This window comes from Lactuca serriola, chromosome 7 (genome assembly GCF_051521515.1).
Source record: "Lactuca serriola cultivar US96UC23 chromosome 7, Lser_US96UC23_V15, whole genome shotgun sequence".
In the NCBI taxonomy this organism is placed as follows: domain Eukaryota; kingdom Viridiplantae; phylum Streptophyta; class Magnoliopsida; order Asterales; family Asteraceae; genus Lactuca; species Lactuca serriola.
In genome coordinates, this window is record NC_136414.1 from 17,854,380 (window position 1) to 17,926,468 (window position 72,089).

The 72,089-nt window shown below is 31.9% G+C and overlaps 4 protein-coding genes and 1 pseudogene across 5 annotated transcripts; 4 read left to right on the forward strand and 1 right to left on the reverse strand.

Moving 5' to 3' along the window:
• Positions 1-5,041: 5,041 nt before the first annotated feature.
• Positions 5,042-6,354, reverse strand: LOC145062008 (uncharacterized). The gene is made up of 2 exons (XM_079009619.1): positions 6,221-6,354; positions 5,042-5,704 (listed from the first exon to the last, which is right to left on the reverse strand). The coding sequence occupies exons 1-2, from the start codon at positions 6,233-6,235 to the stop codon at positions 5,267-5,269; spliced, it is 453 nt and encodes a 150-aa protein (XP_078865745.1). The 5' UTR covers positions 6,236-6,354; the 3' UTR covers positions 5,042-5,266.
• Positions 6,355-25,596: 19,242 nt separating this feature from the next.
• On the forward strand, positions 25,597-30,184 carry LOC145061950 (Transducin/WD40 repeat-like superfamily protein). The gene is made up of 14 exons (XM_079009549.1): positions 25,597-25,937; positions 26,609-26,779; positions 26,862-26,946; positions 27,032-27,134; positions 27,229-27,313; positions 27,388-27,863; positions 27,932-28,013; positions 28,088-28,264; positions 28,358-28,411; positions 28,495-28,587; positions 28,702-28,767; positions 28,863-28,909; positions 29,051-29,686; positions 29,769-30,184. Exons 2-14 carry the CDS (start codon positions 26,663-26,665, stop codon positions 30,115-30,117), a joined length of 2,370 nt encoding a protein of 789 aa, XP_078865675.1. The 5' UTR covers positions 25,597-25,937; positions 26,609-26,662; the 3' UTR covers positions 30,118-30,184.
• Positions 30,185-31,409: 1,225 nt separating this feature from the next.
• LOC145062023 (uncharacterized) lies at positions 31,410-35,308 on the forward strand. Of its 2 annotated transcripts, none has more exons than XM_079009630.1 (10): positions 31,410-31,564; positions 31,833-32,179; positions 32,932-33,176; positions 33,268-33,352; positions 33,441-33,626; positions 33,867-34,034; positions 34,117-34,275; positions 34,346-34,517; positions 34,658-34,835; positions 34,925-35,308. In XM_079009630.1, the coding sequence occupies exons 2-10, from the start codon at positions 31,850-31,852 to the stop codon at positions 35,037-35,039; spliced, it is 1,638 nt and encodes a 545-aa protein (XP_078865756.1). In that variant the 5' UTR covers positions 31,410-31,564; positions 31,833-31,849; the 3' UTR covers positions 35,040-35,308. The 2 variants fall into 2 exon arrangements, with proteins under 2 accessions (XP_078865756.1, XP_078865757.1); XM_079009631.1 differs by having other exon boundaries at positions 31,414-31,564; positions 31,820-32,179.
• Positions 35,309-36,690: 1,382 nt separating this feature from the next.
• On the forward strand, positions 36,691-38,045 carry LOC145063623 (acyl-CoA--sterol O-acyltransferase 1-like). The gene is made up of 2 exons (XM_079011221.1): positions 36,691-36,912; positions 37,127-38,045. The coding sequence occupies exons 1-2, from the start codon at positions 36,819-36,821 to the stop codon at positions 37,885-37,887; spliced, it is 855 nt and encodes a 284-aa protein (XP_078867347.1). The 5' UTR covers positions 36,691-36,818; the 3' UTR covers positions 37,888-38,045.
• A 2,364-nt stretch (positions 38,046-40,409) lies between these two features.
• On the forward strand, positions 40,410-41,662 carry LOC145063622 (putative long-chain-alcohol O-fatty-acyltransferase 5 pseudogene; annotated as a pseudogene).
• Positions 41,663-72,089: the final 30,427 nt, after the last annotated feature.

Consider the following 72,089-nt stretch of genomic DNA (forward strand, 5'->3'; position numbering starts at 1 on the left):
GTTAGATTTACACTACACGACTGAGACTGTGGCACAGATCACTGCCAAGTCTCGGGAAAGAGCTTATATGGTACCCTAGTATGCAGCTGATGAGGAAATGAATGAGGTAAGTTATCAGAACATACCACAGAATGATAGCAAGTAGATCGGGAGTACCTCGGGGTGTGAGACCTTGGGTGATATGACTTCCAGAGCTTGAGAGCGGGATATTGACTTAGAGCACACTGGGAAGAGGGAACCAGATCGGTTGCTTATGGTGAGGGGTCTCGGGAGGAGACCGTAGATTTCATGTTAGCTTTCGAGATACCAGCAGGACCAGATTCGGTGCAACACTTGCGGGAAACTCCACAACGGAACCTTTCGTTCCAGAGGTTTAAGTAAGTGTAACCCTGAGTTATCCTCAGTTTGTGTCTCAATTATATTTTCAAGAGATGTCATATGCCAAATGCATATCGAGAAGCATTAGCGAATAGTGATAGAGCAATTCCTCAAGTTTCGGGAGTGGGAGAGTACAGCGTCATCTTGGTTTATTCCAAGACTGAGGAGCAGCACGAGAAGCACCTGACGGAGGTGCTAGAGACTTTGAGGAAGGAGAGAATTTTCGCAAGGCTCTCTAATTGTGAGTTCTGGTTGCGCGTGGTGCAGTTTCTTGGGCACCTTGTCAATCAGAAGGATATTCTAGTTAATCCGGCCAAGATAGAGGCCGTGATGGAGTGGGAGATTCCGAGGTCTCCAATTGAGATTCGGAGCTTCCTGGGTTTAGCAAATTATTGCCGGAGATTTATTCAGATTTTTAGTAGTTGTGTGATCTTTTGGATTAGCTGGTGTTGAAACACTAGCAATGGTAAGCGTGGTTTCTAGCAGATTGGTCATGGTTGGTAAGAAGGATTGAGAATCTTTCTAGTATTGTGTGTTGTGGATGTTAGTTGAAGCTAAGTGGGGGAGAATCGTCAAGGGATTCAAAAGTAGGAACAGTTTTGAAACTGGAATATGCTTCGCATCCTTGTCAGGAAGGAAGCCATCCCAAGTGGCTGTATAGTTGAGGGTAGTGTGAAATGGAAGTTCGGAAAAACTTGTTCATTATGAGATCGCGTTCTCGGAATGAATGCCGGCAATCCTTATGGAATCGGGTGGGGGATTCCAGTCAGGACATGGGTTTAGTTTTGGATGCTAGGTCACGTGTATGCTCGACGTTGGATGTGTTCGGATCAGTAACCAGCGAATGAGATAGTGTCAGAGTGTTGTAAGTCTACGGGTGTAGCTGTAGCATTCACTAGCAGCCAGATAGTGTCAGAGTGTTGTAAGTCTGCAGATGTAGCCGTAGCGTTCACTAGCAGCCAGATAGTGATAGAGTGTTGTAAGTCTGCGGGTGTAGTCGTAGCATTCACTAGTAGTCAGATAGTGTTATAGTGTTGTAAGTCTGCGGGTGTAGCCGTAGCATTCACGAGCAGCCAGACAATGATAGAGTGTTGTAAGTCTGCGGGTGTAGCCGTAGCATTCACTAGGTTGGTAGATAGCGTGAGTGCATTGTTAGGACGCGGAAAGAACAATAGTACCCACCAGTTCGGGTGTAACAGTGACTAAATGTGGACAACGACTACTTGGTCATTTACATATACTTTTTTTTTTCGTATACTTGTGATATTATAATAATTATATTATTTGTGTCTATCAAGTTAAGATTGGATGTTATACTAAACAAATAATATTCTCTATATTGATTAATTTAATTAATAATATAGTTTAATAATGTACCATGCAGTTGCTATTTTTTTGTTCTGTATGTCAATGACAACCTCATACAATTTTATAGTCCATTTATTTTGTCATGAATCATGCTGCGTAATATATTTTTCCTTTTTGCATAAATTTGGAAAAAAGTATATATTTAATGTAGATTATGTTTGTGCTGTATACGAAATTGGCGGCTGGGAACCCATTTATGTTGTGATGTATAATTTTATTAAAAATACTAGGTGTGAAACCCATATATTATATGAGTTTAATTAAAAATAAATAAATATAAAATTTTAACAATTTGAAAAGTTTGAATTTATAAGAAAATGAAAAAAAAATTGAATTATTAAAATTAATGAGACTTTAATGTATTGAATACATTACATATATAAATCATTTCTAATAAATACTTTACATATATATTACCTTATAAATTAAATATGGAAATTTAATTTAATAAAATGAAAAAATAGACAAGTGGAAAATGGAAATTTTAAAAATTCTAGAAAAATGTCATGTGTCCAAATGAAAGAGAAGAGGACATGTGATAAAAAAAACCTTCATTTATTATAGTAGATTTGACTAATACTCATAGACAACATACAACAAGAAAACCGTACAAAAAATTGTAGATTAATTTGAGAGTTTCATAATGGTTTATTTGATACAAATTTAAAAAGTGTAGGGACTAAATGTGGACAGATGGAATAGTTATTATTATTTTTTTTCATTAGTGGTTGGTTGGAATAACATAACAGACTGTGGGGGGAACGGAAGGTTCTTCAGTTCTTTTGGACATCAGTAAAGTATCTGCTAGTGGAAGGGTTTGGTGGGTTGGCTTCAAGGCTTTATATTTATAAGTCAAACAAATCCTTTGACCGTCTTCCTTCTTTTTTTTTTGAAACGCGGAAATATATTAGCACCAGCCTTTAAAGAAACAAGGCTATGCAGAAAAGCAAATTACAAAATGTTAAAAGGATTACAACTCCAAACATACCGATTACAAGTTTACAATCACCAAACTTGCCTCTATATTTACCCAATTGAACACCAAGGTGATTATACTATCCGCCAAATTTAACGAAGACGTCCTAACCTTATCGAAGACTTTAACATTCCTAGCTTTCCAGCCGCACCAAAGAAATCTGTAAATGATAGCAATGAAAATCTTTCGTTTCTTAGGACACCTCCCCTATTGTGCAGCAAAACCCACAAACTCAGCCACCGAATTGAATTGTTGATCAGAGATTTGACACCAATTCAGGATCCAACCCAACGCACCTCTGGCGATCGGACAATTGACAAGTATGTGGTTAGATTCATCCATCCCATTGTTACAAGAATGACAAGACGAGATCGCAATATTTACTTTTCTCATAGTAAAAGTCGTCGAAGTAGGGATTCGATCTAAACAAGCTCTCTAAACAAAGCAAACTACGTTTGTCATAACCAAGGAGACCCACACAGTTGGATTTTGAACCAGACGGGTGAGCTTTAAATTGATCAGGTGCCTTAGGTCGCGAACATAGAATGAACCATCACTCGACAGCTTGGATCTCCAAGTATCTGCACCACTCGAAGTAGGAGCCCCCATCATAATGCCTTCCAACTTGATAAACTCTGCCGCCTCCATTTGATCCATGGCCGCCCTTTTCCATTTCCAATTTGGTTGATTGCCACAGAACCGCTCAGAAACAAAAGCTGATTTCTTTTTATCAAGATTTATAAGGTGAGGACAAATCAAAGCCAAAGAGCCTAGACCAGTCCAATCATCATACCGAAATAAGGTATCAGAACCATCACAAATGCGTATGTCGAATAAAGATGAAAACGTAATTCCAAGCCCTTCCAATTCCATCCCGACATTCACCACATTCATCCAAGCCCCTGGCAGCGATTTTTTACCCCATTTTTCAAATGGCTTCCTGCCTAAATTGTGAATACCGTGTACCACCCATCTCCATAAGTCATTGCCTAAAACATTACTTCTTTTTTCGCCTTCCTTCTTCTCATGTTTGCTTTTGCTGGATTTGTTTTCCTGCTTACTCATCAATGGCCATGATGCAACAGCGCCTCAATGTCATCACTCAGGAGCATGTTGGTTGTAGCTTTGGAACATGGTGACAATGCATTCTTCGGGTCCCAATTGTACCGAAGATATTATATATATATATATATATATATATATATATATAATATGATGAAATTATCTAATTAGACTTGCATGATATGATTTTTTTTTGTTGCCTTCGGTTGATGCTAGGGTTTAGTCTTTGTGATCAACTGTTTATATATATATATATATATATATATATATATATATATATATATATATATATGTGTGTGTGTGTGTGTGTGTGTGTGTGTTATGTTGTAAATAAAGAAGGCGGTTTTCTTCATCTTTTGTTGGTTATTTTAGCGGCATTTCAACATTTTAGGTAATTGAAATTTTTATAAATTCAGAAGGTGACAAGTTGAGCTGTGTAAACTGCGTACTTGTATATCTAGTTTGATCATCAACATCACGAATGACCAATTATGTGAGACTGTGAGTTGTGGTTGAAGACATGAGGTGAGCTAAAAGTGTTGTATAATATGACATGTTTCTTTTCTAGATTATATTCATCTGTTTTAATCAATAAACTGTCTAAATATTTATTTTTCCTATTAGAATCTAGAAAAATGCTTCATAATGTTTATTAATTTTAATGATATTCGTCAATTTTAATATAATGTTTATTAATTTTAAAGATATTCATCAATTTTAATAATGTAAAAAGTTGAGATAAAAAAAGTATGCCAACTCTGAAAATTTGGTAGTAAACTTCTTATATCATTGGGCCATAGGTCCTTTTTGTACGCACTTAATGGTCTGAACGATGAATGAGTTGTGCATTTTTAGAAAGACATTCTTATTCATCTCATTTGGTAAAATCGAAACAATCCGTAACAAACACAAATTTATTAATTGGTTTCTTTTTCTATGTATGTACTCGATTTTGTTTTTAGGTGTAGATTTCGAATTTGGTTTTAGGTGGTGTAAGACATATGTGAAGCCCAAAATTATCACTTTATAAAAAAACCTTTTAGAGAGATTGGAGACTACTATACATATAGAGACATATAGGACTGTGGCATACCGATATGATCGCCAATTGATGTTGATGTTGGACCGATTAAGCCTTAGCCTTGTTAACTCGATGCCATTTCTCCTAGCCAGTTTTTAGCCAATATCGAGCATCACAGACATAAAATCCTTGAAATAAAACTCGATATGCATGCCATTCTAAAAAGAAAATGTAAATATAAAAAAGAACAAATATTATTTAGAAAACCTTACAGAATAACATTTCACCACACTCATAATCATATAATTAAACATAAATAAAATCCTTGGAATAAAACTCGATATTCCAAGTGATCATATCCCACCATTCATCTACTGCCACATGGCTTTTGAATATTCAAGCCCACAAAAACACCTCCAACATATAAATCAAACTTCCACCTTTTTCTCAATCGAATTCGATCACTCTGTCTTCTCAACTGCCGCTTCAGTGGTGTCACTGGCAACAACTTCAGCCGGCTTTTCTTCTTCCGTCGCCTCCTCCTCCTTTGCCGGAGTTTCTTCAGCGACTACATCTGCTGCCGGAGTTTCCTCAACAGCTGGCTCCTCCTCCTTCACCGGAGTCTCGGTCTCTTCCTTTGGTTCTTCTTCAACCACACTCTTTGGCTCCTCAGTCACTTCCTTTGTCTCTATTTCCGCCGGAGCTTCCACAGGAGTCTCCTCCGCCTCTGGTGGAGGAGCATCCACGGTGGTTTCCTCCTTTGGTTCCTCAGCCACCACCTCTGGAGTAGCCGGTGGTGGTGTATCAACTACTGGCTCCGCCTCTTTTGGTGTCTCTATGGTGGTTTCTACCTCCCTTGTAACAGGAGTCTCCGGCAAAGTTGTTGCAGCTGATTCAACCTGAATCATCATCATTCATCCATCCATTTTTAATACAACTTCGATTTTCAAAGTTTTAATATCTTCATTTAAACGTTTAAAAAGATCCATGTATAAATCTGAAGAAAAAAGCTATAAACAAACAATTTCTTTATTCTTAATTTGTTATGTCATTTTTTTTTCTTGTTTTATTAACAAAATCAACAAAATAAAAATGTTGATCGACCAAGATAGATCATGTTTGATAGAGAGTAAAAAGAATTTCAAGTGATCATAAGGTTTTAGTTAATCGAAGGGTAGTAAAAGAGAAAGATATCATATTTAAGATCGTTTGGATCATGATCTTATATTAATATGACCTAATACACCAAGTAAATTTGTTATATAATTGAAGTTTATGTTTTATAACTAATTAACAGACTAATAGAATATAAAAACAATTTTATAAAATTAAATCCAAAAAAACACTTTAAAGTAAAAGATTAGTGGAATGAATATTTGATAAAATATTAAAGCAAAAAAAGAGACTGGGATTACCTCAACACTGGCCATTGGGATTGGTTAAGAATGAAAGAATATATAAATATAGAAAGGAAGAATGTTGGTTTTGAGTATTTGAGAGTGAAGTGAGGGAAATGGGAGGAATGTGAGACCTATTTATAGGCCTCTCTATTTTTTTAGAAATATAAAAAATATTTAAATTAAATGTTGGGTTTTGTAAAGGAGTTAATTATATAAATATAAATGATGTGTTTTGGATCTATGTTAAAGAAAACCAAGAGTTTATGTATAACGGTATATAATTAAAAGATAAAACTATTTTACACTTAGATAAAAATGGACTTATTTGTAACTGTATCTTTATTTGATTATAAACGTCTATAATATGATTTAAAATTTATGTTCTCTAAAATACATTTTCATTTATAAATATTATGTTTTAAATAGTTAACTAAATATATAGCTTAATTAACGATCAACAACCAATTTAAATATTTTGAAAGATGTTAACTAAAATAAAATAAAATAACTTACGAATTTCAATCAAATTTGCTTATTATATAACCATCTATATTAAATATTTTTTTTCATCACATTCATATGAAACCTTCAAATCTTTTAATTTTCCATCTTATATATTAAATTTATTAATTTAGTTATAGTATTAAATGTAAAATATTATCATATTAATTATAAATTTTTTAAATTATAAATTTAATATGTTAATTTAAATACTATGTTAAGCTCAAAACCTAAGTATTTTTTAAAATTTGTCCGTAAGAACATTTAAGTAACAAAAATTCATCATTTATATTTAATCTTGTTAATATAAATATGCAAGTTGCGGATAGAAGTTATTGAATACTGTGATAATCAATTTTATATAATAATTATTATTTCATTAACGTAAAATAATCATTTTCAACATAATATATTTATCATGATTTTTATTTCATAATTTAATTTGTGCAATGAGCAAATATTTACCTACTTTGTTATAATGTTTTAAAAAAAAACAAAGTATACGCAAAGGGTTAAATCAAGATATATTTACTCTTTTCATAGAATATAAATTTTATATTATTTATCAGCTTTTAGCCAACAAACGACAATATTTTATTCTACATTTTTTTTTATTATACATCAACTTTTAACCAACAAATGACAATATTTTATTCTACATTTATTTGATTCATATCTCAGATGCTGGGTACTAAGTACTAACCCAATTCTTTGCTCGTTAAACCGTTGATCTAATTATGTTTATGAGATTAATAAAACTGAAGCATGTTTATTCAAACAGACTATATATATATATATATATATATATATATATATATATATATATATATATATATATATATATATATATGCTCTTTATAATGTCTTTTATTTATAGACATGATAATATATATATATATATATATATATATATATATATATATATATATATATATATATATATATATATATATATATATATATATATATATATATGCTCTTTATAATGTCTTTTATTTATAGACATGATAAAAATGAATATATGCTGGAAAGTAACCAAGCCATTATTCATCATTATAAAAAATAAAAATCAAAACCGTTTAATTTTGTATCTAAAAATATGTACACCTCATTTCCCTAACACATGAAAGCGAAACCACAAGCTCGTGTAGTTGTAAATGTATTTACTTTATCTTAAAAAACCATATAGTATAATTTAAGGACTACTTTTTTCCTTGTTTACTAAATAGTTTGAATAAAGGGGGTGTATAATGGCCAAATCCACATGGTGGAGGCCTAATTTGTAATGAGGTGGATCATATCTCTATTTTTAGATGTGTGATTTGTGCTACTTCATGTTAGGTGGATACCATGTTCTTCTATTTTGCCTTTTTTTCTTGTTTTCTTCAAAATCCAACCTTAGTTTAACAAACCAAACTTCAATTATCATACCTTTTAATCCTAAAACCATCATTTCAACTATTTGATTAGAATATTAAATAATCAATCATTTAATACATACAAATATGCAATTGTTATATAAAATGGATTGTAGGTAGTAGTGATCACCCACTTTGACGTCCCCGATTTTCAAGCATCTGTAGGATGAGAGTCACATTTGGCAAAGATCAGGGCAGATCTACACGGTTGCCCGGGTAACCTATAATACCCTTCATATATTTTGGCACCAGGGTCAGTCCAGACGTTAGGCAACTCGGGCGACCGTTCAGCACCTACGTCTCCAGGGGGGCAAAATTTCTAGGCTATGTAGTGTGTGTGTATCGATCTCTATATATATATATATATATATATATATATATATATATATATATATATATATATATATATATATATATATACTATCTTATAAAACAAATCTCACTATTTCTAAAAATAGATTGAATAAAATAATAATATTTTTTTAAGACGTCCAAATCATTAAGCTAATTGTACAACTAATCACTAATAAAATAATATTAAAATTTAAACAAACTCCTATAAATCTTCTCTTCCAAGGTTTTGACCAGATCTTTTTTCATCCAAATAAATACTCAACACCCTATAATTTGGTCATTTCATGAATTTTCTTTATTTTTAATATGACATGTTTCCTAAAACAAACTAATGATTGAATTGAAAATAATCATTATCCATCGAAAAGAAATTAATTGTCGAAACAAACTATTTGTCGTCCGCCGCTTTGCGCGGGTAAACGGCTAGTATATATATATATATATATATATATATATATATATATATATATATATATATATATATTACTTAAATTATTTTTAGAGAGTAAAATTGGTTCAAACTAGCTCAAAAGATAAACAATTTGGCTTGTTTGTTATTATTAATTGAACACGTTTATAGTGAAAAATAAATAATATTTTTTTGAATCTTTATTATATTTGTCTTTAAAGGGATTTTTTTTTCTTTTCACCTCGGGCCCCGCATACGTTTGGATCGGCCTTGTTTGGCAGTAGGAATTTTTTGAGAAAATTTTCAAATAGGTTGTGATACCCCTAAAATTATATATGTTATTTTTGATATTATTTCATGCGTTCACCACTGATAAAAATGCTAATTTGTACAATGTATGGTAGTTGTCTGAGCTCCTGGCCACCTCCGAATTGAAACAATGAATAAATTTGAATCCACGACCTCTCGGATGTTTATTCTTATATATATATATATATATATATATATATATATATATATATATATATATATATATATATCAACAAGAAATCATTTTAAACAAGAAATCATTTTAAACCTTAGAACCAAGGAACCATATTTTCTCAACTTTAGAGCAATTTTTTTCATTATTAAAAAAATAGAAATTCATAACTTTTATCTTCCATCCATTGATATCAAATTTGATAAAAAAAATTGATATGTTCAGATTCACACTATGAATTTGTTTAAATTCACATTGTGAATCTGTGCAGATTCACCCTGTGAAATCTGTGTAGATTCACACTATCAATATGTGCAGATTCACAGTGTGAATTTGTGTAGATTCATACAGTGAATTTATACAAAATTAATGATTTATAGTGTAATCTGACCATATAAAAAAAGTAATATATATATATATATATATATATATATATATTATATATATATATATATATATATATCAAATGGAAAGAAAATAAAAAGTTATGAATTTCTGTATTTTTAGAATTCTTTTCAATAAATAATAAGATCTAAAACCTAAAAAAAATGATTCCTTGGTTCTATGGTTAAAATAGTTTCTTGTTTGAGTTTATATATATATATAACATCAATATTCAAGATTTGTGTGTATAATGAAAAAAAAGTAAATAGTAAAATATAAAGTTATCAAGATGGGAATTATGATGAGATGAAGAGGAGGCCAAAGAGTGTCCGATAGGCCGGTGGATGTATGGCCCATATTTTGCTAACACTTTTAATTAATCACCGTTAATCTTTTTGAATCAACGGACAAGAGGATAAGTGACTTGACGTGTCAAAACTTTTTTCGTATAGTGGGACCCATAAGAGTATTATGATTGTGGGTTTCAGTATTAAGAGGCGCCCATTTTGTTAAAAGTTGCTGAGTCATTGGGCCCACTTGTCCGGGAATCCTTTTCAGACAGTACACCTCGTGAAATCAGGACCAACGTGCCCAACCTGATTGCCACCTCGGATTACACTCATAGTTATTTGTATATGTTTTAAGCACTGTATTTTTTTTTTTATGAAAAATCTATTTTTAACCATTTTAATTATAAAACAATTCAAAAGATAATAAACAAAAGTGAAGCAATTTTTATTTGATTAATATATAAATAGATTATATTACTATAGACTAATTACTGTTGTTCCGTATGATTTACTTGCTTCAAGCCTTTAATATTTTCACGTCCTATATGATAAACTAACTTCAGTATCGTTAGAGCATTCACTAAAAGCTTATGAATAATTTTTTTTGAGTTAAACAAGATTGTGGAATTCAAATAAGTTAAATGAATAAGCTTTTTTTTATAAAGTTTTTATTTTTTGTATAAGAGTCAATTTATTTTTGTACATAACAATTTATGCTTTAAAATATTATATGACATAATCATCTAAAACATAAATTGATATGTATAGAGGAAAATTGTTCTATATAAATCTCTTCTCATTTTTTTATAGTTATAATTATACATTTGTGTATACAATTGGATCAACTAGAAGCCATGTAAATATTGAAACTTTGCATGTAGGGGAATATGTTACTAGGTCGAATAGGTTGGTTTTTATTAAAATCAGTTGGGTTGAATAACCAGTAAAGTTAAGTAGCGTCATAAAATAAAGTTTGAATAAGCCTATAAGCATATGGTTTTTGGTGTGCAGTTAGCCTTTCAGAACGAAAAAAACGAAACAATCTTATTACTTAACATTTATTTTTAATAAATTATTTAAATAGATATGTAGATGTTGATGGAACTACATGTTATGACGAGGGGGAGGCCCCCCCGCCCCCAATGGATTGCAAACAACTTGTCATTTTTTGAAAAATACTAAATGTCACATCCAAAATTTAAAAAGCAAAACAAAGATAGATTATACTAATCTTAATTATCAGGTTTTTAAAAATTTAAACAAAAAATAAAAGATTCTTAAATTAGCTCAATTTTATAGATGACATTTAAAATATTGATGATATCATCGGAGAAATACGATACCATCTACAAATTAAGATGACATCTACGAACTCATATCATCCATTTGCGAACATGTTATATTTGGTCATTTCATGGATGTTGCCTGTGAACTCGCACATGTCATCTGCGGAATGTTAAATAAAGATGATTTTTTGAAAATTACTTACTTTCCACATACTACTTTATTTTTGAATTCACCTAACAATATTATTTTCCACATACAACCTTATTTGATTATTATACAAAGTGTTTTAATCTTAAGGGTCTCTTATAAAGTGTTAAACAAGCTCATTTGAAGTTGATGTTTGACATTGTAAAGAAAAATATTGTTGTGTTTGTTGTGGTCTTAACTCATTTCTTGGTGGTCCGAATGAACAATTACCATCTAAGATGTCAGATTATATATTCGAAGAGATGTTGCAAGCCGCAGAAGACAATCGAAGATGTTCAGGAAAAAAGTCAGATAATAAATGTACGTGTCGATGTTCTCTTAGCAGAGGTAAAAGAAAAGTCACATTGTGTAATTGATACTAAGAAAAACTTAATGAAACAAAAAAAAAAATAGATTTGTGGTATCTATGTGAAGATTGAAAGAACGGAATCTCCTTTAGTAAATATAAATATAGATAAACATATTACATCAAAACAAGGAACCTGTCTTCTTTAGTAAACTAGGAGAAACACATCAAAAATTATTAAAACATAGACGTAAAGCAATAGAGCTCTCATTATCTGCTTTTTGGGTATTTGACATGTATGTGACATAAAAACAATTTAAGGATTTTGGTGAATGATAAATCTATATATTTTGCTATTGCTTTAAGAACATAAAGATTATCGACAACCTTGTAAACCATAAAAGTTTACACGAAAGCCTGCAATGGAAGATTATGATGGTAGTTGTTCTTGAAAACCCTATATAGTAAATATGCTTGCTTTGATTGTTTGCACCTATTAAGGTGACACATTCTCTTTTACACTTCTCAATTCAAAAACCCTTTTTGGTTTCTTCAATCATGTTGTTCACTTTAGACCGGAAATGGTTTTCAAAGATACCAAAGTTTCTATTGATCAATAAAGCCTCATGTCCCATGCCAATATGTGGGGATCCAAAGTGATTCATGTGTTTGAAGATCTCAAGACATCAAATGCTAAGATTATTTTATATAATTTCTCTTCATATTTCTTTTAAAATAGAACCCACAAGACAAAATTACCATTATTTTATTTTATTTTTTTAAATAAGACCCATAAAATAAATTTTTATGTCTTCTAAAATAGGACCCGCAAAACATAATAGCAAGGTGTAAGTCCCTTTCAAGGAACACCTTTGAAGGAGGTGGCATATTTATTGCATGCAAAGATGTTCCCGCTCAACTATTACGAAATCAACCACTCTTCGTTGCAATATTATGTAAATTTTAAATCAACTAAAATCATAGTAAATACTACGTTATTAACAATTCATTGCTGCATTTTTTAAAATGAACCATAATTTATATCGATAATGATGTGGGCAAAATGTCACAATGGGTTCTTAATTTCTCACAAAAACAAAAAGGATTCAGATTAATTATCTCGATGTGAAGGGGTAGCGCGCATCTGATACTCGGCCACCTTTGTGGACTATGGTTGTGCAGAACTTAAAGTTGCAATAGACCGTTTCTTTCTGGACCAAAACAACGCACATAAAAAACCATTGTATCATAACGATGCCACGTACGACTCTTTGCAATTCCTTTAGAAATAAGTCAAATAACTAATAACGACTAACGACCCACTGAGTCATGATGTGGGTCCTATTTGTTTATTATTTAATATTACTTTATTATATTGTTTGGATTTATTATTGAATTAGTTTATCATATTTAATCTAGGGAAAATGACTTAAAAGCCCAACAAAGTTTCCAAACCATTCAAAAAAATCCCAATCATATTTTGTTTGTTCAAAAAAACCCAACGAACTTAACTTTTTGTCTAAAAAGTCCAACAAAGTTCCAAACCGTTCAAAAAATCCCAATTTTGTTTTATTTAAGTTCATTGGGTTTTTTTTGAACAGTCAAAACATGATTGGAGTTGTTTAAACGTTTTGGAAACTTTATTGGTCTAACAAGTCATTTTCCCGATACCGTCATAAGCCACGTCATCTATATTTCTTATTTGACTTTCAGGAAAATGTAACTTAATTTGGCTTTTCAGACAAAATGTTAAGTTCGTTGGGTTTTTTTGGACAGACAAAACATGATTGGGGTTTTTTGAACAGTTCAGAAACTTCGTTGGGCTTTTAAGTCATTTTCCCTTTAATCTATTATATTGTAAATATATTAATAGAATAAATTAAATACTTAATTTTTATTATTCTGTTATATTTTAAATATGTTTTTATAACTAAATTAATTTACAATTAAAATTATAAATTATACGGTTATAATACGTATATTATACTTTGACTAGCATTTTTTAGAGCATATGGTATGAGCAAATTGAAGTGGTGTTATAACAAGAAGCAACAAGACGAGGGGGTGGTGTTCATGGTGTTATAACACCATGTTAAAAAGAGAGAGATAATTTGACTGCCAATAGGTGATCACGTTTCATCTTGTCATGAAGATAACAAGAAGCACCACAACAAGATGTAACAAGGAGGGGGGGTGTTTTTGATGTTATAACGCCGTTATGGGCAGCCAACTCAGCCACAACAAGAAGCAACACGACCCACATCGTATGCTCTTAGAACATGGCATCTTATTCGAGAAAGTAAATGTAACGCCTGTGTTTCTGGGTTTGTCATTAATGTTGATATAATAGTCTAGGTTAACCTTTGTAACCCGTTTTGAAATAATAGAAGTGTATTATTTGAGTATTATGTGTTTTGTGCTTAATTGCTTAATTATGTGATTTGATTAATTAAGAATAAAAATAAGCGTTAAAAATTTAAGTGTAAAATAAACTCGATATCTTTACATAAAGTTGTAATGGCCGAATATATATAAAACGCCCAAATCTGACTTCGTATGAGGAAGTTATGATTTTCTGAAGTTTCGACTTAGCAGTATGCAGCCCGAATACTCGATTTGAGATCGAGCGGTTTTTAGCCGAAACAATCTAAACGAGAATCGAAGATCTAGTTGTTAGTAGCGAAACGATGAAAAGTTAGGCGAGAACGGACGCCGGACGAAGAAGTTATGAATTTATAACGAAGTTTTCCTGTCCCGGCCTACTAAAAATAAATTCAAAATTAGCCGACGGAGTCTAAACGAAAGTTGTAGAGCGTATTCTCACCTACGCGTGGATATAAAGAACGTCGAAAACGAAGTTCGTATGATGAAGATATGAATTTTTGAAGTTTATTAAATAATTAAAATATATAAATTTAATCTTTAATTCGGATGTATATCCGAAGGAGTCACCGATCCGATCCGAAGTACGCCCAGCGTACCCCGATGCATGCACCGCCTCGGACTTAAATGTCTCGCATACGTAAGCAGTGACGTTTTTGTCACGTACGCCCCGCGTAGCTGAGTACGCCCAGCGTACGTGCGAGGCTCAACCTTTATAAAAGGCATGCGAGGGCAGCCGAGATCTTTTGCTCCATTCCTTCTTTCTCTCGCATTTTCGCCTCGTTTTACGTGCTAAAAATACCCCGAAGCCCCGATAATATTCCCGAGCCCCGAAGCAAGTTTCGAAGCCCCGAAGATCCCGAAAAGTGCGATTCCCGAGCCGAAGCTCTGCCCGCGAGGAGCCTGGTTTTTGTGAAGATCTTCCAGATCTACCGAAGAATACTACTTCTGCAAGTCGTAGTGCTGTCCGATCATCTTCTGATCAAGTGAGTGTGTAGTTACTTTCTTCTAACGCATAATTATGAAGTATTTTATACGAAATACGTGTTATGTGTATAATTTTGTTGTTATGTGTGTAAATGTATATTCACTCTCTTCTATCTCATAGATCTGATTTATTTTCTATGAAATACGTGTTATGTGGGTGTGTCTCATCTGTTATGTGGAATATGTATTGAATGAAAATGCTATACAGGTTTTAAACTATGTATAAAAATATATATTTTTATCTACGAATATGTTGGGTAGAACATGGGTAGATAGTTGGTGTGTAATGAACAGATGAGAGGCCTCGATGTTGTTGTTGATCTAGTTATTCAGCGGAGTATGGATAACGACCGCAGACTCTTTCTAGACAGTCCTATGGAACGCTAGCAGGTTCATAACCTGTAGGTGTTGTGAACGATGTGTTCACCGGTGTACTCTATCCCCCTCATGGTTGCCTTTAGGATATTTATTGTTGAGGAAACCCCTTAGCAGTAATGTCCGTCCCGATGAAAATCCTAGATTAGGTCCCTTGAGATAGATGTTGTTTTAGGACGTAAAGTGAGGATAACGGGAATGGGTAATCGGGTTATTGTTGGTTGGTGAAATTAATATAATTGATTTATTGTGGGTTGAAAACCCTATATGCTCACCAGGCTCCCAAGCCTGACCCACTCAGTTTTATTTGTATTACAGGAAGTGGCGCAAGGGCATAAGATGGATGAATCATCAAGTTGTTTTGTTTACAAGTCTGTATATGTATATATTTGTTGAATGACTTGTAATGTTATCGTTTATGCTTTATGGCCTGTATCGGAACATGACATCTCGAGTTTTGATTATATAATGAAAATGCATCTCTTGATGAAATGCTTTGATAAATATTATTTTATCATATTTTGTTTTGGGAACAAATTCCGCAACTCTTTTAAATCAAAAGAATTTACTCTGAAATTATTTTAAAAAATATAAATAAAATCGGTCTTTTCTGACTGAGATTTTGAGGATGTCATAGTAAAGACGTAATATTTAAGGTAGTGAAGTAATATACATCTTAGTTAATTATACCAGATAGCTTTTTTTTTAACTAAAAAGTCATTTTTAGAAAATGACTTTTCAATTCATTTTTTTCTTCCAAAAGATAGTTTTAAATTGTGTTTGTATAAATTTTTGAGAGACAAAGGGAAAAAAGACAAAAGTTGTTAAAAATCACATATTCATGACTTGTTAACCCCCTTCTTTATCTTCTTTTCAAAAAACTAATTTAAAAGATCATTTGAAGTTACCAAACAACTTTTTAAACTTTTGACTTTTTGAAAAAGCCAAAATTCTAAAAAGTCATTTAAAAATGAAAGCCAAACACCCTCCTAAGCTTCTATCTATTTTATTACTATTAGTAATATTCCTTGCATTGGTCTTTAATTCATCTTGAAAGGGTTTTTCTTTGGAAGCATCCTTTTCACCATTTATGGATGTAAACTCTCTACATCTAAGATCACATACTACACAATCAAGCAAAAGACACTAAATAAAAACATTGATCTTGATAGGAATTAACACGTTCCACCGATTAACAATGCCATTTATGGGAAGACGAGTGTCATCAATATGACAACAAACAAACTGTAACGCTCCAAAATTCAATGAAATTTAAAATTTTAAAAATCAACCATTAATTAACATTGTTTACAAAAAAAAAATCATTATTTCAAAAGCATTATTTCAAATCAGCGTTTTCCCAATACCCAATGAAATAAAACATGAAGTTGTGTATGATCACACCTTTGTCTTCCCACAATCCTCAAAAGTACCTGAAACGATAAACTAAAAACTGTAAGCCAAAGCTTAGTGAGTTCCCCCAAAGTACTAACACACCACATAACAAACAACCATGCAAATATGAGCATTCAGTCTGACTAGACCGCCTCACGGAGCCTACAACATATTTGGACTGCTCTACGACCCTTCAACATGATTGGATCGCCTCGCAAGGCCTACAACCTATCCAGACCGCTCTACGGACCACCGACCTGACTCGACCACCTCGCAGGGCCTACAACCTATCCGGTCATCCCTGGGTGTCTTGACCTACTACACAAAGCAGGTCCACCTCAACCCAACACAACATGTCGGCATATGCAACAAATAAACATGAACACAAAGCCAAAAAATACAGATAATCATATAGATCTGTTGAACAACTACAAACTATCATAACACTATCCTGACCAGGATAAATAATCTAGTGGGCCGACATTGGTGCCTTTGACTGACGGGTACAGTGAGGAAAACTCACCTCTCAGTCTGAATGCAAGTTGAATAAATCTCGGTCCCAAAAAAATCGGCTTAACGATCACCTAACCAAAACCAAGGACCTAATCTCATTTAACAGCTCAAAATACCCAAAATACCCTTGGTCCAAACCGGTCAAAATTAGCAAAACCACCGAGTTAACCCATTCGAGTCAACTCAGGGCTCATATGCGGGGCGTACTTCGGATGTATGCGGGGCATACTCATGGTCCGAGGCATCGGGGCTCAACTTACATACGTGCAGCGTACCCTTTGGTATGCCCAGCGTACACTTAATTTCCCTTCTTAACCACTTGAGAGCTTAATACTTCTACCTTTTTTTTTACGTCCAAATGCAGATCCAAGACGAAAATACAACTAAGAGTCATAAAGTTTCCAACATTATGACTTTGCATGCCCATTAAGTGCTTAATACCAACAAACTTAACTTCTTAACACCTAAAGTCCGTTATAGAGCATGCATGGGGGAAGAACTAAGCATCAATACCTAATTTTTATGACTCAAAACCCCTCATTTGGTCTGAAAGGATGACTTATTTAGTTAAGAGCATCCATACTCAAGAATAACCATAGTTGGGACAAAAATGCCCTAAATGAAGAAATAACTAGATCTATAAGAAAAGATGATCAAGCTATGAGCTTTTTACCTCCTGGAGGTTGCTAGCAAGTAGAGAATCCTAGATCCAAACTTCTTTCAAGCTTCAAAGTCCTTCAACCACCTTCTTCTTCTTATTCTTCAAGAACACCACCAAAACACACAAATGAGCTCAAAGTGCACTCTTCTCACTTAGGGTTATCTAGAGGGATGATTTTCAGGTGAATGTTGATGAGGGTGAAGGTCTTGGGGAAAATAAGATGTTTAGATAAGGTCTAAACCCTAAATTTTAGGGTTTGAATCCCTCGTACGTACGCCCTACGCACGCGATGTACGCCCAACGTACAAGGCCCTATGCATGTACGCCTTGCGTACGAAGCGTACGCCCATCGTACTAAGCCTTCAACCAAAATTACCAAAATGCCACTATGTACCATTTTGCAATCCTCCTCATATACAGATGCCAAAATGCAATATTCTTCATATATATGGTTAAAATCGAAATTACCTCATAGTCGGGATGTTACAAAGACGCACCGAGAAAATCCAGATAGATCAAGATGCTACCCCAACAATCAGGTCTCGAATAAATATGAAGCATATATAACATCACCATCAAACTCCAAAATTTACAAGGATTATGCACCACTTTTAATTGCCCGACGCCAAGATAAAACCCAACTCTGTTAGGACCATAACTCCAAAATGAAACCCTCAAGATAACTAGAAAGCATAAACATATGAGAAAACTTAGATCTAAAAGAAGTAGACCTACGTCAAATATGAGACCGAAACCTCATCACAACACCATCACCCAACACTTAGTGCATAGCTAACACATGATAACACCATTGTCATGAAGTTGATTAATATAACCAACTATAGAGCACCATACCTCGTAAGTCATAACCAAATAAACATCGAGAAACCCTGACCATAAAGACCTCTCATAAGCATAAACCTTAAGGAATTATGCTCACTAAAGAATCGCCACTTCCATTCATACAACAAAGTAGAGTTGAAGCATCGAGACTCCTAACATCCAAACCACCATTCTGTTTTGAGTTCAACAACACCTCCCAATTCACTCAGATCAATTGTCTATCATTTAGACCCCCCCCCCCCCCACACACACACACAAAAAAAGAGAATCTAGTCGTGTAAGCCTCTAAGCTATGACAAAATCGTTTAGGCAATTTAAACATAGACATGTAATAAATACCTAACACTAACTTTAGCAACATTAAACGACTCCTTAGTCCTTACTGACAACAACTTTACCTTCCAGGTAGAAAAACTTTTTTGAAATCTATCCATAACCACCATAACCTTTCTGTGTGTCATATTATCACCCACCAGAAGACCAATATACATAAAATGAAGGAAGATGCATTACATCCAGTAAAAAGAAGCCACAACCTGTAGAGAAACAAGATCAACACCAACACCCAAAAAGATTTGATTTTAGAATATTAACCCTCAAACCATACTCCATATAAAACACATAAAGATCTGAATCAAATTATGAATATTACACTCATCCCACTCACCCAACAAGGCATTATTAACATAAAATATAGGGTTAATGATAACATGAATTTCTGTATTTTTTTAGCATGCATTTTGTTTTAGTTTTAGCATTTTTAATATTGTTTTTGCGTTAAATCGTTAGATTTATTGTTTTACTCGTTTAAGCTAACTTCATGCAAATTTATATGAGCGAGATGATATTTTGGAGCATCAATAGAAGTCATATCAAATTTCTTTCAACCACAATTGAAGTCTTATGCCCTTATACCAAAATCCGTGATCGATAAGAAAAACAAAACAATATAAATGATTTTTGGATATTTGGTAGCATTTTGCGTAGGGATGTCAAAAAGTCTCATGAGACCCCGTTCCCGTGGGGGCCCCGTCCCGTTTGGGCGAAATTTTTAAAAAAAATCGGGGGCGGGGGCAAGGTTAACCCCCGTTTTAACTCCGGGGGCGGGGGCGGGGATAGGCAATCCCGTCCCGAAACCCCCATGGGGACCCCATTAATAAATTACACATATATTAATTATAAAAATATAATAAACTATAACATGATTTTGAGCTTCCAAAATTCATCAAAAAACATGTTTTTAATTTGTTAGTATAATGTTTTTTAAGATGACATATCTTTTTTATTTTTAACATGTAAAATTTTACTATAAATAATTATTTGTTACCTAAAAATAGCTTCGTTTAGCGTAGATAACAACTTCTTTTAGCCAAAAAAAGACAGCCCAAAATCAATCGGGGGCGGGGACGGGGGTAGGAAGGCTGAACATTTCGGGGGCGGGGGCGGGGGCGGAGACGAGGGAATAAGAAAATTTTGGGGGCAGGGACGGGGGATGCACTCCCCGTTCTATTTGCTCCCGTTGACATCCTAATTTTGCGGTCGTCTTCAAGTGATCATATGAACGGGAAAATGTTTTCCGAATGAGTTGGAACTTTATGGGTGTCTTTCCTATTTGTTGATCTTCGATTCGGCCGAAAATTAACGGATTTGGATAACGTTTGGTATGGTTTTTGGCCTTGTGAACATCCGAAGATAAGGCTGTCAGCTTTAGCTTTGACAACCAATACATAAAGCCCATTTCACATGATATTCTGCAGTCTAAAAGATAATGCTATATACCAGCCCATTTCCTCAATTACAAGAAGCAAAAGAAAAGAAAATGTCATTATTCCCTCGTAAGAGAAAAAAAAAACATGGAGTCAAAGAGGAAAAATTACCTATTTTGAATATTACTAATATTATCATCATTTCATTACTATGTAGTCATTTATCGTTAATTGGTGTATTAATTTTTTGATTTGCGATGAAGTATTTAGAGCCACAACAAGACGATTTCAATTTTTTTTTTATTATCTCCGTTTTGCAATTGATATTGATATAAGTTTTTATTATTATTATTATTATTATTATTATTATTATTATTATTATTATTATTATTAATTAGTTTTTATTTTCAGGATGAATCATTGGAATAATTGGTTGATTATGAGTATTTTTTTTTTTTTAAGTTTTAATTGTATTTTATAACTACAATTTCTACTTGAATTTCTAAGTTGTACAAGTATTTTTATCTTATGAGTTTAAATGTTTTAATTGTATTTTAACTACAATTTCTCTTTCTTATTGTATTAAACTTCTATTAAGTTTACTGATTAAGTAAACAAACTTATAGTCAATGTAAATTTAATTAGTTACTGTTTTTTGTGTTTTAACTTTGGAAAATAAAAAATTAAGCATGGGAAAGTGGATAATTTTCTTGGAAATAGTTCTGGAATATAGTCAAAAAGCCAACAAAAATTAGTCAAACATTCCACTAAAAAGGAAGTCAAAATAGCCTAAATAGACCGGAGTGTTTAGAGAGTGAAGTGTAAAAATAATAAGGGGTGTTGTTATGGACACTCCATCCTACTCACTCCACTCTACTTTAATATGTTTTATGTTAGACATCATTACTCTCAACTAATCATTTTTAATAATTAAAGATTTTATTACATTGTAGTTCATACAACATAGACTTAAACGAGGAACCAATAGGGCAGTGTTCATACCAGACAGACATGAACGAGGATCCGATAGGCCAATGTTCATACAAGATTGACTTAAACGAGGAACCACCCGTGGGACATAATTCATTGTTGGATGAAATTCCATCTATATTTCATCCATACATCACACATATACAAAATGTATTGGGTGATGGAAATTGTGGTTCCGTTTGTCTTGGATATGGTGAAGACCAGTGGCTTTACATTCGTCAACAATTGTTAGACAAGTTATTTTGTTCATATGACGACTATACAAGAGTTTTCGTTGGATGTGATGAAGTTACTTCATTGTCTTTCTTTACGAAGAATGAGTCAGCACCAACAGAACATTGGATGCTTATGCCTGAGACAGGCATCTTGATAGCCAACAGGTTTGGTGTGATCGTTCAGTTTTTGACCACTGAAGGCCCCCGTAACTTTTTTTCCTCTTTGGAGAGGTCCTAGAGAGTTTCAAAATTATCGGGTCCTTACATTTGCACTTGTGTATACCAATCATTATGTGATGGTACAATTGGAAGGAGAATACCCAATGCCTCCCATTGCGGCATTGTGGATCCGCAACAAAGCCCCGTCAGCAACCGAATGACAAACTATGTATAAGTCACGGCTAGAATTTTATAAGCATTTGAAACCTATTGAAAGATCTTTTATGACTATAAATGATTAGTTGTTGCTTGTTTTTGTATCAAATTTTTGCTATGTAATAGTTGAAATTTAAAAGAAAAAAAAGATTGGTGAGGATTTGTTTAGAATATTTTTTTTTTTGAAATTTATATCGTTATTATCTTATTTATCTTATAAACGTATGAATAAATGGTCCAACTTTTTTAAAAAATAATTGTATTAACATATGTAAATCACAATAATGAGTTAAAGACTAAAACATGTTACTGTAAAAAAATACGACGTGCATAGAAAAAGGAAAAGTCATATTTGTTATTATTTATTTATAAACTATTATTTAAATAATAATAAGATTAATAGAAATCGTTAATTGTAAGAAATAATTAATAATTGAAAAATAAAGTTAATAAAATTAATTGGTCTGTGACTGGAACCATATCTCATTTATGTCAAAGTACGAACACATATTGCTTCGATTCCAATTTCAAACCATATATATATATATATATATATATATATATATATATATATATATATATATGATAATTCAATAACTTGATCAAGTTACCATGAATTTTAAAAGTTTGTGCCAATAATTGAAAAATAAATAAAGTTAATAAAATGATTATATAATAATAAGATAATAAATAGTAAAAGTTAGTAAAATATTAGGTAACATAATAACCTGTATAGATTAGAGTGTATTCGACTAGATTAAAGTGGAGTGTCCACATCAACACCCATATATATATATATATATATATATATATATATATATATATATATATATATATATATATATATATATATATATATATATATAAGAAAAAGAAGAAAAGGGAAAAATTCGGAAAACAATGTACTTAATAATTTACTAATGGGAATGATTGGCTTAGGTATATTAGATTAGTGTTTAATAGGGTGATGTGTAGAAAAAAAATATCTTAAAAAAATTACTTTTTTAGAAAACAATGTAATAAATAATTTATTAATGGGGATGATTAGCTTAGCTATATTAGGTTGGTGTTTAATAAAATGGCGTGTAGAAAAAATCTCCATACACAAATTGATCACACTAGTTATCTTTAAACATCTGATTTGGCATGGAACAATTGTGTTTAATTTGGATTTCTTAGGATGTATTATCATGTTTATAATTCTTCAACAACTTTTTAAAGATATTTTATAAAACATGAACATTCCATTTAGGAAAAACAATAGTTTATAAAGGTAAATTAGTAATTTTATCCTACAATACAACAATATAAATAGCTAAATAAACATTATGTTCTTTATTTATTTATTTATTAAGATGCATATATTTAGAGCTACTAAATCATTCACACATATGAATGATTTAAATGTTGTCAAAAAACCCTTTAATGTGATAAGTAATTTGGAGGGTTGATGAATAATGGTAGCTAATAAAATAAAATAATTTAAAGGAAAAATAATTTTTTTAGTTAATAATCATGTTCTAAATAACGCGTTATGGCGTCGAGGCGTGGTGTATACATCCCGAAAACAACCTAGGCGGCCGTGTAAAGCTTGAAGCCCAAATAACGTGGTAAGAACACAATTTTTAGTGTAACACATTTTTTTGGCTTCCTATAGAACCGAGGTTCCGACATGCTTTGTGAATAGCTCATAGTCATCGCGAGTGAACCTTTGTGATCACAAAGGAGGGTTTTTGTTCATCTTTAGATTTGATCTAAGGGTATAATATGCTTTTGTAATGTTCATTGACTTTTTTGAAAGATGACATTTTTGTAAATTTTTATATAATTGTTAATGGATGACTATATGTTACATTAACTGTATATTAAAATGTGAAAACACTAGGTTTTTGTTAACATATGACTTTTTATACAATTGGATGATTATATATATATATATATATATATATATATATATATATATATATATATATATATATATATATTAAAATGGATGATTGTATATTAAATTGTCATCTTGTCATGTCTTGAAAAATGTTAAGGCCTTGCCATGTCTTGTAAGAATTGATCGACAGATCATGACTTACGTTATTTACAACAATGTCTAATATAATTAATTATATATGTTAATTTTCTTAAAAGGACTGATTCGGTTTTTGAAATATTGATACCCAGACCTATTAAGAGGGTGTTTAGCAAAGCTTATAAAAGTGATTTTTTAACTTATTATCGTTATAAGTTAAAAATAGCGTTTGGATAATTTTTTTTTAAATAGCTTATAGTTGTTGGAAACCTTTAATAAATCACATTTTAATAAGTAACTTACTCCTTAATTATCAAAACTGCTTATTATTTCACCATTCAAAAAATTGACAAATATACCATTTCCTTAAACGTTACATCAGACTCAAATAACCATACGCCTACAACATATGTTGCTCTCGATTTGCCTCCTCAAGTCGTCCCATGTGAAGCACCGTCGTTAGCCATCTCCTCCTCACCGGTCGGAGATCGTCACAACCCACAGCAGCACCGACTACCTTTGACCCCATAGAGGTTCGTGTTTATGCATTCGTTTTTCCCCTTGTTGTCGATTTTTTTTCTGCTATAGATATTCGTTCCTTTCCCCTCGTCTTTTGCTATATGATAGAATCGGATCTCAAAAAATCGTGGCTTGTTTTCGCTAATGTCGATTTTTTTTATGTGATTTCATTTCCTTTTGTTCCCTAGCACATACAATGTTATCAATCTTTTGGCTTTTGATGTGAAGGATAGAAGATGTATATCAATGGAGTTAACTGAAGCATTTTACAAACTTTTTTTATTGGAAACTTTCTGTTAGAATATGATGTATATTAAAGGATAGAATTTTTTTAGCTGTTTTTTATTTTTTGTGCTGCCATTGCTACTAATTTGAATTGGAACTCAAAAATATGATCTTAATCATGTGTTGCTGTCGATTATTTTGATTTGTGTATGTGTTTGTGTTTCAATTATCAAAGATTTGGAACTCAAAAAATCTTAGATTTTTTTTGTGACGCTTTGTTTTTTTTATTTTTGTGCTTCAATTGATACTAATTGGAATCGGAACTCAAAAAAATGAGCTGAATTTTGTGTCGAGGAAGTCTTTTTCGGTAATTTTATACTTATAGCGTTTTGACATCAAATAAACTTAGTCAAATACTTTTTTAATAAATTATAAATAATAAGTTATAAATCAAAAAGTTAACTTTTTAAATAAGTTTTGCCAAAATAAAAATATACTACGACTTTTCCATCTACACAACATTTATTTTACAAAATATACAATTTTACATTTTATCCCCTACAAAAAAAAAACAAAAAAACTAAAACCCTTTCCGAGCAACGAATCAAACAAGCGGTACAATCGACTCTGTTCCCTCCACCCCCATCGGCGCCGTCGCATTTGTCCTCCGTCGCCGCCTCTTTCCCCCGGCGAATTTGTTCACCGTCGCGATTCTTCCCCTGAATACTTGCTTAATACCATGTGCATTACGCATGGCATCCATCTGATTTCACGAACAGCATTGACCATCACCACCATCGTTAACCTCCGGAACTGGCAAACCTAATTTTGGGTTTCGTTGTTGCTGCTTCTTCTCGTTTTAGCAGTTGCTTCTGGTTCTTCTTCTTCAAATCTAAACACCTGCAAGTAAGTATATCGAGCACCCGATACTTGTTTGCTTCCTCTCATTCTTGCTACTGTTTCTTCCTCTTCTTCTTTCTTCTTATTCTACGGAAATTCCTGCATAAGTTTGTTGTTGTTGTAATAACTTGGATTAGTCATTGCACGCATTGAATTCTCTGAGGTCTAAAGTCACCTAATCAACCCGATTTTATTTTCATGTCAAAACTCGATTTTATTTTTACAGCCTTTCATAGACAAATTGTGCATTACATTCAGAGCTCTGTATAATTTGTCAAGCTGAACCCACTTGTAGACTCTTTAGCAGGCTTATCCACTTGTGTTTTGTTTGCCATATTACACCTTTGAAGCATGAAATCCACTTATAGCCAGTCACCTAACCTAACTCAATGCGAAACAAAAACCCATCAAGTTTCAATATTTTTATCATTCATATACTTGTAGAACTGTAGCGCTTTATCCCTATTAATACAAAACCGATGAGCTATGGGGTTTAAAAATTGGCCAAAGATGCATATGCGAGTTTTCTGTTTGTTTTGAGAGTCAAAAGTTAAAACCTTTTGCATCATTTTGGGAATTCACTTTTACTCAAATTTACCATTATTGATGTAAAACTTAGCAATCTTTACTTAACTGTTTTAATCGATTTTGACATTGATTCTCTTTCTTTTGTTCAGGGTTTTATATCAAGATTCAAGGACCAAGTTTCTACTTTTAGCTGCAAATCAGTAATGGCTTCAAGGTTTCAGGCAGTGGCACTTGTAGCTTCACCTACATACCCAAATGCAATTTCATGGTCAAATGAAAACTTAGTTGCAGTTGCCTCTGGACACTTAGTCACTATCTTGGTAAATTTCTTCATTAACATGACATTTTCATCATAATTTAACACCTTATAATCTTACTTTACAAATCTTTTATCATTTTTAGAATCCTGCTATGCCATCTGGACCTAAAGGTTTAATCACAATCCCCACCAGCAAACCTTTTTCATTTGGTGTTATAGAAAGAAAAGGTGCTTGTGATTTGTTCATTATGTTTTATTTATTAATTATTAACTATAATTATTACTTTGATCATAATCTTTTTAACTTTCACAGATTTGCTCTCTGGTTGTATGTTGCCTATTTGTTTGTCTCGTGACATTCGCCCTTGTGTAAGATCAATATCTTGGTCTCCACTTGGATTAGCTCCAAATTCTGGGTATGAATTTTGATCCATAATCACTACATAAAAGGTGACTTAATTTATTTATTTATTTTAAATAAAACTTTTACAAATTTTTACTTGTGGATAGGTGTTTGCTTGCTGTTTGCACAACTGAAGGTGTAGTCAAAGTTTACCACTCCCCATTTCGTGAATTTTCTTCAGAATGGGTAGAGGTATGCACTTATTACCTATAATAACTTATTATAAATTTATATTACTTTTAATAGTTTCATGTTTTTGTTTGTAGGTTCTTGATGTATCTGAAATGTTACATTCTTATTTTGAAAAAATCAGATATGGTGAGTCTGATTCTGATATTCCATTTTTAGAATACAATGATGATATGCCAATATCTAAACTATTAATCAGAATCAAAGACAAAAGACAAAATTTACTAGAATACCATAAACACCCTTCCATAAGTGCACAACAGTATGCTTCTCGTAGTGCAATGCTTTCATCTCTTGTGGTTTCATGGTCTCCTATGTTCCATGGTGACACCTCATCAAAGGGATGCTCTATACTTGCCATTGGGGGTAAAAGTGGAAATATCTCATTTTGGAGAGTCCATGAACCACAATGCTACTCCATCACACAACGAAGCAAGCCACCTGGCGCTTTGCTGATTGGATTAATCCAAGCACATGATTCTTGGATTACTGCAATCAGTTGGTCAAAGTTTGACTCTCAGCTTCTTTTATCTACAGGATCTTCTGATGGGAGGTGAGTTGGCATTTTATTTTTATATTAAAAAAATTCAAGATTTATTTATTTATTTTTTGAAATTTCAGTGTGAAAATTTGGCGGGGATATACTGATGACCTGGCGAAGTCAACTGAAGATGGTGATGCTGCATTTTCATTGTTGAAAGATGTTGGTATTTTTTTGAGCTATAATAATAGACTTTTATGAGCACCATTTAATATTTTATTTTTGAAATTAAGTAGGTTATAAAGGTTGGATTGGGCCCCACATCTGTACTTTCACTAATTGTTCCGGAAGCTTCTCCACAAAAGATACTCCTAGCTGTTGGGAAGGGTTCTGGATCTTTACAAGTATGGATTTATGACACTTTGATTCACAAATTTGATGGTATTGCTCCACTTTCTGGCCATGACCAAATTGTAAGCATTCTTTTTAACTCCTTTTTTTTTTTTTTTTTTTAATATAATTATTACATTATGATTTTATTTTTTATTTTTTATTTTTCTTTTCAGGTTACGGGTTTGGCTTGGGCTTATGATGGACACTGCTTGTACAGTTGTAGCCAGGTACTTGATTGGATTATGAGTAAACTATATAAAATATGATATTTAATTGTTAAATTCTTTTTTATTTTCCTTATTTTTCACAGGATAATTCTTTGAATAGCTGGATCATAAAAGGAGATTCCCTCCATAGAGTCTCTTTACCTCCAAATATTCTTGGTGTTAAGACCTTCACAGATGTATGATTATTTATAGTACTTTTTTTTTGTCCCAAAATCATATAAAAAGAAACGAAATGGTTTTGAGTTGACTATTAGTCAAATATATTGACTAGACCTTAAATCTTTTGACAGGTTCCTAATGTGTCTGATGCATGTTTTGGCATAGCAGTATCCCCTGCTAATCTTGTGGTTGCTGTGGTATGATATTATGATTCATTCTCCTTAAAATGTGAATCTCAAAAAGAATATAAATTTGTAAAAATCAACACGAAAAATTTCTCAAAAAATTTCAGGTTCGAAGCTTTGATGTGAATCTGTTGAATCCAATGTATGAAGCAAGGTAAGTATATAATATATTCTTCATTCAAGTTTGCATTTTTGATATGAGGTATTTTATATATATATATATATATAAAAAAACAAAGTAGATCCATTATTATGATAATCTTGCAAAAAAAGAAATATTTTATATCCTACTCAGGTCACAGAAGGCTGCTGTTGAGTTCTTCTGGATTGGTGGACAAAACCTTGGAATTTTAAAAGATGAAGAATCTGATGATGAAAATTTCCCTGGTTTTCCCAATATGGATTTGGTCAACTTCGGTCAAAACATATTATGGTCTTTAAATCAATACGAAAATCTTCACAAGCCTTTGGTTTTATGGGACATGATAGCAGCATTATCAGCTTTCAAAGATTCACAACCCAACTATGTAGAACAAATACTAGTCAAATGGCTGATCTCAAATCTTAAATTTGAGTGGGGCCCACCTGAAATCATTTTGCCACGTGTCAATACACATCTCTCAAACTTAACCTCACGCCAGTTGCATCTGCTCAATGTTATGAACAGACATGTGCTTTTAAGAGAAACAGAGTTAGATAACAACAATGGTGAACAAGACTTGAAATTTTGGATAAAGATTCTTGAAATGAGTGAAAAAGAACTTCGAGAAAGACTCGTTGGTTGTAGCTTTTCAGCCACAGTTAAAGGGTATAATGGTAATTTACATCCGGTTGGATTGGCACAGATGAAATCATGGGTTGCTAATAATGAACGTGTAGTTAAAGATTATGTCAAGCTCCTTGCTTCTAAAGTTAAAAAGATTGAGAAAAGGTATAATACTAAAATGTCATACATTTATATAAAGAAATAAATTTAAATTCTATTTTACAATTTCTTTTATTGCATTTTGTAGATATGTAGGAGAAGAGGAATGTAGCTACTGTTCATCATCAGTTCCATTTGAGGATACAGAAGTTGGATTTTGCAAAGTTGAGAATCATAAACTTGCAAGATGTGCAGTTTCCATGGTTGTGTGCCCTTTAACTCCATTATGGTTTTGTGTTTCGTGTAAAAGATGGGTATCAAATTTTGCCCCTGAGAGTCTTTTTAAGTTGACCAAATACCCTCCAACCGTTGACTTTGAGAAAAGGTCTTTGACTTTTCAAAATGGAGAAATATTGTTGAAACCACTTTGTCCATTTTGTGGGGTATTGCTGCAAAGATTGCAGCCTGAGTTTCTTCTATCAACAACATCTGTATAGATCACTAAGGAATAACGATTTTAGGACATTATACTTTAGAAAATCTATCCAATTAGAACAATGAGTATTTTGTTTTGTATGTAGATGTAGATAATACTTCTATAATTGGTAGATTTTTAAATAAACAAATCAATTAAGGTAGGATTTTATATTAAAAAGAGTTAATCGCAAGAAATAGCAATCTATTTTTTTTTGTTTGGTTTCAAAATCTAACAAATGAATTGAAATGTAATTTATGTAAAATGATTAATGTAGCTTTTATTGATTATATTTGTAATTTGTTGTTTGTTATATAAAAATGACAAAATTGCCATCTACTACTTAAAAAAAATTATGAAGCCATAGTTTTTAAACTCTTTTGATAAAAATCCATTGTGTTTGACATTTTCTTTTTCAAATTTAAATCTTACTATTTCTTTTATGAAGACAACCATCATTATTAGTTAATGACCAAACTAATTAATTAGAATTTTATTGGAATAAATACCAAATAATTTGCAATGTTCAAGTGGAAACCATTAGTTAGAGATTTTGACTTTAATATAAAACAAAATTGATGATGGGTTAGTGCTCAAGTATGTTTTCATTTTTCAAACATATTTTCATACAAACAAATGTTAATCTTGTTATTGTTAAAAATATAACGATGTTTTCTATTTTTTTTTATCAATTCAATTTCTCTAATAAAATAATATTTCCAGTATCAATGTATTTTGTTTTACTATGAAGAGTTACTATCGTCACCATTTACATGTCTAACAATGTTCGAATCCGTAGTCTATTATTAAATAAGAAAAAAAAACATAACATTTACTATATATCTCTTCAATATATTATACCAACTCATAAAGAAAACGCCACCACAAGAATTCTAATAAAACATTAGCATTTTATATAACTAAAAAAATAAAGTTGAAATATAATGGTTAAACAATTGTTAAATGGTCGTCATAAAAAATTATTAAATGAAACTGAAATATAATAATTAAACTAACAACCACTAAAGTTAATATCACATATTAATTAACCAATCTATTATAATCTACTATAATAAATGAAGGTTTTTTTGCCACATGTCTTTTTCTCTTTCATTTACACACATGTCATTTTCTAGATTTTTTAAAATTTTTTATTTTTCACTTGTTATTTTATTGTATTTTTCATTTTATTAAAATAAAATTCCACATTTAATTTAATTTGTAGGGTCGTTAACATTTAATTGCAAAATTGATATCATAAATCGTAAGGGCCAAAGTGCCATTATTTATAATTTGAGGGTTCGTTACGATGCTTCTAGATTGAAGCTAAAGACATCTCTCAGGTAAAACGAAAAGAAACAAAGCCCTAGAATCTATAGGAGAAAGCTTCCAGCGTGAAGAAGGTATTAAGAGGGTGTTCCAGCGCCCACACACACAACTACCGGCGAGCTTGGACCTTCGACCAACAGGTTCCGTTTGCTTTCGTTCATCCTTTTTTTGTTCTGCTATATCGAGTTTCGACCCCAACAGGGGTTTTTCTTCTCGATTCTTCTTTCTTCAGTTTGCCATACGATTCTGTTCTTCAACTGTATAAATCTGTTCTTTATTCCTGCATTCTATAAGTCTGTGAATTGGTGTTGTGGTTGTTTGGAATTGATACCGTGAATGTGATCTGTATCATTCTTTTTTTCCCTCTTTGTTGTTCTCATTAGTTATTCAATTAGAATGCAATTTCAGATTGAAATTCGTTTGTGATGAAAACGAAGCGCCAGGATTTGGAGAACACTACTGACAGTGAAGAACAACACTTGAAGAAGCAGAAATTAACCGAAGTATCTTCTCCATCGCCACCTCAACTTGGATTTGATAACGCTCTGCTTCCGCTTGCAACATACGAAGACGAGGATGACGAAGATGATGAGCGTGATGATAAGAAAGTTGAGGAAAACGGTCATAATAACCACGAGGAAGAGGAGGAAGACGACGAGGAAGAGGAGAATAATAATGGATTTGGTATAGGGAGGCGTAATAGGGCAATTGAAATCCGTAGAGACTGTCCCTACCTTGATACCGTTAATCGCCAGGTATTTACTTAATCTATTCCGCTTTCCGCTTGTCCCTTCTCATGGTAATTTGTGCTCCATTAGAGTTTTATGGAGGATTTGGGGTTCGTATTTGGTTTTGTGACTAGCCAATGTTTGGGAATAAGTTATCTGCGGCATTTAGGTTTATCAATAGAGTTATCTTCTTCTTCTTATGTGCAGCATTTTGCTTCTGTGGCATTTAGATTTATCAAATTGTAGGTCTATACAACTATACAAGGTTAGTCCTTAGTTGCCAATGGTATGAATAATTCGATTGGGTTAAATTATATATGCAGGGTAGACATCAGTATCATGACTCATGAGACTACTTTAGTGGTAGATATGGTTAAAAATGTTTATGAATCAAAACTCTATTCATGTCATGTATTTGCATCAGAAATCAGAATGTTTATATATTGAAATGAACAGACAATCTGTCCTATTGATTATGTGTTAGAAGGCGACTAAGTCTCCTACAAAAACTGAAATTGATATCTTTTCATTGAGGTACACAAAAAGCACTATGGCTGGCTCAATTTTTGGATAAACTGTCAATAGTTTTTTCTCAATACAAGCGTTCAAGTTTCAGTAAAAACAATCTGACACAAAGGATGTTAATCAATTTAACACTTATCAACGATTAAGCTATTCAATTTGATGCAATTTGATAGACAAGACACACATGATGTGATTGTGATTGTGATAGTATAAGTATGTCATTAATCATCATCCACCTGGTTGTTATCTTGCAGGTTTTGGATTTTGACTTTGAAAAGTTCTGTTCAGTGTCTTTATCAAATTTAAATGTGTACGCATGTTTGGTATGTGGTAAATACTTCCAAGGAAGAGGGCAAAAGTCACATGCATATACTCATAGTCTTGAAGCAGGTCACCATGTCTACATTAATCTCAGAACAGAAAAAGTTTATTGTTTGCCTGATGGTTATGAAATCAATGACCCTTCACTTGATGATATTCGCCATGTCCTCAACCCCAGGTTCATTTTATATATTATTTTATTATTATTTCATTTCCATTTAATCAACATACTTATTAATTATGATCTTGAAATGATTATGGTGTCACAGGTTTAGCAGAGATCAGGTTTTGCAACTTGATAGAAACAGACAATGGTCAAGGGCGCTTGATGGATCTGATTATCTCCCTGGAATGGTAATTATTCTGAATAACCACCACTGTTATCCAGGGTAAATTGCAGTTCTGAACTTCTAATTTTATGTTGTTGTGATTATTTATTTAGGTTGGGCTTAATAATATTAAAGAGACTGATTTTGTAAACGTGACAATTCAATCTTTAATGCGAGTGACACCCTTAAGAAACTTCTTCCTCATCCCTGAAAATTACATCAACAGTAGATCTGTTCTTGTTCATCGTTTTGGTGAGCTAACAAGGAAGATATGGCATGCAAGAAACTTCAAAGGACAGGTTTAAACACATCCACAAATTTATAACTTCCATTTATGTCCCATAAGTAAAGCTTTTTCAATTTTGGTCCCAAAAAGGTTTTTCTTGCAAAATTTGGTCCCAAAAAGGTTTCTCTTTGAATATGGATCAAAAACATTGCAAGAACCTCAAATAAGGACCAGGTGTGCAAAGTAAGCTATACTCAGGGACCAAAAGTGTAATTTACTCTTTTTATTTATTAATACTTTTTTATTTATTTAGGTGAGTCCTCATGAATTTTTGCAAGCGGTTATGAAAGCGAGTAAAAAACGTTTCCGTATAGGGGCACAATCCGATCCGGTTGAATTCATGTCATGGCTTCTCAATACCCTTCACACAGACCTTAAAAGTCCAAAAACCAAAAAAAGCATTATTCATCAATGTTTTCAGGTAACAAACACTTGTTCTCAAAAATTCAAACTCCATCATTTATTTATTTATAATTCAAATAACAATATATATATTTTCCTAGGGTGAATTAGAAGTTGTGAAAGAAATTCATGTCAAAGATGAAAGCAATAATATGAATATCGTATCCGAGACAAGTAGAATGCCATTTTTAATGCTGGGTCTCGATCTACCCCCACCTCCACTTTTCAAAGACGTGATGGAAAAAAACATTATTCCTCAGGTTCGTGGTGTATTTAATTTAAATTGGTTGTTACATTTTGTTGACTTTTTTGAGTTATTAAAATTTTCAGGTTCCACTTTTTAATATACTGAAGAAATTCGATGGGGAATCTGTTACGGAAGTTGTGCGACCTCGTATAGCCAGGATGAAATATCGTGTGACGCGACTTCCACAGTATCTTATCCTACACATGCGGCGCTTTACAAAAAATAATTTCTTTGTGGAGAAAAACCCAACACTTGGTGAGATATATATATATATATATATATATATATATATATATATATATATATATATATATATATATATATATATATATTTTAGTCATAATAGCAAATTTCAGTTTGGTTATTTATATCAATATCTATTGTACTACTGTCAGTTAATTTCCCTGTGAAGAATTTGGAGCTGAAGGATTATATACCTTTACCTGCTGTGAAAGAGGAAGAAAGTCAAAGACTGCGGTCAAAGTATGATTTAATTGCAAACATTGTTCATGATGGGAAACCAGGTGAAGGTGCTTATAGGGTGTTTGTACAACGCAAGTCCGAAGAGCTATGGTAGATTGACTTTTTATTTTATTTTATTTATGAGTTTCTTTTCTTTTTATTTTGATTTATTAATATTTATGTTTTTTTGTTTTTTAAAGGTATGAGATGCAGGATCTTCATGTGGCGGAAACTCTTCCACAAATGGTGGCTCTTTCGGAGGCTTACATGCAGATATACGAACAGCAACAGCTGCCACATCAACAAATGCAGTGATGCTTGGTACTTGGATTATTATTATTACTTAACTTGTTTTTTTGTTAGGTAAGACTAGAAGTATATGTGATGAGTTTTGTAGCCTAAGATTTTGCATTCAACTATATGACTAAATTTACAAGATTTGTGTTTAAAACGTATAATACTTAAATATCTACTTTATTCTAGTATTTTTTTTTTTTTACCACAAGGTACGTGTCACATGAATGTAACAAACAACAAATACTTTTATTTTATTTCAACACCCAGGCTAGGATCCTCTTGTCCAATACTTTGAATTATTTTGTGAAAATATCATTGAGCAGAGGCAGCGGAGTTGGATTTGAAAAATGCACTAAAATGGAATTTAAAATTTTAAAATAGTGAAGTAGGATTGGAGATGAATCCATTTTACTTTTGTATTTTTTAAAATGTAGTTTCAACATTGCCCTTTTAAGTTAACTTTTTTTTTTCTTCTACAAATAACTTTATCTACATATTTGTAGGGCCACTCTTAGCATCATAAAATTGGCTCCAAAAAGAAAAATAATTAGTAGCTTGTTTTTTGATGCAACAAACAACTACAGTATATTATTAGTAACTACTGTTTAAATGTTCATGTTCATTTTATTTTAAGAGAAATCTAATATCCTTTTGCTTTTTTTCTTTTTTATTATCTTCCTACACATTTAAGATTGTGATACTTATCATATTTAATAAAATTTTATTACATTTTATATCATCTAAATGATATGAAGATATACAGCAAAAAATCTCTTATTTTATTATGTAAGCGTTTGTATTGACAAATACATATATTTGGTGTGTTAGGAGACCGTTGGTCCAAATTTAGAAAGGGCAACTCAAGTGGGTCAAAGTTGAAAGAAGTGACCAGTGGCAGTGGGGTTTTCATTTTTAATGCCTGACACGTTTTTTTTCATTTACATCTTCTTCAAATCGGCATTTATTTTGAAATAAGTTGATTTGCTTTTTATTTCATGCACAAATAGAATATTTACGAAAAACAAAAAACTTAAATCTAATTTTCAACTTTTACGTCAACCTTGAACTTTTTAAGTATACAACGGCGCCTTTTGAAGTTTTGTTTCCTGAGTATTTCATAAACCATATAATGTACAACATTATGTCACTTTTAAATACTACTAAAAATCTTTATGCGACTTGTTTCAAATACAAACACTACTATATTATAGAGTATTATTCTTCGTTTTTAATCCTTAACATATTTCTATAGTAATTAATCAAATTTCTTTTTATCAAAGGAAATAGAAATGAAAGTTATGTTCCATATATTTGTCGGCAAGCATCACTTTATGATAGTAACCTACAAGTGCTAATAATAATAATAATAATAATAATATTTTTTATCTAAAGGAAATAAATGAAACCCCAAAAGATTCGTGGTCAGTATCGTTTGTGAAAAAAAAATTAGTTTTTTACGATATGGCACACGAATATCTTGTGGTTAAAAATAGATATATATATATTGCGATTATCACATAAGATTTTTTATACTATATGATACGTTTGTGGTAAATAATTTTGGGGGACAAACTGAAACATACATCATGAGATTTTTGATATTTTGTTTCTTTTTCGTTTACATCTTTTTCCATCACTTCATTCCATTTGTATTTATTATGTACCTATTGAGTTTAGAATCAAAACCATCTCGAAACATGCATACCCTTCTATATATATGCATAATTTATTCCACATCAAAATTTATTATGTCTTCTAATAAATAGAATATAACAACTAAATTTGACCAAGTGTTATATGTTATATCTACCCATTTCTCACAACAACATCAAACTTCAATTCAAGAACTACCACCATGGAATTCCAAGAAGATATCAAGAATCTTATGAAGGTATCTCTTTTAGCATCAATTTCTCTTGGTTATTGCTACTTTGTGGGTAAACTCATCCCAAAAGGTTTTCCAAGACTCTTAACAATCTTTCCTGTCATTCTATTTTTTCTTTCCATTCCACTCTTGTTTAATTCCGTTCATCTCATAGGGGCACTTTCTTTATGCATCTCTTGGCTTGCTAATTTTAAACTCATCCTTTTTGCCTTTGACACAGGACCCCTTTCCGCCCCTTCCATTCCCCTCTCCCGATTCCTTTCCCTCGCTTGTTTTCCCATCGAAAAGAGCATTCCAAGGAAAAACCTTACCCATAAATCCCCTTATAACTATGGAATTAAAGCTCTCCTTCTTGCAATTTTCCTTAAGGTCTATCATGATCATGGGGATCATATACACCCCATGATCGCTTGGTTCTTCTTTTCGTTTTCAGTCTACTTCTTTTTAGACCTCCTACTGACTATCAGTTCCATAGTAATGGAATTCTTACTAGGGGTCAAACTTGACCCCCAGTTCGATGAGCCTTATCTGTCCACTTCCCTCCAAGATTTTTGGGGCAGGAGGTGGAATGTCATGGTCAACCGAATTCTCTATCCAACCATTTACAATCCAGTCCGAACACTATCAGCTCGGGTCATCGGTCATATATGGGCCCCAATACCCGCAATCTTGATAACATTTGCAGTCTCGGGTCTTATGCATGAACTTATTTTCTTTTACTTCACTCGAGAAAGGCCAACATGGGATACCATGCTTTTCTTTTGTCTACATGGAGTCTCGTTGGTTATGGAGACAACAATCAAGAAATTTGTTAATGTTAAATGGAGTTTACCCCGCCACATCACCGCCCCATTGGTGGTTGCATTCGTGTTGGTGACATCTTATTGGTTGTTCTTTCCTGAACTCCGACGATGTAAAATTGCTGAAAGAGCATTTGAAGATTACGAGGCTATAGCGAAGATGGTAACTTTTGTTGTATGATGTACAAATAGTTATAAAAGATATTTTGAGTTATGGCTTTTTTTTTTTTTAATAAAATTGTACATGAAGCATTAGTGCTTTTGTGGCCACGGAAATTTTGCGGCATTTGGTATTTTCTAGAAAGTACAACTTGGAAACGTTTAGAGCTATCGTCATAATGGTCCCTCGGAGTTATTAATATCGTTAAGTTTTGAGCTCTTAAATTTGCAGGTAAACGTCAACGTTCATATAAATTTGTACTGGTCTTCTATATCTTTCTTAGAGCATTTATATTGTTTATTTTCGTAGAGTTTATTTATTTTGTCACGTTATAGTTTTACCAAGAGGATTTTACCTTTAGAAATTACTTTTAATGCATAAGGTTTTTATAAAGTTTTTTTTTTTCAACAATCAAATACTTATATTCAATTTGCAACATTTTATAAGCTCTCCCTCTTAAGTTTTGTATTAAAACAAAAACTATATTAATTGGGATTATTATTATAATTTTAGTAGTTATAAAAATTAAAAACTATAAAAATATTCATATTAGTTTTAATATGCATCAGATTAGATTAATTCGGTATACAAACTTCTCAAAAGATTTTTAATTGTGCATAATACATGGACATATGCATAGTATATGGTTCGTAAGATAAAACTTTTATTTTGATTTATATTGATTTTATTTTTTCGAACTATATTAATTTGATTAATACATTAACCTTCTTTATAATTTTATTTAATATTTAACTAGTAAAAACGCTTGCACATTGCCGTGGATTTCTATGTGTTTGCTAAATTATACACATTTTACACAGTTTAAACTTTAAGATGTCAAAGTAACAAAATTTGGATTTTCTGAATGAAATACAGTTAGATGAATAACATCAGTACACTAGTACACTGACAAAAGACATCAAATTTGAGAAACCACAAGGAATCACATTAGTCACAACATACATTGCATAATTCTTTACTAATAAAGATTCTTAATATACCTAAAACATGTATAGTTTGACATAAATTATAGACATTCTTTGATTTACTTAGCTGTAATGTCCTGTTACACTATAAACCGTCTCAGGTACATAGTCTAGGAGCAAATTTAGATAAAGTTCGTCTTTGCCTGTTGTTGAAAAGAAGCAATGTTTGAAGTTTGAACATCTCAAAGGATTCATGTCATCATCATCCAAAGTATGACGACTTAGAAATGTTTTGAGTCAAATCGTGCATATTAAAATGTATATATGATTTAGCAATTAGGAGTGCCCATAAAAATAATGTTATTAGTATTTAAAAAGTCAAAATTAACTTACACAATCACCTTCTCAATCTGGCATTTCCACTTCTCCGGTATGCATATTACACAAAATCTTATTTGTACATTGTTTTCTTTCTTTGTACTAGGATCCAACATGTTTTAATAGTAGGTTTCAATGCGACATGCCCTTACACCCACAAAAGCTCGCCAGAACTACAATAAATATGATGTCTTCTGAACAAATAGAACAATAACAACCTACTTTTTTTTTTTTCTATGAAAGCATTGTAGTTGAAAAATAAATCTAATTAAAGAAGTCATCCAATTTACAAAGCATTTCACTGCTCTAATTGAAAATGATATATATATATATATATATATATATATATATATATATATATATATATATATATATATATATATATATATATATATATATATATATATAGGGTTATGTTATTTTGTTTTCACTATCTATTGTGTGCATGTATGACTGATTCTGGACCAATCATTTTAGTTATTTTAAGAAAGTAATTAATGCATATTACATGTTGAAGATATAATAGGTATTAATTACATCTTCAACATTTAATATGCATTAATTACTTTCTTAAAATAACTAAAATGATTGGTCCAGAATCAATCATACGGGCACACAATAGATAATGAAAACATTTGAACCTAACTCTCTCTCTCTCTCTCTCTCTCTCTCTCTATATATATATATATATATATATATATATATATATATATATATATTCTTTTTTATTTTATAGGGCTCTAGAGCTATACGGACTTGAACTATAGACTTTTTCGGTAACACAAATCAAATATGATATTTTTACTATTTATTTAAAACATATATGAAGTTTTCTCTTATAATTTAATAATAATAATAATAATAATAATAATAATAATAATAATTTTATCAAAGCAATAAATGAAGCCGCAAAAGATTCATGGCCTTAGTTTCGTTTACAATTGAAATTTTAATTTTCTACGATATGGGAAAGTATAATCATTATTTACTAACCACACGAATATTTGTGGTTAAAAATAATCATTTTTAATCAGATGAGATATTTTTGTGAGAGTACAAAACAAATATGGTGAATACTTTTGGGGGACAAACAACATCAGATTTTGATATTTTGTTTCTTTTTTATTTCCATCTTTTTCTATCATTTTATTTCTTTTGTCTTTATCACGGATTTGTTGACTTCATAATCGAAACCAGCTCGAAATATGCATACCCTTCTATATATATGCATAATTTATTCAATATCAAAATTTATTATCTTATATGTAGGATATAACAATTAAATTTGACCAAGTGTTATGACATATCTACCCATTTCTCACCAACCTCAAACTTCAATTCAAGAACTACCACCATGGAATTCCAAGAAGATATCAAGAATCTTGTGAAGGTGTCTCTTTTAGCATCAATCTCTCTTGGTTATTGCTACTACGTGGGGAAAATCATTCCAAAAGGTTTTCCAAGACTCTTAACAATCTTTCCTGTCATTCTATTTTTTCTTTCCATTCCACTCTTGTTTAATTCCGTTCATCTCATAGGGCCACTTTCTTTATGCATCTCTTGGCTTGCTAATTTTAAACTCATCCTTTTCGCCTTTGAAACAGGACCCCTTTCCTCCCCTTCTATTCCCCTCTTCCGATTCCTTTCCCTCGCTTGTTTTCCCATTGGAAAGAGCATTCCAGGGAAAAACCCAACCCATAGATCTCCTCTTAACTATGGAATTAAAGCTCTCCTTCTTATGACTTTCCTTAAGGTCTATCATGATCATGGTGATCATATGAACCCCATGATCGCTTGGATCTTCTTTGCGTTCTCACTCTACTTCTTTTTAGACCTCCTAATGACTATCAGTTCCATAGTAATGGAATTCTTACTAGGGGTCAAACTTGACCCCCAGTTCGATGAACCTTATCTGTCCACTTCCCTCCAAGATTTTTGGGGCAGGAGGTGGAATGTCATGGTCAACCGAATTCTCCATCCAACCATTTACAATCCAGTTCGTACAATGTCAGCTCGAGCCATCGGTCATATGTGGGCCCCAATACCAGCAATATTGACCACATTTGCAGTCTCGGGTCTTATGCATGAACTTATTTTCTTTTATTTCACACGAGATTGGCCAACGTGGGATACCATGCTTTTCTTTTGTCTACATGGAGTCTCGTTGGTTATGGAGACAACAATCAAGAAATTTGTTAATGTAAAATGGAGTTTACCCCGCCACATCACCGCCCCATTGGTGGTTGCATTTGTGTTGGTGACATCTTATTGGTTGTTTTTTCCTGAACTTCGACGATGTAAACTTGTTGAAAGAGCATTTGAAGATTACGGGGCAATAGCGAAGATAGTAACTTTTGTTGTATGATGTACAAATAATTATAAAACATATTTTGAGCTGTGGTTTAGAACTTTAGATTATAATAAAATTGTACATGAATCATTTTTTGCTTTTGTGGCCACAAAAATTTGTGTGGCATTCGATATTTTGACTATTTTCTAGAATACAATCGGGACCCTCAACATTTAGAAATTCGAACCATCGTCGTCATAATGCTCGCTCGAGTTATAAATATTGTTATTTTTGACATTTATGATGTACGCTATTAAATTTGCAATTGTTTGCCAAAAACATTTTTTTGCCACCTTTGTCCGCGGGTAGTCATATATTTTGCTTGAAACCTGTTTATTTATTAGAAACCACAAACGTCAAAACGCCATTTTTTTTTTCTAGAAGAGTTTAAAAATCACTTTAAATTAAATGTATTTATAGTGATAATAAAAATAAAAAAGATGTCTCCTAGTAGAGGTAAAAAAAAAAGATCTCTCCTTGTTCATTTCTTAAAGGGAAATGTATTTATAGTGATGATAAAAATAAAAATTTGATAACCGGTGGAAAAATGATTATTACAACTTTTAAATAATATATCATAGCTTCTTCCTTTTTGTCATAAGTTTAATATAAATTCAGATTTCTTCTTGTTTTAACAAAAAGATTTATATCATAAGATTTCTTATGTTGTAACTAAAAACAATATATTCTTTTTCTATTATATTGAGGTAAACATGAGAAGAAGTTATACATTGATATATAAATCGGCAAATAAAAAGAATATGATACATATGAAATAAAGAATTGAGGTTTACAGTAAAAGAGATGTATATCATCTTTTTTGAAATTGGCTGACATGACAGTTCATATATATATATATATATATATATATATATATATATATATATATATATATATATATATATATATATATATATATATATATATATATATTACAGAAATATACATAAACAAATGTTTGTTTTTCAATTTTTTCTAATAAATGTAAATGTTATTTATTTCAAATGATTATAATATTTTGAAAGAGACATTATTTAGTAAGATCGTTCATTCTTAATGAGTTTGAGAGGTTGACGATGGGAACAAAATGAGTGGGGATTAAATTTTCTTAAATAGATTAGGATTAAGGTTAAGATAGTGACCATAAGTATCGGGGATTGAAGATCAACATTGTTGTTTTATGATCCAAACACGTGGCTAAAAATTGTCATGCTAAAAGCGTAATGTTTCATCTGGAGGCAAAGCTTGGAAGAATTAATTCATGTTGCAGACTATTGAAAAAAAGGAGTTTAATTCTCAACGACTAACTGTGTTACTTATGTTAGTTATACAGGTAAAGAGAGTATCGACCATGTCTTTGTTAGGTGCTACTGTGCTAGATTGCATAAACGACACTTGAATGGATCCTTAGACAAGGTGACGGTGTTTTCATTTCCTTATTTGTAGTTTGTAGTTGTAAACCTTGTTTTTTTTTCTCCCTCGACCCTCGTATAGGAAACTAGTTGCGTGGCTTTTAATGATATTCGTCATTTCTAAAATACAATAAATACAATAAATAAATAAATAAATCGCCAGCCAAATAATAAGATGAGGGGCATGTTTTGGTGGTTCTATTTTATTTTTGATTTTTTAATTATATTGACTTAAAGGAAAAAGATACTATAAGTAGAAACTCTAAGGAAATAGTACCGCAATAAAATCTAAACTTATGGGCATAATCATTAGGGGAAAAAAAGTTATAATGTGAGTGTGAGCGCAAAGTTTCGGCTAGTTCATAGAATTTCAATTGATGTCCTGAGGTTCAAGGTTCGTTGAAGTCATATGCGGTAATTTATGAGTAATTAGTTTGTCGTTTCAAAAATAAAAATTATATTTTGTAAATTGGTTAATGACAAATAAATAAAAATTAGAGTTGTAACTTTAAAAAAAAAAAATCAGATTTTGAAATTTTTTAATAATAATAACTTGTTTTGTAACAAAAATATGATGATTTATTAAAAAAAATATTCGTTTTGATAAACGCCCTTGTTTGAAAATTGTTTCATTTTACAAAACAAATAACTTGTGGCTACAGATGCCCTTGTTTATTTTCCTCGAAGCTACAAAAAAGGGAAACTTTTGTCGTTTCATAATTACTTTACGAGAAATTAGGTCCCTACAAAATGCAAATATCTTTCGAAAATGATTCATCAAGAATTCATGTCGACGTTAAATCATTTCCCTTAAAAAAACATGTGAAGATGAGTTTTCATCACAAAATGTAGCTCCAGCCCAATAGATGTAAAAATGGGTTGATGGCCTAAGTCCCACAGCATTTTGGGGCCCGGATTTATATTGGTAGTAGCACTTTGTGTATATATATATGTAACTAGATTATAACTCGTGTTGAACGCGGGGAACTCATAAAAAATATAGAAATGTCTATAGATGTTGCATAATAATTATAAAAAAATTATTGTTATTAGTATTATTGAAATATGTAGAAGATACATTTAAATTGATAAATATCTATAATTGTTGAATAACCTCTTTGTCTACAACATTTTTTTTATTAATTGAATGACCTTCATCGTCACATATGGTTTTGATATTGTTATATAAACATAAGTATTCTAATTAGACGTTCCTTCCATAATAAGGTTACTTTATTTAAACATATATTGACAACCAATATACCGTTTTTTTTCACTGCATTAAATATTGATAACGATTTCATTTATTCATTTAAAATCATAGAGTATAACTTATGGATTGTGAAATATTATATGGATTTAATTTTAGTATATCATCAATGTAAATTCTTTTCTAAATCATGAATGGTTTATTTTAAATTGATTATGAATATACGTGCTAACTTTTATGTTTGTTCTTACTTATTTGGTGTTCGCAAGAACTTTGCATTAGTTTTGGCGTAACTTTGAATAATTTTAGTATATCATCAATGTAATTTGGTATATCTTTCAATTATATGAAATATCAAATAATGACATTTCATTACTATTGTGATAATTTAATTTGTATATTGCATTTTTACTAATCTTAACTATCTTATTTTTTTTTTCTAATAACCATAATGCTTTTACTAATTGTAATTACAAATTTCTTAATATCTTATACTTTTTTATCTTACTTTATAATTTTTCATAACTATACTATTATTAAGATTGATTGTCTTAATAGTTTTTTTTTTTCTCAGTCTATTCAATTTTATATTTCATTCTACAACATTATCGTTCGTATGTATTCTGAAATTTCATTTAAAAATGTTTAAACTCATGTAATAATTATGGAATATATATCTTGTTTGAATCAACATTACTTCCTTCACTAAATTAAATTTCTCATTAAACGGATATATTTTGGAAAGTAATAATTATAATGAGGCAACATTATCTAAGACATAAATGTTTGATATACTTTGGAGGGAAAATATCGGGATCATTAAAAAAAATTATATAAAGAAAAAACAAATTTAAATTGGGTGAAATTAATTATGGATGAAAATACCAACGAAAATTATTTTGGAGGGAATTGTATTTTGTAAAGTACAATACTATGACAAAATTCGAAATATATATTGTTGTGTAAATTTATAAATTTTATTGTTACTATATAAAAATAAATGTTAAACAAAAAAAATAATTTTAATGAACGTTTTTAACTAAAAAATGGAATTTGAAGATGAAAATTTAAAAGTTAAAAGTATGATGAAATGTGATAAAAAAAAAGTGTGAAACATCTCTAACTACAGTTGACCAATTTGTTAGTGAGAAGATCATAAGTGGGCCCTGATCAACAAATTATTTCCTGTATGACAAAATATGAATTCTATAATTAGTGGATTCGAAATGTTTTAAATAATGCTAAAATAAACATGTATATTGAAGTGTATATAAACATTTAATTTTCATATATATTGAAATGTAGATAAACATGTAATTTTCATGCAAACGACATGTTTTCTGGTATCATGTAGAAAAATAATTTAGAAAATAAAATGTTTTAAACACATATATTTGACTTAGATCTTGATCAACCAGGTTCATCAACCATTTCTATCTTGAATTTTCAATAATCATTTTTATGGGATTAGTCGACACAACCTGACCAAGAAATTCTTGAACAAAAAAATAAATGGTTGTTGTATTATAGATGTGTAATACAATAAGTATTTACGTGTAGATAACGTAGAATGTTAAAATCAAATCTTACCAAATGCAACACGAGTGTCAAGATTCCTGGCTATCAAATCCTAGAAAGTATCAAAATTATAAGGATCCACCATAACAACAAAATCATTTGATAGATACATGAACTTTGGTTGTTTTGTAGAAATTCTTCTTATCCTTATGATCAACCAGCATGTAATCTTCTTCATTTCTGGCCATACTAAAACTACTAATTTCCCTTGCAAATTCTTCAACAAAGAGGGATTCAAACAAACCAATGAGATTTTTTTTATTGTTGCTTGTATTTTAGTGACATGTAAGTGAAAAAAATTTTGTTAAGCTTAAAATTTTATAAATTAAAAGCAACATAATAATAAAAAGAAAAAATTGTACCTACTCGTTAATTAAAATCATGTCCAAGCTGTTGAACATGTTTGGGTTGTTTTTTTAAGTTTGCTTCCAAAGCAAAAGTACTTGAACACGAATGTTTCAGGTTTCCTTAGATGCATTGATGTCAGCAACCTTTTAAAAGACGATCTCATCACGATTGTTTTGTGTCATGGGTGTAAAATGAAAGAGAAAACAATTATAATTAGAAAGAACTTTTATATGAAATAAAAGAGACATATACAATGTATTTATCTATAAAGATGTATGATTCATAAAGAGGTATGAAAGCTATTATAGCCATTAACAAAATTGTCTCCATACTTAATTTTAAAGGATGTATAAATAGATTATATATTATTTCCTATTAAATCAACCTAAAAGTGTAATAGGATCATACCAAAATATTTTAAAATCATACCAAAATTAACCAGATTCTTATGACATAATAATTAAAAAAATCATAATCATCTATAATATATAAAAATAACATTTTCATTATTAGTGTCAATTCCAAATATAGTTAATTTTTGTTTTGTTAAAGGTACATTATATTTTTCTGTTCATTTGAAAAGTTTCAAAAAAATAGTTATGTGATTTCATGTAATTTGTGACAAAGAAAATCGAAATATATGAATACATATATTTGATATATGAACAAAAAAATAATCGAAAAAATATAAAAAACGAAATAATGTACTAACCTTCTACTGCACAACAACGAAGATTTGAAGCAAAGAATGCCGATAGAAGTTATAAACAATAAGAATGATGTTGTAGAAGAAGGTTTGAAGAAAAACAACGATTGAAAATAAGTGTGAGTCGGAAATTCAATGATGAATCGTATACGTATGTGATAACTTGAATCTAACTTTTTGGTATTAATAGTTTCCTAATAAAAATGGATTTTATATTAATGCTTTATTAATATAAACAGATTTATATTAATGGTTGATATTAATGCCTTAATTGAAATGATTTGTTACTAATTTGTTTTTAAAGCTGACCATATTAAAACCTTTATAACCGGAAATTCAATATTTTAAAATATGGAAAGATTTTATTGGAATATACACATTCTATTTCAACAGACGTAAGTTTATTTTGTTTGACAATTGGAAAGCTTTTATTGGAATTAAATACATTCCATTTGGGGAAGATGATGTCAGCAATTTGATCTAAGGGTAAAAAACATAGGATTAAAATACAATTAAGGACCCGGATTGTTTAAGATGGTGTCATAAGGTTTCTCTTTTAATAATATTTAGAGATTGGAAAACTTTTATTGGAATTAAATATATTCCATTTGGGGGAGATGATGTCAGCAATTTGATCTAAGGATAAAAAACATAGGATTAAAATACAATCAATGACCCGGATTGTTTAAGATGATGTCATAAGGTTTTTCTTTTAATAATATTTAGAGATTGGAAAGCTTTTATTGAAATTAAATACATTCCATTTGGGGGAGATGATGTCAACAATTTGATCTAAGGGTAAAAAACATAGGATTAAAATACAATCAATGACCCGGATTGTTTAAAATGATGTCATAAGGTTTCTTTTTTAATAATATTTAGAGATATATTTTTGAGAAATTAAATATTTTTTTACTTTTTTATTCTTAATTTTCTTTTTACCTATTTAAGATGATAACAAGTCTACAAATTTAACATTTCAATCAAATTTGAATTAAATTTAATGACACTTGTCACCATCTAAAATAAGTAGGAATATAGTAACAACAAAAAATATGATGATATTTAATTTCTCTATATTTTATCTAAAATGTATGTTAATGTTAAAATAAATAATGTAAATGTTAGTGTTTTTTAATTTGGTTCGGGAGCTGAGTTTTATTTTTTCTATATATAATAATTCTTGTTTCTGAAATATGGTATTATAAAACTCTTTAAAACATAAATTGTTATATACGAAAAAAAATGTTATATACAAATCATTTCTATTTTTTATTGGTTACTAACTATCTTTGCTTTCTTTTTTTCATAACAATTGATGTTTTTTTTTTTTTTTTTTTTTTTAATTTAGATGTTTTGGAATTTATTTATATATAATTTTATTTTCTACATAGAAATAGTAATTTTATATTCCATTCAACTGAAAAACAAAACTACCTAGTTCAGATCTTAATAGTATATATATATATATATATATATATATATATATATATATATATAACCTGTGAGAACCACGATTATAAAATTAATTAAACTTTCATATTAAAAATACAAAAAGATTAATTAATTATTTTAAATAAATTATTACTTAAGAGTTATTTTTTAGTTATATAAAATAATAATCGTTGATTTGAATAAATACGTGAGTTATATCACATTATAATGTGTATTAAGTTTATTTTAATTTTTAATCTAATGTTATTAATTTAATATAATTAGAGTGAATAATTTTAAAATTTAAAATGGAGAATCAATTATTAATTTAATGTAATTAAAGTGATAAATTTGAAATTTGAAATTGATAATTAATAGGTTGACAAGTGACATGATAGGTAGCATCTAATATTTATGAGGAGTTCAAATAGTATGACACTTGTCAATAGGAGAATAAACCTATTCATTTATTAGAATAGGAAGAGGAAGATGTTCAAGTATTTTAACTAATTATTGTGTGGATGTAGGAATCAATGTGTGCCAATCATTTCAAAACCTAAATAAGGTAAATTTTTAATATTATCTATTAATTAATTTTAGTAATCAAATTTATTTGTTCAATAATTGTATATTTAAGGATGTTATTTAGACTATTATTCTGTAAGAATATGTATGAATCTATATATGCATTACAATGTTTGAATATATAAGGATAATGTTATATTTCAACTGAAGGTTCAAGAATGTTGTTTTTCTACAAGAAGTTACTTCAATCAAAATATGTACTCTATCATAATATATTCTGATATTTTCATAAAATATTGTTCTAACAGAATTGCATTCTAAAAGAATAAAATCGAGTAAAACTAAAAATTATGTTAGAATTAAAAATGAATTAATTAAAAAAAATCAGAATTCAAAATTAAGAGAATCAATATCCCTTAAAATCCGAAAATTTCATTAATTAAACATGTGTTTCGTAATTTAAACATGTGTCTCCTAATTTAAAGATAGGTAAATCATTACTTAAAATAACTAAAACCATTGGCTTACATTCATCCCTACATCCACACAATAATTAATTAGAATACAATAACCTAAGCCTATATATATATATATATATATATATATATATATATATATATATATATATATATATATAGAGAGAGAGAGAGAGAGAGAGAGAGAGAGGTAGGTTCAAATGTTTCTCACATCTATTGTGTGATAGAATGCACCAATAAGAATTTATTATTAATTATATGTAAATTAAATGTTGTCCATACTTATAACTCATTTTTATGGAAACTAATAAAATTCATCATTAATGTCAACAATAATATTCTTTCAGAATTAATTCATATCTAGAAGAATGAGAATGTATTCCAACAGAATGAGAGTGTATTCTAGTAGAATGTACTCTCGTTCTTCACATTCCATGCAACTTTATTGTATTTTAAGTGAGTGAGTTCTGAAACAAAATACGAACTCATATATAAAAACCTAGATGTGAATTCATTCTGAAAGAATGTTATTGCTGACGTTAATAACGAATTTAATTAGTTTCCATAAAAAGAGAATTATAATTATGGATATTATTTAATATACATATAATTATGGAAATCATTTAATATTTATATTTATTTAATTAAATGATTATTTAATTTACTAAATTTGTATTGGTACATTCTAGCACACAATAAATGTAAGAAACAAAATAACCTAGCTATATATATATATATATATATATATATATATATATATATATATATATATATATATACTAGTTTATAACCCGTGGAAACCACGGTTACAAAATTAATTAAATATTCATAGTAAAAAATTCAAAATTATTAATCAATTATTTTATATAAAATTTTAAATACATTATTAATTAAGAGATTTTTTTTATTAGTTATGTAAAATTATAATTATTGATTCAAATAAATATGTGGAATTAATTTATCATATATATTAGACTCTTTTTATTTGTGAACTAATGAAAACAGTAATATAAAATTTAAAATTTAAAATTTAAAATAAAGTATAAATAGGTTGACAAATAACATCACATTAATTAGGAGGTTTAATGAATTTAAAATAGATAATTAATAGAATGACAAGTGGCATCATATTAATTAGGAGTTCTAATATTATGACACTTGGCAAAAGGACTACTCTTTTATTAGTATATATATATATATATATATATATATATATATATATATATATATATATATATATATATATATATATATATACTAGTGATATAACCGCGCAAAGCAGCGTTGACGAATAGTTTCCTCGGCAATAAGTGTTTTTACAAAAACTCAACAGGTATTGAATAGCTTCTTGTTAGTGAATAGTTCCATTCGTAAACTTGTCATTTTATAAAGAACAAACAATTGATTTCATGTCGAAAGTTAATTTTCTTTCGGAAACAAGTTGTATTCAAGGCCGGATTTAAGGAGGCAAGGCGTTTAGCCTTACAGGGCCCCGAAAAAAGTAGGTCCCAAGATTTAGCCATATTTTCTATTCAATATTTGTATAAATAACAAATCCTTCGAATAAGTAAGTGCATGAATATCGATCGTATTGCTCAACCTGTAAGTGCGTCCCAGATTTAATAACTTTCTACGCATTCACTTCAGGTTCGATTCCCATTATTGGCATTCTTCAAGAAAGTTCCTTTTTAATGGGCCTAAACTTCCCTTTTGAGCTTCCACTAAATTCTTGTTTTTTTTTCATCCACCGAGAAAGATTGCAAGATTCATTCATATAATATTTTATTAAATTATTAAGTAGTTTTTTTTATTAAAAGATTTATTATTTTTATTGAGATTTAATACACCATGCACCCATTTGTTTCACTAATTTATAATGATTTCTAAAAAGATTATGATAGTGACGACTTCTAGTTCTAAACATGGAATCGTTGAATGGTTGAAGGAGAAGAGTAGATTTTTGTCACATTTTACTAATGACATAACTAACCTTTAACATATTTGTTTTATTAAAATATTTATATTTTTAATGAAATTATAGTATAAAATATCCGGTCCAAAACAGTTAGTAGGTACTCATTAAAATAGCATGATTTTGTTATGTTTATTGTCATAAAGTTTATCTTCGTTTAAGAAAAATAGTTTATATAATTTAAATCGTTACACGTTAAGGCTTAATGACCTTTTTTTTTCAGCTCGTCCAGAATATTTAAATCCTCAGAACCGACCCGGGTTATATTCCAAAGAAAACGCAACACATAAACAAATAACATTGAGCGTTAAGATATATATCTAACATATGTTGCTATCTTGCATAAATATTGATTTTTTTGGAGGGTTAAAATAGAAGCAAGTGATTTGCTTCATAATTTACATATATAAAAATTATGTTTATAGAGATGTTGTGTATGTATGTGTATGTCCCTATGTGGAGAAGGGAAGGAGGAGACAGCGAATGAGAGGCGTAACACTTAAATTGGAACCAATTTTCTAAACAAAATGTGTACGTATAAAAACTTTTGACATTTGTTTGCGACAAAGCTTTAATGTGAGACATATTATACAAGAAAGTCCATGACTTGTTTGATTAAAAGAAATGATTGCTTTATCTAATAAAATAAAATTGGCTATTATGAAAATAACATAATTTGTTATAGTTTGTAAATTTTCATTTTAAGGTTTTTTTTTTTTTTTTTTTTTTTTTGGTGTCAATAACCCGTCTTTTTTTTTAAAATGATTTTAATAAAACTATAAGTTTATTTTGTTTAAATAACAAATTTTACATATTATTTTATTTCGTATGAATTACAAAAATATATATTATATTTTATATTTTTATTCGGATCTAATAAGGTTTTTCTAAGAAAAAATTAAGCATCCTACTTTCCGGAAAAATTAAAACCTTACCATACTATTTTCTAGCAAAACAATATTTTATATCATCCTACTTAAAAAAAACAATAATTTACATAGTTTTTGACACGTTTTGAACCATAAAACATAGCTTTTGACTATTCTTTTTACACAAACCAACATTTTACATCATTTTTGACCTTTTGGAATGTAAAATACATAACAAAAAAAAAGCATCAACTCTTCATCCAAAAAAAAAAAAAACCACATTAAACCAAAAAACAAGATTTGAAAAAAAAATAGAGAAAAAAACCTAGACATCACATATAACTTCATTTGGATCTTCGATCTTCTTGCTCCTAGATTTGATGAAACAAACCAAGAACTCAAATTTATTAAAAAATAGATTTGATGAAACAAACCAAGAACTCAAATTTATTAAAAAACACATTCAGGATAAATTACAAAATTTATTACTTGATGCTACAAATGATATCGGTTTCATGAATAAATAATAACTACCTAAAGATGCCTTTTGACATAAGAGATGCTAATGCCTTTAATATCTATTAGGTGTAACACCCGTGTATTGGGTTTATTAAAAATAAAAATTTAATATCAATATATAAACATTAAATGTTTTATAAAATAATACTTTAAATAACATAATGTAATTTTTTGGAACATTTGCAAAAGAAATTAAATTGTTTGGAGTATTTATGAGAATTTATTATCAAATTTATAAAACCCATTACAACTTTATGAAAATTTATTTTAAGAAAAAAGAAATCCCTAAAAATGATTAGTGGAAAATAAAAATTTTAAAACTCTCACAAAATGACAAGTGTCAAAATGAAAGAGAAAATGACATATGGCAAAAAAAAACTTTCATTTATTAGAAATGATTAATTAATTGGAAAACTAATATACTTCGTTCCTCCACCATCAAACAAATTAAGTTTCAATATATAATTAAATCAATAACATAAACATATATGAAACATAAGTAATTATACTAACTTTTTTGACCCCAATCGTTCATGTATTTTTCTTTTCCCCCAATTTAGTAAACCAAAGAAAAACTAAAATTAAGTGCTAAATTTCCAATTAACTTACCACTTACGTGTCTAGACTCTAGAGGCTTACCGGTATGCATATGTCAATTTATCTTCACTATTCACTATAGCTGTATTGACAATTAGAAGGTTCACGAATAAGTGAGAACATTAAGCTGGGCTAATGTGAGAAGAATCTTGTTAAATGTAAAAGATACCAATGATAATGTCATATATCAATTAAACATGAATATTTTTGGATTGTTTCCAGAACTTTGCATCACTCTTCTTGTAGTAGATCTAAATAAACTTGATGTCCATCTGTGATAGCAACTTCTTGGCATTTGAAGTATCATTGATGTCCATCCGTGATAAGTTGAATTTAAATTTGAGTCAACCTGTAACGTTCGCGTTTCCAGGCTAGGCATATTCGTTGATGTAATAGTCTATGTTAACCCTTGTAACTCTTTTTGAAGTATTAATGATGAAATATTTGAGTATTATGTGAATTATGTGTATTTGTGTGCTTAATTGCTTAATTATGTGATTTGATTAATTAATAATAAAATAAGCGTCAAAATTTAAGTGTAAAATAAACCCGATATCTTTGCATAAAGATGTAGTGGTCGAAACAAGGATTCCGAAGATATAAAGAATGTCGAAATCCGAGTTATAACGAAGAAGTTATGACCTGTCGAAGTTTCGCGACAGAACCGGCAACGCTGAATGACGTAAAAAGTGAAATTTACGTTAGAGCGATATTTAGTCTTAGTGGTCTAAACGAAATTCGTAGAGTTCGTTAAACCGAGAGCGTGCATAAAAGGAACGCCCAAATCTGACTTCGTATGAGGAAGTTATGATTTTCTGAAGTTTCGACTTAGCGGTATGCAGCCCGAATACTCGAATATGAGATTGAGTGATTCTTAACCGAAACAATCTAAACGAGAATCGAAGATCTCGTTGTTAGTAGCGAAACGATGAAAAGTTAGGCGAGAACGGACATCGGATAAAGAAGTTATGAATTTATAACGAAGTTTTCCTGTCCCGGCCTACTAAAATAATATAATAAAAATAAATTCAAAATTAGCCGACGGAGTCTTAACGAAAGTTGTAGAGCGTAGTCTCACCTACGCGTGGATATAAAGAACGTCGAAAACGGAGTTCGTATGAAGAAGATATGAATTTCCAAAGTTTATTAAATAATTAATATTTAAATTTAATTAATAAATCCGGTATTATCCGAAGGGGAGTCATCGGACTTATCCGAAGTACGCCCAGCGTACAGCAAAGCATGACACGCCTCGCACTTGAGTTCTTCGGATGACGCATGCAGTGACGGATTCGGACGCGTACGCCCCGCGTAAGGCAGTACGCCCAACGTACTGCGAGGCTTCAGCCTCCTATAAATAGGATGTGAGGGGTCCGGGCATATTTGCTCAATTCCTCTCTTTTTCGTGTCGAAGCTCTGCGTGTAAACCCCCGAAGCCATCCCGACACCCCAGATCTTATATCCAAGTTAAGAAGGAAGTGTTACGCTCCCGAGATCCCGAGAAGTACAATTCCCGAGCCGAAGCTCTGCCCGCGAGGAGCCCGGTTTTTGTGAAGATCTTCCAGATCTACCGAAGAATACTACTTCTGCAAGTCGTAGTACTGTCCGATCATCTTCTGATCAAGTGAGTGTGTGGTTACTTTCTTCTAACACATAATTATGAAGTATTTTATATAAAATACATGTTATGTGTATATTTTGTTGTTATATGTGTGAATGTATATTCACTCTCTTCTATCTCATAGGTCTGATTTATTCTCTATGAAATACGTGTTTTGTGTGTGTGCCTCATCTGTTATGTGGAATATGTATTGATTAAAGCATGCTATACAGGTTTTAAACTATGTATAAAAATGTATATTTTTATCTACTAATATGTTGGATAGAACATGGGTAGATAGTTGGTGTGTAATAAACAGATGAGAGGCCTCAATGTTGTTTTTGATTCAGTCATCTAGCAGAGTTTAGATGACGACCACAGACTTTTCTAGACAGTCTAGTGGAACGCTAGCAGACTCATAACCTGTAGGTGTTAATGAACTTGGGTGTTCATTCGTTGTACTCCATCCCCCTCATGGTTGCCTTATTTGACTTATATTGCTGAGGAACCCCCGAAGCATGTGTTGTCACCCCGATGAAATATTCTTAGACTAGGTCCCTTATGTTAGTTGTCTTAGGGACGTAAAGTGAGAATAACGGGAATGAGTAATTGGGTTATTGTTGGTTGGTGGAATTAAATATAATTATTTATTGTGGGTTGAAAACCCTATATGCTCACCAGGCTCCTAAGCCTGACCCACTCAGTCTTATTTGTATTACAGGAAGTGGCGCAAGGGCATAAGATGGATGAATCATCAATTTGTTTTGTTTACAAGTCTGTATATGTATATATTTGTTGAACGACTTGTAATGTTATCGTTTATGCTTTATGGTATGTATCGGAACATGACATCCCGAGTTTTGATTATATAATGAAAATACATTTTTTTATGAAATGCTTTGGTAAATATTATTTTATCATACTTTGTTTTTGGGAACAAATTCCGCAACTCTTTCAAATCAAAAAGGATTTACTCTGAAATTATTTTAAAAGCATAAATGAAAATCGGTCTTTTCTGGCCGAGATTTTGGGGATGTCACAGTTGGTATCAGAGCATTAGTTTAAGCGAACTAGGAATTTGTAGGATTTCTAGACTTAAACTTAGAATGCTAAGTGAAATTTTGAGATGTCTGTCTGTTATGTTTTAGACACGAGCACTAGTTTATTTTAGGAAAATTGCCTAAAATGCTTTTATGTGCTAAATGTTATATGTTTGCCATATATGATATTATTTGTTCGGATCTATGGTCTGTTGCCGACCGGATCTGGAAACCTTATGTGTGTAGGATTCTAAGCGTACGTCTACGATATTAGAACTAGCATGTAAACGTTTCGGAGTGATAAGGATGATTTGAATATCTATCGTGAATGAGGATCTAATTTCACCTTATTCGATGTATAGATCAAAAATGGTGAGAACAAGAAGTGGAGTTGGAAATGCTGATGAAAACAGGAATCAACCACCAGTGATTGAGCAAATACCTGTCGTAGCAGCAACACCTGAGCCGATAACAATGGCTGGTGTACAAATGATGATTCAAACAATGTTGGATCGTCAAATGGAGGAGACTAGGCGGTTGCTTCAACAGAATCGTGAAGAACTGTCAATTCAAGTGGAAGAGCCCGATTTAAATGAAGGGCACTCGGAAGGAGGAAACTTCAGTGGATCTGTTGGTCAAGCCAACCCACCGATAGTTAGGCAGAACAACCATGATGGAAGGAATGATGGAATGGGATGCAAGTACAAGGACTTTCTAACTTGCAAACCATCGACCTTCACTGGAAAGGAGGACCCAATCGGAGTGATGGATTGGATCTCCGAAATGGAGTTAGCCTTCATGACTTGTGGCTGCAGAGGCAAGTTGCAGACTATCTATGCAGTGCGTCAGTTCCGAGGTGGAGTCGTTCGTTGGTGGAACACTCTAGGAAAGACTTTAAGCCCTAATGAGCCACTGCAATTGTCATGGGCAGAGTTCTTGGCGCAGTTCAAGCGCAAGTTCTGCTCGGCTCAAAATCTGTTGGAGTTGGAGAATAAGTTTCTGACATTGACGAAAGGCAGCATGTCAGTTGATGAATACACTAATAATTTTACAGACAAGATGGAGTTTGATTTGCGCATTGTTCCAGATGAGCTGACAAAGGTGGACCGGTATGCGAAGGGACTCCAATGGGAGTTCGAGGTGCCAGTACGTCAGGCACATACTCTAGAGGCAGCTATCTGGGCTGCCAAGTCTGTTGAGAACATGATTAAGGGGAGAACCACCAACAAGGTTGAGGTTGGTGAAAAGAGAAAGTTTTAGGGAACACCTGGTTCCGGTAAGAAAAACAAATTTTCGAAATCTGATTCGAAAAAGTTTGGTGGAGGAAAAGGAGGAGAAGCGAAGTGGTGTGATAAGTGCAAGAAGAAGCACTTTGGAAAATGTAGTGAGGATGTAACCTGCTACAAGTGCGGAATAATTGGTCATTTTGCCAATGAGTGTCCGAACAACAAAAGGATGTGTTTTGGTTGTATGAAGAGGGGCACATTTTGAAAGACTATCTGAAGAAGAAGGAGGCAGCTAAGCCCAACATTCAACCAAAGCCGAAGGCGAGAACTTTTCAGATGACACTTGAGGCTGCGAAAGATGAAGCTGATGTCGCTTCAGGTACCTTTCTCGTAAATGAATTTCCTGCTCAAATTTTGTTTGATTCTGGAGCCAACTACTCCTTTATTTCGCATAAGTTTGGTAGGAAACTAGCTTTGCCTGTTGATAGACTAGATAATGCTTTATTAGTCGAAGTTGCTAGTGGCAGGTTTGTACCTGTTAGCCATCGTATGAAAAACATCTTAATCGACCTTAATGGGAATAAGTTTCACGAGGAATTATTACCTATCGAACTTAATGGTTTCGACATTGTTTTGGGAGTGGATTGGCTTAGCGCCAATGATGCCGAAATTTTATGCAAGAAGAAGATAGTTAAAATAAACCCGCCCGGGAAAGATTTGTTTATGGTGTATAGGGACGAATGCCGAGTAAATTCTGGAATCATTTCCCTAATGAAAGCCAGAAAGTGTTTGACCAAGGGGTGTACATCATATTTAGCATTCGTGATCGATGCTAAGAAGGAAAAGAAGGTGATGCAGAGTGTACCAGTGGTGTGTGAGTATCCGAAAGTATTTCCCGAAGATCTTCCTGGATTACCACCTGATAGACAAGTGGAGTTCAGAATATACTTGTTACCAGGCACCACGCCAAAAGCAAAAGCACCTTATCGATTAGCACCGACGGAGATGAAGGAGTTGATGATGCAACTTCAGGAGTTATTGGACAAGGGTTTCATTAGACCTAGTTCATCACCCTGGGGAGCTCCGGTGTTATTCGTGAAGAAGAAATATGGAAGTATGAGAATGTGCATCGATTACAGAGAGCTGAACAAGGCAACAATAAAGAATAGATATCCGTTGCCGAGGATTGATGACCTGTTTGATCAATTGCAAGGTTCGAGCTATTTCTCGAAGATCGATCTTAGGTCAGGATATCATCAGCTAAAAGTAAGAGAGTAAGATATAAAGAAGACTGGATTCAGAACACGATATGGACACTACGAGTTTTTGGTTATGTTGTTTGGACTAACCAATGCTCCGGCAGCATTCATGGATTTAATGAATAGGGTTTGTAATCCGTTCCTTGATAAATCCGTGATAGTGTTCATAGACAACATTCTGATTTATTCGAAAAGCCAAGAGGAGCATGGCAGACACTTGCGAGAAGTGTTAGGAGTCTTGAAGAAGGAGAAGTTGTATGCAAAGTTCTCCAAATGTGATTTTTGGATTCGAGAAGTCCAATTCTTGGGTTACGTGGTCAACCAGGAAGGGATAATGGTCGATCCAACAAAGATTGAGGCTGTAATGAAGTGGGAACAACCAAAAAGTCCCACGGAGATCCGAAGCTTTTTAGGATTAGCCGGATATTACCGAAGATTTATCCAAGGCTTTTCTTCGATCACTTATCCATTAACAGTTTTGACCCACAAAGGAGCTACTTATGCTTGGAATGATAAGCATAAAGAAGCATTCGAGAAGCTAAAGAAGAAGCTATGTGAGGCACCGATACTTTCTCTACCCGATGGATTTGAAGACTTCGTTGTTTATAGCGATGTGTCTGGGGTTGGATTGGGTTGTGTTTTGACCCAAAGAGAAAAGGTGATCGCATATGCATCTCGACAACTAAAGGAGCATGAAAAGAATTACCCGACTCATGATTTGGAGTTGGCAGCGGTAGTTTTCGCTCTGAAAATATGGAGGCATTACCTCTATGGCACAAAGTGTAAACTTTTCACTGATCATAAGAGTCTCCAATATCTCTTTAATCAGAAAGAATTGAATATGAGGCAACGACGCTGGTTAGAGTTACTCAAGGACAACGACTGTGAGATACTTTACCATCCCGGTAAAGCTAATGTTGTTGCTGATGCTCTTAGTCGGAAAGTCAATGTTGAGAGAAAAAGGCCAAGAGCGTTGAGAATAGAAGAAATATCATGAAGAAATGGAAGAGGTACAGGAAACTCAAATCTAGAAATCCATCCCACCTTTCATTTTGATCATACTTCTGGAGAACGATTCCAAGAACATCAAGTAACTCTAAGAACCTCCCGACTTATAAAAGAAACAGATCTACAACAAAACAAAAGAATCAGTTTAATGTAAGCTAAGAAATCAAACACAATCTTAAATGTTTTTTACTCTATTGATGATAAATGGTTAGAGCTCCCATTCTAACAGCGGCCGATAGAATCAAAATATGTAATCAAACACAATTCAGTTTAACTTTAATAACCTATCCAAAATCAGAAGAAAATATTAGTGCTACTGATATGCCTTACAAGAAACCTCTCTTGTAGAGCTTCAACAGCTCCTCACTCTTGATAGACATGAAATAAAGAATCGCTAGAAGTATTAGAAAAGTAGACAAAATCTAAAATGTTACAAATACAGAGAATTCTCAACATTCAATCTATAAAAAACCATAACATTATTTATGTAATTACGATTAAATGTCACAATTAGTACTAAAATGCAACAAACCTTAACATAATGAATCATAATTTCCCCTTGAATCTGATAGTATGTTTAGATTGTAGAAAACCCATTCTATTGGTATATCTCTTAAGTTATGAAGGGGCTCAAAAGAACTAAAACCCTACTTTCGTTCATTCAAAATTATGAACACCATGTCCCCCCTGTTCTTCCTAAAACGCGAAAAAATCAAAGAAAAAACAATTTCATAACCTAAAGCATTTTATTTGAGAAAATGATTTCAGAATCTATATATTTAGGGTTTTAGAAGCAATGGTGACCGAGGGAATGCGAACCCTGTTCAATGGTGCTAAAAACCTTCACAAAGAGAAGTAATCAAAAGAAAAAAAAGATAATGGAGAAATATATCGTTCAAAAAATTAAGAAAATATGTCAAACCCTAAAATCAATAATTGTACCTGGTGTTGGCATCGAAAAGGAGGAGCTGCGTAGGATTGCAACGGTGAAAGTTTAGACATAAAAGGTTACGGACACAATTTGTAACAAAAAAAATCACAAAATCAATTTACGATTTCAATCGACATTCTTGGTGGAGTTGGCTACACCCAAAACCATAAATTAAGATAAAAAGAAGTAAAGAAAGACATTGGGTGCTTTTGTCTCTTTGAACCTAGTGGGAAATAGGTAATTGGGAGTAGATAGATTTACCTAGAAACTGTAATAACTCCATATATTCCTCTAGTATGGGTGGTTGAAGAATGATGACTCTTAGTCATGGCAAAGACGACATGATGGCGGTGTAGGTGATAGTCGATGATGGTGTAGGTCTAGAATGAAAGAGATAGGTGGTGCATCGATTTTGAAATAGAGAAGAGAGAGTGGAGGTGGGGGATGTTCCTATAAATGGCGAAGAAGATTAACAGCGGAAAAAAGTGCTACATAATGGGAAGGTTGTTGGCCAGGATTTGTGATGGGACCACGTCAAAGAGCCATCGAGGATTAAAATATTTTTTCAATGCATAAAATAGTTGTAAATGTTGCTTTAAGGGATGTACCTCTTAAAATTCAGTATTTGAGGCTAAATGTTTATTAAGGTATATATATATATATATATATATATATATATATATATATATATATATATATATATATATATATATATATATACTAGTCATTACCCGCGCAAAGCGGCGATGACAAATAGGTTGTTTCTGCAAATTGTTTCTTTTCATATTAGTTTCAATTTATTGATTCTTTTTTCTTTTTGAGAAACAATGTATTCTTTGATATATTTGTCATTTTTGTTTATATTGGGCACACAAATAACTTTTTTCCGGCGATACGTTTATTTTATAAAAATGTTATGTTCCATAGAAAGTAAAGTCTAACTCTCTAAGAACAATATAATTATATTTTGACGTTATTTGTGATATAATACATCAATGAGTTTGTTAGTGGAACAAATTTATATTAATATTGTATTTTTTCTATATCCCCATATTTAATTAGAAATCATTTTTATGATATAACGTCCATTATCAATTAAAGTTCATAAAAATTTAAAACGTGTAGACCTAAGGGGTTATTATCACGTTACGACAATTGATGACTCCTCATACACATTTTTAAATTTCAAATTAGGAGAATTGACAGGGAATTCTTATTAATATATATATATATATATATATATATATATATTAAAGGGGAGCACTTCTTAGGAATAGTGCCTAACCAAGGTACTAACTAGGGTTCTGTTCATCTGGTTGGCTCCTCGACCGTGGTAAGGAATATCGGTCCTTCGGTTTCTTTGTTCTTATCTTCTCCCATCAAAATCGTCTAGAAGCCCTAAAACCACCCCCACCCCACCGATCGATTTTGCTCCTTCTACTACGGTGCCTTCAATGGTTGCCATGGATTTGATGGCACAAGTGTGTTTTCCCTGGCTCCATTCTGACCTCCACTGCCTCCTCTCTCTTCAGTTGTGGTGCTTTAGAGTTCTGGTGGGTATTTACGTGTCATTCTCGCGTCTCCCCCCATCGGTTATGCCTTATCTTCCCCCCACCGCTTTCTCGCCACTCATATTCGGATTTCACCAAGCTACAGACGGCACGACGCAGATGACCATTGACCGGACTCTAATTTACGTTCTCACGACGGGACTGGGATCGGATACGTTCTGTTGAGCTCTTCAAATCCTCGAATTTCTTTGATGCTTCCACAGTCAGTATGTGAATTCGACACTTCCACCATCGATGTATGAAATCGACGCATCCTAAAGGTTGAAGTGGTCACGATGCAAATGGCCATCGACCGGGCTGCGATTTAGGTTCTCACGACGGGGCTGAGTCCTGATTTGTGCCACCGACAGCAACCCAGCAGTCACCGCCAACTGGAGCTTCTAACCCCTTTTCACCTGCTTCTCAAACGCTGCCACCAGACGCTTTCCTCATCGAAACGCCATTGATGGCACCCTTCAATCCCAATTCGGAACCCTATTCAGACCTTTTCGTCACTTACTCCTCTCAAAAAGGTAATTTTGTAATTTCGACAATGTCATTCTTTTGGGTTTTAGAATGAACTTTTATTTTTCTTGACTATGGCAGACGCATCATCCAGACCAAGTGCGCTTTCCTTGTGTAAGAATTGCTTTCGGTGGTATAAATGCATCTGTTGTTTAAATAGGTACGACCATCAGGTAGCCAGCAGCCCTGTGTCGCTGTCTCGGTATTTTTTAGCCCTAATTCCTTCAAGTCTGTCGTTCTGCTGGACAAGCTTTTGACAGGTAAGTTGTAAACCCTAAGTATAAATTCTTAAATTACTTGGGTTTTGTTGTCTGCATGTGGAAATTTGGGTTCTTGCACATCAAATTACCTCATACATACATGGTATGTCATCAACATAATCATTCATATGCATATTTGTTGATTCTAGAATCAAATATGTTATCTGCACTTTGTAATTTTTGATGAATTATAGATTAGTGACTTCCATTCCTTTTATTAGGCTCAATCCAGGAAGATTGGAAGTTCTTGGGATGTTCACGTTAGAATGTGTTGCTTACAGGCAGATTGGAAGTTCCTGGGACATCATTTTCGTATATTATAAAAAAAAATTATCAACAAAAGGCTAATACTTGGTTTTTTTATAAAATTGTTTAATGCAGGAACATCTGAAAAAAGGCTATTTCTATTGACGAAATGGTAGTTATAGATATTAAAACCAAGTTAGTCTCTTTCTATTTCCCTACATACTTTTATTTTTATAAAAGAAATAATGATTTTAACAGTTTTTGTTAAAAATGCCCCTGCATATGGTCATAAACAGATGTGGAGATCAAGATGGTGAACCACGAATACAGGACGAGTGTTAACAAATTGTAAGCAACTTATGACTCTGGAATTGGTATGTTTCTCAATTTTTTTTATTCATTTTATAGGGTTTAGACTCCAATTAACCATTCAGAACAAACGGGAAATCACTTTACATTGCAGGTTCCTATTGGTTGATTGGTCACTGATTCGTAATACAGACTTTCAAATTTCTTTCTTGATTCATGCAGGTTTCATTCTATCTTTCTTTGACATTACAGGACCAAAGAAGGAGTTTTATTCATTATATGGTCGCTGTTTTGAGATCAAAGAGAATAGGTTATTAACTTTACTCTTTTTATTATTATTGTAAAGCTTATATTTATCTTTGTTTAAATTTGGAATTTTTTTTAAACAACTTGAGGTATGTTTACAAAGTTTGTTCCTTTTAGGATGTCAGTCAACTGGAGGGTCATACCACAACTACTTTAGGGTATGTGTTTTTTTTATTTTTTTTTTATTTATTGATTTTCACTGAAACTTGTGTATTAAATTTCTCAAATGTTTTGATGAGTCATACAGAGTCATGCTCTTCTCAAATGGTGACAAATGCTGAAATGGACCTCAAAGAAGCTTACCTTGACCTACCTCAATATTTTAATCTATTTTAATTAATTACAAAATTAAAAAATTGCCCCTTTCAACATATCATATTTTCTCAACAGGTGAGATTAACATGTGGATCAAAAGTTGAAGTTGCTGATATAGATGAAATGGATTGCTTGCGAAATCATCAAACAAAGTTTTATCTAACCAAACTCGTGTATTTATGTATTACCACTTAATATTGATATTAAATATGAGGGTTGCATCCGACCCCTGCAACGCAGGGGTTCCCCACCTAGTTCAAATGTCAAGATAAGAAGGGATAAAGAGTAAAAGAAGGAAAAAGAAGAGCCAAGTCAAAGTTGTTGATGTCCTTTATATCTGGAAAGATAAGGACCTGATGTTTGCATGTTTCAATATTGGAGTATGTGATTTATTGTGCATTAAACACTTGTACTTATTGCTTTGTATTTTGTAGGATTTAAATTATTATATTATTTTAATGCTGATTTGTTGTACTATTAGCTTAAACACTTGGATGTCTTAAATATATTTTTAGAAATAGTAAGGTTTGTATAATAATATAGTAAGATATATATATATATATATATATATATATATATATATATATATATATATGAGATAGGTTCAAATGTTTTCAACAAGTATTGTGTGCCTCTAACAACCAATAAGAATTAAGAAAAAATAAATTCAATAATAAATAATAAAAAGGATATAATAGTAATCTTTGCTGCATTTAATTATGATAAATATTTAAAACATTTAATATCCTTTAAATTAGTGGAATTTGTTTCTTAACCTTACAAAAACACCGAACCCCACAAACATCTATTATCGTCTTCTTCATCAAATACACCATCGTCTCCATCTTGTATCCCTGAATTCTGAATTGATATATATCGTCCCTTGCTGCAAATTTGGGTTTTATACACTTGATCATATACTATTCTTTATGTGTGTTCTCTTGAAATAGCAAAAAGGATAAGATGTCGGCGGTCCATGGATTTACGTAAAAGAAAAAGGGATGCAAGATTCATGAATTAAACTAGGAGAATGTCCGTGCATTGCGCAGAAACACCTATATGGTTGAAGTCCTTACAAATATATGTTTTTTTTTAATATAACAATAACGTTATTGTTAAATTTGATATAATAATTTGTATACTAAATTGATATAATATATAAATTATTTTGAACTATATGGTAATATATAAATATATTATAACTGTATAATCTCAATCGTTTGAATGACTTCTATCAGCGAGTTACTCATGAATAAATTTAAATATAATATATGGTTTAATGTTATTTATAGTTGTTGTTATTAATAATTAATTTTAAAATTTATTTGCTTAATGTTTTAATTTCTATCATTATAACTTGTTAAAATATCAAACATTGTTTTTTTATTTTAAAGGTAACAATATAATTATTTTTATATATTTATTTTTATTGTAAATTATTTTAAGCTGCTTATTCGAAAAAATTTCATGATTATAAAAATATCTTTAGGAAAAATTTTAGTTAAATTGATATTACAAGTTAGTTTTTGCATTTATCACTACAATTTATCACTTTTAATTATTTACAAAATATTCTTTGTTTTTTTAAGTGGAACTGAAATTTATATTTAAGTTGACACTGTAATTTATATTTAAATTAACAATTTAAGTATTTTGTCCAAACTGTTCAAAAGTTGTAGCTTTAAACTGATAATGGTTTATATATAACAACAATTTAAATGTATTAAATTAAGTATAAGATGTTAAAACTTAAAGACAAAAGTTTATAAGTATAAGTAAAGATATTATTTTAAAATTGATATTAGTATATTTATGATTACACTTTAGGTTTGATATTTATTTAATATTAATAACCAACTTATAATCATTATTAGAAAGACACTACAATTTATCATTTTTAACTATTTACAAAATAATTTTTGGGTTGTTTAAGTTAAACTAAAATTTATATTTAAGTTGACCCTATAATATTATATTTAAATTAATAATGTAAGTATATTATACAAATTGTACCAAAATTGTATCTTTAAAATGATAATGGTTTACATCCAACAATATATTAAAACTAATAAATTAACTATAATATGTTAAAAGTTAAAAAACATAACTTTATAAATAGAAGTAAAGATATTATTTTAATATTGAAATTTAATTTATATATGATTACACTTTAGGTTTGATATTTATTTAACCTCATTAACCAACTTATATTTATTATTAGAAAAAATTGAAAAGTCAAGGAAGTTTCAAATGAATGTGGTGAAAGGAAAAATGCATGTGAGTTTCAAATGAATGTGGTGAAAGGAAAAATGCATCATTTATAAGTAGAAGTAAATATATTATTTTAATAAAAAAACATAATTTTATAAGTAGAAGTAAAGATATTATTTTAATATTGAAATTTACTTTATATATGATTACACTTTAGGTTTGATATTTATTTAACCTAATTACCAAATTATAATAATTATTATTATTATAAAGAAATTAAAAAGTCATGGGAGTTTCAAATGAATGTGGTGAAAGGAAAAAAGAATGGGGGTTTCAAATGCATGAAATTCAAGAAAAAATGTTAGCTTTTTTATAAGTATGTATGATTTGCATCGTGTGGATATTTTATCAAAAGTTAACGTCAAGTAAGTTTTGTTGATTTTGATTCTATCTTTCAAAAGCATATTCTAATAATATATTATTATTATTATTATTTTGATGGATGTTCAGTAATGTCCATGACTTTTTGTAAATAAGAAATTTTAGAATTAATACTTATTGGATACAAACTACAAAAAGTATAAATTGAAGATTTATGAAACATAATGTGCTTCGACTCTTGTTCCATTTTGTTAATATTAAATGGTTTTATAAATAATCATAAAAGTTTAGTGTTATGTAAATTGCATATTAGTAATTTCCTACACAATTTCATGTTTTGAGAATTTCAAATTTCAAATTGCAAAAGTGTATTTTGGTATTACATAATTTATATATTATGATAATGCCTAACAAATGTTTGTTCAAATACGTGAAAGAGAATATAAAGAATTTAACCTTATGGTATGCATTCTGTTAGAATTACTAGCAACACATCTTTTAGGTAATTATTTAAAAAGGTAATTAATTTGTCTGTGTATTCTTTTGGTTCAATTTGTAATTTTGAATTATAATTTATATTGTCCCTCGTTATTGTATATTTTATTCTGGCATAATGTATTCTACCAGAATAAAATCTATGTATTCTGCCAGAATGTATTCTATGTATTTTGTCATATTCTATGTATTTTATCAGAATATATAAAGCGATAGTTAATTGTAAGTAACATGTTTTTAACCATTATAAGTTTTTGTTGTATTTGTAATAGGAGTGGCTGGAAGAATGCGGTGAGGACCTAATAGGAATAACTTGAAGAATGAATAAAGTTTGATCATACTCACGATTTAAGAATGTTGTTGTTTTTTAAGATTTTATTCATTTTTGTTCATATTCTTTTAGAATATGTATAATTATATTAAAATGTATGAGACTTTTAGTCTGTAAGAATATGTATGAATTTGTATTTAAGTTCGGATGTATAAGAATATATATTAAAATGTTGTTATTTTTCAACCTCGGATTCAAAAATTTTGTTTTTCTTCAACAATATTCTATTAGAATAAAATTATGAAAGAACATCATTCTAACAAAAATATTCTGACTGAATAAAATCGGTTATGTTTACAAATTACGTTAGAATTAAAATTGAAATAATTAAAAAAATTCAGATTTTTTAAATTTGGAGAATTAATTATCCTAAAAATCTGAAAATTTCCTTTTATAAATGTAGTTAATTGTCCAAAATACCATTTTGCTAAAAATTGTGTGATTATATGGTACATGTTATCCCACTGTAATTTCATACACTCTCAAATCATGTCCATTGATTAATTCCATCTGTTGGTCCAGATTTGTGCATTCTGGCATACATTAGTTAGCAAAAACAAAATAACCTAAACCATATATATATATATATATATATATATATATATATATATATATATATATAAAAGCTTCCCCATAAGAAGATGCAATGTATTAATGTATATATTGATTATGCCTCAACTATTGTTTGCTTTTGTCCATACATAATGAATTCAACCAAGCAAATTTACAGCAAATTCGTTTTTATACATTTATGGATGTTACAAATTGTACATAATATTTATTCATTGTCGATCTTTCTAAAAAATGATGTGGTGACATTTAACAACCTACCTAGGATTTCCAACATGTGAAAAGGAAAATAAAGAAACATTATACAAATATTATGCTATTCAAAATGTATATTTAAAATTAGAAAAATGACTTATCATGTTTTAAAATTAGAAAAATGACTTATCAGTATAATTACATTTTCATTTTGTTCACAATTTAGACAACTTTTTTTTAGACATATTTGATCATTCAACTTGTTAAATGTTTTTAGGTCTCGAAGTTTTGTATTTGTTATGTCTTAGTCTTTTGCGAAATAATGAATTGTAATATACTTTGTCTATTATGTAATGCTAGTTTCATAATTGTTTATCTAAGGTTTCGTAGCGACTATGATTGACGGTTTGTATCTCGTGTCACAACTTAGGTGTCATAAACTTATTTGTAACGACCCGTCGCCGGTATGATGATTCCATAGTATTTAATTAGAAGTTTGCAAGAGGGACTCGGCGAGTTCATAGCCTGACTCGCCGAGTAGGGACGGGATTTCGAGCACGTGTTAGTCGGCGACTCGGCGAGTCCATATTCGGGACTCGGCGAGTCTGCCTGCCTGGAAGAAACCTTAAATCCCCGGGTTGCTCACTATTTAATCCACCTTATAGCCCCCATTCTCGCCTCCTTCACCCTCAGAAAGCTGTGAGAAAACCCTAATCCATCCTTGAGTGATCTAAGTGTTCTTGTGTTAAATTTTGAAGGCTTGAAGAAGGAGAAGAAGAAAGGAGCAAGGAGAAGAGGTGTAGAGCAAAGATTCAAGGGAAAATCAGAGTTCTTTGAGGTATTCTTCGGATTCCCTCCTGTTTTATGCTTTAAACCTCCATTAGAACTCTTCTAGATCTAGTTTGATGCTTTTCTCAAGCCTTATGATTGTATGGATACCCTATTATGTCGAGATATCCTTAGATCTGTTCATTTAGGACTTGTAGAGCCCAGATCTATTGTCTTTATGGAGCTATTTTGCATGATAACCCTAGATCTGCCCTTTTAAGTGCCTTTTTAGCCTTTATCTCCTTTTTCATGTGTATGTACACGTAAAGTTGGAAACTTTACGTGGTGAATCAGCTTATTGGACTCAGATCTATCATTTGTATGCAATGGTTTCAAGCAGAATCGAGTTTAGAATAGATGCATGGATGTGACTCGGCGAGTCGGAAGAACGACCCGGCGAGTCAAGTCGCAAGTCCCGTTTTTCCCCTTTTTGAGTATTGTCGAGTGGAAGCCGTGAGTAGTAAAGTGGACTCAGTGAGTTGGAGAGCGGACTCAGTAATGGAGGGACTCGACGAGTTGTTCATACAACTCGGCGAGTCCAAGGCAATCTTCTTAAGCTCAAGAACAGCTCGTCGAGTTGTTCATATGACTCGGCGAGTTGGATGCAGATTGTCTGAGTTTTTGGATCGAGGGAGTACTCGTCGAGTCGATGCCATACTCGACGAGTAGCCACGAGTGGGATTGTGAAATGAGAACTAGAGACTCGGCGAGTTGGCGGCCCAACTCGGCGAGTCAGGTCAACTGTGGGTTGACTTTGACCGAGAGGGTTGACTTTGACCGGGAGAGTTGACTTTGACCAAGGGTAAAAGAGTCATTTTACCCCAGTGCAGTGTTTAGTATTTGATGGAGTGTGTTTATGGCCTTGTAGCCGGGAAGATACTGGAGCAGCAGCAGTTAGCTTCCAGAGCCATACACACAGCAACCAATTCACGAGGTGAGTTTCCTTCCAGTAGTAACGAGTCTAAGGCCACAATGCCGGCCTGTTTAGCTAGCAGTCAGCTTCGGACCTCGGTCCGATGTAGTAGTTAGTATGTTTGATGCCTTCGTGGTTCAGACAGGGTTATGTGTTTATGCTAGATGATGTGTTTATGCTAGATGCTATCGGACTTTGGTCCGATGTCAGCTTCGGACTCCGATCCGATGTAGAGGACGCAGGTTCCAGTCAGCTTCGGACTTCGGTCCGATGTCTCAATCAGCTTCGGACTTTAGTCTGATGTCCTAGTCAGCTTCGGACTCGGTTCGATGTAGGGGACGAAGGTCCCAGTCAGCTTCGGACTTCGGCCCGATGTTCCAGCCAGCTTCGGACTTCGGTCCGATGTAGGGGGCAAGGCCCCGGTTAGCCGGACTTCGGTCCGATGTAGTGGGCAAGGCCCAGTATGTGCTTATGTTATTGTGTGGTATGTGGTAGTTTGGGGGAGCTCACTAAGCTTCGTGCTTACAGTTTCAATTTTGGTTTCAGGTACTTCCGCAAGCAAAGGGAAGAGCTCGGGATGATGGCATCGCACACACCACAGCTACAGTTTTTATCCTGGGAGTTGATCAGCTATCTTAGATATGTTTTGTTACAGTCGTGACACCGTTTTCTCATTTGTATTTTAGTATGGTTTTGAGATTTGCAACACATGATTTTATCATGATATACTCTATTTTATGATTTTTGGTTATATTAAAAATGAAATTTTCGGGTCGTATTTTTGGGTCGTTTCAAGTTGGTTCAGAGCCCTGGTTTGAGGGATTCGGATACACCTCCGGGTGCATCTGAACTCAAACTAAGGGAAAGATAAAAAGATTTTCAAAAAGAAAAAATGTTTTCGAATGAGATTTTGAAAAGCACTTAGAAAGAAAAGAATTTTTAAACAAGATAAGGGTGTGGTGCATGCGATCAGCCGAGCTCAAGTAAGTACTCCCAAATTACCAATACAAGTTTTATTACTATGATTAATTGTTCCAGTTTCAGTAGAACAGCATGCTAGTATACGACTAAGGATCTAGGAGGATGCCTTATGTGCCTGCTATATGTGTTACAGCTTTATGAGAATTGCATGCTAGTATTGAGTAGACAGCAGTAGGATAGCCTGTTTCGGTTACGCCTGGTAGCGCGAGCTTAGCATTGTATGCTAGAGTAGCTTCTCGTTATGAGAATAGTTTTGCCTGAGTATGTTTCCCTTATCCGAATGCTGCTTGCTTTGTGCTTTGTGGGACTCTGAGTGGTGGGAGTTAGCCATTAGGTGAATACGTCACATCACATGTGAGCAGGGTTGAATAATCTCAGAGTGCTGGATTTGGCCCTATTGCGCAGCTCTTGTCTGATTCCAACCGTTGTAGGGACGAGTCTTTTACTCGAAGGATTATCCGAGCCTCATTGCATGTGATGGTATTCAGGTGGTGGCTAATCAGCATTACAAGGAGGCCTTCGGCAACTGAGGACTGGTATGAGTGGAGTCAGCGATTTCCCTAGGGCAAGCCTAGGATGAGAGTAGCAGAGATCAGTAGTAGTAGAAGTGACTTGGTGGAGTCAAGGCAGTTCTTGAGGAAAGTACGGATAGATGTGGAAGGTAGTATGGGCCCGTACTACTGAAAGCAGAGGATCCGTACTCGAATCAAGGAAGGCCGAGACAAGACCAGGAAGCTAGTAGTAGTATCAATGATCCCTTGAGATATTTCAGTTTTCTGATATTGCTATGATGTGTTTCAGAATGGTGGTTTTGCGTCCGAGGACAACAGCCGGCAGTGGAGGTGCCGGAGAGGGATCAGGATCAGGCTCGGGGAATGAGCACATGGATGAGCAGACCAGAGAGTTTCTTTCTTCAGAGATTACTCGTATCATTTTAGAGCAGACTCCTGTGATCTTCGGTTCGATCAAGGAGGGTATCCTAGAGCTGATGGATGAGAGATTGGGCACCTTCCGTGCCGAGGTGGCGGCCATGATGGGGTCGTGCACACTTACCTTCAGGGAGTTCAGGGAATGTGGAGCTCCAGACTATCATGGGGCGCGGGACCCCATAGCGAGTACTAGATGGTTGGCGGATGTGGCCAACGCATTCCGCACTAGCAGGTGTCCCGAGGGGGACAAGGTCAGATTGGCGTCCTGTCTTCTGAAGGATAGGGCACGGGATTGGTGGGAGGAGGTCGGACATACTATGGGAGATGATGCAGCATTGGATGCCATGACCTGGGCTGATTTCTCTACCAGGTTCAGGGCGGAGTTTGCACCAGTTATTGAGGTGCAACAGCTAGCCAGAGAGTTTCAGGACCACACCCAGACTACAGAGACCGTGGCAGAGATCACCGCCAAGTTCAGGGAGAGGGCTCTTCTTGTTCCTCAGTATGCGGCCGA

Coding starts and splice junctions, on each gene's coding strand:
- LOC145061950 (XM_079009549.1), top strand. CDS start 26,663: ATGGCTTCAAGGTTTCAGGCAGTGGCACTTGTAGCTTCACCTACATAC. Junction 26,780..26,861: donor GACACTTAGTCACTATCTTG/GTAAATTTCTTC, acceptor TATCATTTTTAG/AATCCTGCTATGCCATCTGG. Junction 28,265..28,357: donor TTTCTGGCCATGACCAAATT/GTAAGCATTCTT, acceptor TTTTCTTTTCAG/GTTACGGGTTTGGCTTGGGC.
- LOC145062023 (XM_079009630.1), top strand. CDS start 31,850: ATGAAAACGAAGCGCCAGGATTTGGAGAACACTACTGACAGTGAAGAA. Junction 32,180..32,931: donor TTGATACCGTTAATCGCCAG/GTATTTACTTAA, acceptor GTTATCTTGCAG/GTTTTGGATTTTGACTTTGA. Junction 34,518..34,657: donor GGAGAAAAACCCAACACTTG/GTGAGATATATA, acceptor TACTACTGTCAG/TTAATTTCCCTGTGAAGAAT.
- LOC145063623 (XM_079011221.1), top strand. CDS start 36,819: ATGTTATATCTACCCATTTCTCACAACAACATCAAACTTCAATTCAAG. Junction 36,913..37,126: donor ATATCAAGAATCTTATGAAG/GTATCTCTTTTA, acceptor CCTTTGACACAG/GACCCCTTTCCGCCCCTTCC.